The sequence below is a fragment of the Saccopteryx bilineata genome, chromosome 6 (genome assembly GCF_036850765.1).
Source record: "Saccopteryx bilineata isolate mSacBil1 chromosome 6, mSacBil1_pri_phased_curated, whole genome shotgun sequence".
Classification (NCBI taxonomy): domain Eukaryota; kingdom Metazoa; phylum Chordata; class Mammalia; order Chiroptera; family Emballonuridae; genus Saccopteryx; species Saccopteryx bilineata.
The window spans coordinates 149787023-149851513 of record NC_089495.1 but is presented as its reverse complement, the minus strand read 5'-3'; the positions used below and the strand labels follow the sequence as shown (position 1 = coordinate 149851513).

General features: G+C 48.0%; 1 long non-coding RNA gene and 1 other non-coding gene across 2 annotated transcripts; both read left to right on the top strand.

The window, feature by feature from the left end:
• The first annotated feature begins 4515 nt into the window (after nucleotides 1-4515).
• Nucleotides 4516-30732, top strand: LOC136309561 (uncharacterized). Its single transcript, XR_010726303.1, has 3 exons — nucleotides 4516-4637; nucleotides 18485-18568; nucleotides 30642-30732. It is a non-coding gene; the product is annotated as an uncharacterized lncRNA (long non-coding RNA).
• LOC136309848 (small nucleolar RNA SNORA48) lies at nucleotides 21825-21968 on the top strand. Its single transcript, XR_010726479.1, has one exon. It is a non-coding gene; the product is annotated as a small nucleolar RNA SNORA48 (small nucleolar RNA).
• Nucleotides 30733-64491: the final 33759 nt, after the last annotated feature.

The window sequence follows — 64491 nt, the reverse complement described above, 5'->3', positions numbered from 1 at the left end:
TTCTGCCCTGGCCGGTTGGCTCAGTGGTAGAGCGTCGGCCTGGCGTGCAGGAGTTCCAGGTTCGATTCCCGGCCAGGGCACACAGGAGAAGTGCCCATCTGCTTCTCCACCCCCCCCCCTTCCTCTCTGTCTCTCTCTTCCCCTCCTGCAGCCAAGGTTCCATTGGAGCAAAATTGGCCTGGGCGTTGAGGATGGCTCTATGGCCTCTGCCTCAGGAGCTAGAATGGCGCTGGTTGCAACAGAGCAACGCCTCAGATGAGCAGAGCATCGCCCCCTGGTGGGCATGCCGGGTGGATCCTGGTCGGGCACATGCGGGAGTCTGTCTGACTGCCTCCCTGTTTCCAACTTCAGAAAAATACAAAAAAAAAAAAAAAAAAGAAAGAAAAAAAAATAAAATAAAAAGTTAAAAATGTATTAAAAAAATAAAGAAAAAAAAAGAAACAATTTCTATCCTTTATAGAGTTACTTATTGCCGATTCAGGGAAAAGGTTGCAAATCAGACACATTTTTCTTCAGGTTGCTGAGAATTTTCCTAGAAAGCATCAGGAATCTTCTAGCCAAAGTCTAAACCTTTGATAATGTCAATATAGCTTCAGGTCAATTTCAAAATTAGCCGGGGAGTTGTAGTTAATGTAAAATTTTACTAGAAGCAACCAGAACTTACACATGAAAATAGGCAAGTTTAGCAAAGCCTAGGAGGGCTTAAGGAGTCAGAACAATATTTGTATTCTGAGATATTTGTATGTCAATCTGCAGAGAAATCCTATTAAACAGAATTTAAGATTTCAAAAGGGTTGCAGATATGACCTCATCATTATAATCAAGGCTGTTTTTCCTGGGAATCAAGATCAATATGTAGCAGTAGACGTGTACATGTTGTTCAAAAGCCACAAAGTTGTTAGTTGGGGCAAGAGTATATAAAATAATGATGTCCTGCTGGTGAAAATATCAATAGTAGCTGATAGCAGTTAGGTACTTAACAGTGTGCCAGTCACTATGCTAAGCCTTTAACTTTCTTTTAAAAACTGTTTCTTGCCTGACCAGGCAGTGATGCAGTGGACCCACGTTCGAAACCCCGAGGTCGCCAGCTTGAGTGCGGGTTCATCGGTTTGAGCAAAGCTCACCAGCTTGGACCCCAGTCGCTGGTTTGAGCAAGGGGTTACTTGGTCTGCTGTAGTCCCTTGGTCAAGGCGCAACAAAGAATTGATGCTTCTCATCTCTCTCCCTTCCAGTCTGTCTGTTTCTCTCTCTGTCTCTGTCATAAACAAACAAACAAACAAAAAACCTGTTTCTTATATTCTGTACTACAATTGATGAATCCTAAGTCTGATAAGACCCATCGGCTAGATGGGAGATATGGCTAGCTCATTCTGGGCACATATCTCAAAACCAAAATGGAAGTTGGATATTGTGCTGTGCTTTGCACTAGCTAAACGTATGTCACGTGCCTTGCACTAGTAAGCTCTGGGTATCTGCAGCTGATGGTTATACCACTTACACCACTGAAGTCTGACCTAAAGGAGACTGGAAGGTAAGATTAGAATGAAAGAGAGAAGCCTAATTGTATTAGTTATCTATGGTTGCATAACAAATTTTCCCCAAGTATAGCAGCTTGAACAACATTAATTATCTCACCCAGTGTCTGAGGGTCAGTACATCTGGGTGGTTCTCATGAGGTTGCAGTCAGATATCCACTGGGGCTGCAGGCATTTCACAGTTCCAATGGGGATAGAGGATTTGCTTCTAAGCCCACTCACATGGCTGTTAGCCGGGAGCCTCAGCTCCTTGCCATATAGGTCTCTTTACAGGGCTGCCCAGAGCATGACAGCTGATTTCTTCTGGAACAACAAATGACGAGAGAGGGAGAGGGAGAAGAAGATAGAGAGAGGAAGAGAGAAAGAGAGAGCTAGAGGAGAGAGAGAGCAAGACAAGAGCTGCAATGTTTTTTATAACTTAATCTCAGATGAACAACATAGACCAACAGAGGTTTAATGTGACAAAGGACACAAGATTGCAAACACCAGGAAGTGAGATCATTGGAAGCCATCTTGGAGGCCTACTGCCACAACAACCATATCGGGTTGATTCTATGATTTCCAGAGAGGGGAAGTTGTACTCACTGGATGTCAGGGATTCAGACTTTTGAAGGTCCCAACCAAACCAGGTATGTGACATGAGACTCCAAAAGGGAAGATGGCTCAAGAAATCCCCTTGATAGAACTCTTCAGTGTAATTGCCAGTGCTCTTGAAGAAAACTAGCAGGGTGGGGATGATGTTGATGAAGGTTGGGGTGGAACTATTTGGAAAGTTTGCTCGTGGATGCAAGAGGAGAGAAGGGGTGTAAATGGAGTAGGGTCACACAAACTTCATTTGATGATGTGGTCTAATTAATTAAGGCAGCAAAATTTTAAGTATAATCAAAAATGTCTTTCTTACTTGACATGAGCAGAAAATCAAGAAAGGTCCTGATCAGTGATTGTGGTGAGTTGTTGAATACTAAGGATTTCTGTGGAGCAAACTCTTACTGAGTGCCACTGGGTACCAGGCAAAATGCCAGGTGCTGAGGATACAAAGATAATTAAGAAAAGGTCTCTGCCCTCCAGGATCAAGTCTAATGGGAAGACACACATATAAACAAACTCTGTACAGCACAATCGATACTGTAATAAGATTCAGCACAGGTAGGACAGAGACATTAGGAAAGGAACTGTCAGGGCTACTTGGGGGCTGATGGGTCAAAGAAGGCCATAAAGAAGAGATTACATCCGAGTCCAGAGGATGAGCAGGAATTCACCAAATGAACAACAGAAATAAGAATCGCTAAGCGCAGAGGTGTGTGAGCAGGGCAGGCTGGGGAAGCTGCTACTGCTTCATGTGATCAGAGCAGGGTGGAGATTGCAGACAGGGCTAGAGAGGAAAAGAGGAGGCCCTTTCACAAAAGACCTGGGAGGCTCTACACTGGGATTGCTTACTATAGTATTGCTCCAAGTGGGGTCCTACATCTGGATCACGTGGGAAGGTTATGAAAACGCAGATTCCTAAACCTAACCCCCTTTCTTCACATCCACAAAATTTTCATCATAACCTTTTCCTCTTCTTCCTGGGCTAGACTACATTTCCCAGCCTCCTTTGCAGTTAAACCATATTTCCCAGCTTTCTTTGCAAATAGACTACTATTTTCCAGTCTCTTTTACAAGGAGCTGCACTGGTGTCAATGGAATACGAATGGAAGTGATGTGTGCCATTTCCTGACCTGACCCCTTAAAGTCTGCCCTGTATGTTCTCCATGCTCTTTTCTGTTCTCCATGCTGATGCAGGCAAACACAGGAGTCTTGGAAACTGCATGTTAAAGATGGCTGAGTGACATAATTGAGGAAGTCTTGGGTCCCTGAATTATTGTTTGGAGAGAACCAACCACTGATCTGGAACACCCATCTTTGGACTTCTAGAGAATGAGTAATTAAATTCTATTGTGTTTGAGCTTTTGTACACTTTTGGGTTTGTATGTCTTCACAGCTAGTGTTACCCTATAATACAGCAATTGACATGGCCTTTGAGAGGGGAATTCTCTGGAGAATTTGTGTTTTTAACAAGAATGCCTGAGGAGTTTCAGAATCACTGCTGGAGGAGAGGGGGAACCAGCCACTCAAGGGTTAGAGCAGACCCAGTTACATGGTGCTATTTGCATTTTAGAATGGCAGTGAGAAAGAATTTTACAGCCTTCTTTGTGGAGGAGAACAATCTACTGACTAAAAAGAAAAAGAAACTGTGGCAAAAGAAAATTGAAGTTCAAGATGAGGAAAGAGATTATAACAAGCACCAACCTGCTGTAAATGAGCTCAAGTCTTTTGGCCAGGACAAATGATACTCTAGGGAGCACAGGGAACTCACCACCGAAGCTGTAAGCTTCTGCTGAGAGTCTGTTAAGGAACATAAAAACTGGAAATGAAAATGGAATACTAGAGATGGGAAAATATTGCTTTTATTAATAAAGAAAGGAAAAGATTCTGCAAACTGCAAACGTAGGGATATCCTATCACCTTCATTAAGTTTTGACAAAAGCTGGCTGCAGCCAAACCACTGCCAAAAAAACAGGAATCCTCAGTCTGGTTGTGGTAAAAGGAGAAATTTTATCCAAGTTGAACGATTACAAACTGGAGAGACGCAGCATCAGGGAGCAAACCAATAGTCGTCTCCTGAGACAAAAAGAGAGCAGGTGTTAATAGAGAAAGTTCCTGCCATGGTCCCTGATTGGGCCATTTCTAAGCAAATACAAAATCTTAATTTGCATGGTATGATTGTTTCAAATAACACTGTCCTGATAGGTTGGAATCTCACATCCTGATTGGTCATTGTGGAGCCACTCTGATTGGTCAGTAGAGACACAAACGAGCTGTGTAACTCAGATTGGACAGGCAGGTCTCAGCCCATTGGTTGAAAGACGTTTCCAGAAACTCCCTTGAAAGGTCAGCTTAGCTGGCAGCAGTACTGTGCTGGAAACTGGCAGTTCAATCTGCTGCTTTTTTTTCTAGTATGCAGGGTGTGTGTGAGAGAGAGACTTCTGTCAACAACGGTGGCTGCTAGGCTCTGATTATGATTTTGAGCCCAATTAACCACAAGGAGCCCTTCTTTGTCAGGTATGTTCCTTCTCCAGGGTCAACGGTTGATTATTTAAGGCTGACTTGTGAGCACATGATAAATAGAGACTTCTCTAGAAGCCTTTGTGACTTCTTTAGGAGCAAGCCACAGTAAGATAACCACATTCCCAGTTTTGTGGTAGACTTGCTAGATTATGATGTCAGGGACTTGTGTTAGCTATGGTTGAAGCAGACAGAGCATTTCTCAGCTCAGTATTTATCAAGGAAGCTCATGGTAAATTTGTGCACAGGATAAAATAATTGCAACTGCAGACTAGTATACATAGTAGGTGATTTTGGAATTGTTTTACGGCCAATACCGAGAGATGCCGATCAGTATCAGTGCGGAAATAAAATTCTGCGGAAAGGCCACGTTTGTGATCCCATCCGATATTTTTGTTAGTGTTGCAGATGTAGAAGACTTAGTCAGTGCTTAAATTTTGAGATGACTTGTAGAGAATACATGGTTAACATATTGAGGCTCAAAGAATAGGCTCCGGTACTGAGCTAACAGTAAGGATTTGTGATGAAACAGACAGAAGATAACATTGAGCACTTGGGTCCAATCAGTCCCCCGAAGGAGTCCAGGACTGAGAGGCAGTAGCTTCAGTGTGAGAGGAAAATGCAGGAGTGTGGCACTGGTCAGCAGTGTTATCCAGTCGCCCAAAGTCCAGTACAGACTCAGAGATCAGCTAAGACCTGTGTGTAGTTATCTGAAGAGGCGTGAGGAGCAGAGGGGCCCAGGCTACTTTTAAAGGACCTGATGGGCAGATTTCAGGTCCACGTGAAAATGAACTTTCTACCACCACCTCACAGTTGTTCAAAATGGATGGGCTATGAGTAAAATAGAAGTACCTGTCATTGGACATGACCAAGTGGAGAGAGCAGGAGCCACTATGACTGGCTACCATTTTGTGAGAATTTCAGCTGTGTCTGGTCCAGTGCTCAAGTGGGCTCAGAAGCTCTGTATTAATTTCCTTTTGCTGCTGTAACAAATTACTGCAAAATTAGTGGCTTAAAACAATACAGATTTATTACTTAAAAGTTCTGGAAGTGGCAGTCCAAAACTCATGGTGTCTGCAGGGCCATGTTCCTTTTGGAGGCTCTTTCCCTTGGCTTTTCCAGCTTCAGGAGGCTGCCTGCATCCCTTGGCTTTTCGCCCCTTCCTCCATCAGCTGTTCAGTATCTTAAAATACCTGTTTGTGTGTTCTTCAGTCTTCCTATCTATCTTCCTCTCTGCTTCTGTTATCATATCTCCTCTGACCCTGGTCCTCTCATCTCTTGCTCAGAAGGACCCTTGTGATCATATTGGATTCCTCTCATCTCAAGGTCCTGAGCTTAGTCACATCTGTAAGGTTCTTTTCACCATGTGAGGTACCAAATGTATAGATTTCGGGGAACAGGACGATGACATCCTTGGGGGTGTTGTTATTCTATCTACCCCAAGCCCTTTATGTATTGTCTCATTTAATTTACTATCTTGAAGAGTTGGGAGTTATTTCCATGTCACAAATGGAGAATCAGAGCCACAGAATGGTTAAGGAACATACTGCACCACCATGAGACCGTGGGACAGGGACTCGAACCGGGTTCTGATTCTAAAAGCTGGGACTTCAACCCCTCCGACTCTGCCGCACATGTTGCTATTATTCTTAGAGCCCATTATTCTAAGCACTAACAATTATTTTTCTTTAATAGTGCTAACTTAGTGGTAACATTATGGCAGCTTGTTTTCTTTCTTTCTTTTTTTTTTTTGTATTTTTTCTGAAGCTGGAAACGGGGAGGCGGACAGACTCCCGCATGCACCCGACCGGGATCCACCCGGCATGCCCACCAGGGGGTGATGCTCTGCCCATCTGGGGCGTCGCTCTGCTGCAATCAGAGCCATTCTAGCGCCTGAGGCATAGGCCACAGAGCCATCCTCAGTGCCTGGGCCAACTTTGCTCCAATGGAGCCTTGGCTGTGGGAGGGGAAGAGAGAGACAGAGAGGAAGGAGAGGGTGAGGGGTGGAGAAGCAGATGGGGGCTTCTCCTGTGTGCCCTGGCCGGGAATTGAACCCGGGACTCCTGCATGCCAGGCCAACACTCTACCACTGAGCTAACGGGCCAGGACCTGCAGCTTGTTTTTCTAAAATATCACAGGGGTCAGACACTTCCGGCTACTCTGAAATGGAACCGGCCTCCTCTACTATCTCCTCAGCGTCTCAGCTCATAGCTTTCCCCCTCCTGGATTTTGTCACCTTGGGCTTTCTCAGCTACAGGAGTTTGAAAGTGTTATTTTCTGAATTCAGATCTGAAAATCTTTGTAGAGTAAAGGTTACACAGCTGCAAAAGTTTGTTTTTAACCCAAAGTAACAGAGTTGTCAGGGAGAGTGTAAAAAGAATTCCAGAAATGCAGGTTGAAGACGTGGTTCAGTAAGGCTGTGGAGTCATGATGTGGCCTTCAGGCCTCAGGCAGACTTCGCAGTGGCAGTGTCTGGTTGAAGCCAGTTCCCATAAAGTGCAGAGCCTGCTGGGGTGGGCGGTGGAGAGGTCTCCTGCTCCGGCCGGCCGTGCTGGAACATTTCTGCTAGCAACTGAACATCCACAGCCTTGTCTGTCCCACTGCAAAGCTGAGAGAGAGATGAACCAGTGCTCCATTTTGCAGATGGAGACCCTGAGGCTCAGAGCTGTGCTCAAGGCCACACGACCGACTTGTGGTAGAGACTAGGACTGAAGTGGAGGCAACGGCACTGGGTTCTAGTCATGGGTCCATCACTAACTGCTGCTCTCTGAGACAATGAGTGTGACAATTAGTGTGTTATATCTTTTCTCTAATTATCCTACTGGTGAACTCTGCCTTGACTCTGGGAACCACAGTGTGTCATCATTGTCCATCCTCCACCTGCAATCTGCTTCTGTGACTGTGCTCAGCTGGGCTGGGCTGGGTCCTGGGTCCGAGCTGAGCTGCATGTGGGCTGACCACAGCCTGTCTGGACAGGGGCCTTGGGGACATGTGGAAGGGAGTCTCTGATGGCACCAAGAAGTATTTGCCAGCGAGAGGGAGCTCAGGGAACAGGAAGGGCTTGGCTGCAGATAGAGGCTGTGCACTGACTGCTGAGCAGTGGCTGGGTAGCCAGAGAGGAGGCAGGGGAGGGCCTCGAGCCCACTGGGACCCAGATGACTCTCCTGGTGGTGGTTTCAGATGGTTTGCACAGCTGTACCATGGCAACTTTCATCCTGTGTTGTAACTGTAGTGTGGATTGAGCGCCTGAGGAGTCGATAAGGGAAGGAAATGAACATTTTGAACACCTTGTTTATGCCAGGTTCTGGGCTAGAGAGGACAGAAACTGCCCTTAGCATGGATTTTGTGCCAAGCACCACCCAAAGGTTTTCGCTGACCCTGAGTACAAGGAGGAATACAACACAGTTCCTGCCTTCGGAGAGGTCTGTGGATACTAACCTTTACTAGTCAACATAAGGACTAAACAAGGTGGTAATTAATGAAGATAAAAAAGAAGTAGCAAGAATAGCAAGTGAGGAACTGCTGAGTTTGGAAATAAGCAGGGTCTGGTTTTCTGCCAGAACTCTGGTGTTAGGGCATGAGAGATGCTGCTTTTAGAAATTTTCCACTATGGAGCTTTATTTCTTAAAAAATACATTCTTCTGCTGATGTGTTCATTGTTCAGCTTGTGGTCCACTAGGACTCTTGGATCTTCTTTTCCTGTGTTTGCATCTAGCTGTTGTGTAGTTGCCATCTTTTCCTGGAATGCTCCCTTCTCAGTACTCAGCATTCCCGTGACAAGATTGGGGGTGGGAGGGAGAAAATAATTTTTAAAATATTCAGTTGTTTTTTCCCTTCTTTTCAATACAACATCATTGATTTATACTTTATAGACCATAAAATTTATCCATTTTAAGTGTGCAACTCAATCAATTTAAGTAATTTTACAGAGATGTGCAACCATCGCCACAACCAATTTTAGAACATTTCCATCACCAGAGGGAATAATTTAAGGGCACAATGCAAGGAATATGGGTTTAGTCAACCTACTTGAACATGCATTTCTGAAATTATTCTGCTTAAAATCTGTCAGCAAATTTCGAGTTGCTTCACGGTATACTTTTGCAAAAAAAGCAAAATGAAGTGGAAGGAAGAGCCATGTGCCCGAAATCTTAAGAAACCATCATCTATTTTGCAGATCACTTCATTAATAAAAAGATTATTACAAAAGTAATTATTTTAGAGATGGCAAGTGCCATTAGCTAATAACTATATTGTTATCAACTCAGACTTATAAAAAATATTTTAAATTTGCTTTTCAAGAATCACTTACACCCACAAAACCACTTTAGTCAACAGAATAAATCTAGGTATGAGCAAACCTTAGTTACCATGGCAAGAGCAGCTTTACCTCTTTGCCTTTTTAATTTTTCAGTCAGATTTCTGTTCCTCTCCAGAACTCATTGTTATGTGAAAGGACTTGTCTGGTGAGTCCCTGCTTTTTGCAAAAGTGTCTACCCTTCTGGCATGAAATGCACCGTTCAGTCATCCAACCCTTTAAGAGCGAACAGTACACTGAAGAATGAATGGATACTTGTGTGGTTTCCATTGTAAATACCCCTTCGGAAACCCCAGTAGTCAGTTCAGATTCTGTTTGTGGCTCCTATGGTAGTAGGTATGCCGCTGTTTGCATGGGCTGTTCCCTCTGATAGGACCTATTGAATAGGGTCAGATTCCTTTCCTTCTGACTGCCCATTCTTTCCTCCTTCTGCTGTAGACCTACCAGATACAGAGAACTGTTTATTCCTAAGCAGAAGGAGAATCATCCTTCTAATAAAGGTGTAGGAAAAGCATGATCCTGGGTTGGTAGCTCTTAAGATGCACTGATGTTCTATTTGTAAGAGTATAAAGGTTTTAAATCTTGTTCTGTTGACTACTATTCAGGAGAAAGAGACAGATGCTCTGAAACAAACTTGCACCAGAGACTTATTTAGCATTTATTTGGAAGTTAAAAAAATAAATTATCATAATTCAGAGACATGCCAGAGCTCAAGGATACAATACATCTTGGTAAATGTTTCCATAGCGAACATACTCTGATCAAGGTGGAGAACATTACCCCCATTCCCAAGGCCTCCCGAATGGGCCTCCCAGTCATTACCTCCACAAAGTAATCAGCATCTGTCTTCTATCAAAGTAGATTAGTGATGTCATGAAAATGGAATCACACAGTATGTATTTTGTTGTACCTGACTTTTTTCACTCAGCATTAGTGTGTGTGACATTCATCCATGTTGTTGCTATAGCCATAATTGAGTGTTTACATTGTTGACTATAGTATTCCATTGTATGACTGTACCATGATATTGTTTGCCTTTCTACTATTGAGGGATATTTGAGTAGCTTCCATGTTTGTCTATTAGGAATAGTGTCCCCATGAACATTCCTTATACATCTTTCTGTACAGCTTGATAGGCATTTCTATTGGAGTAGAATTACTGGATCATCGGAATGCAATGTTCAGCTTTAGTAGGTAGGATAATTTAGTCTTCTAATTCTTTTTGTGTCAGTATTTCCAGGTTGTGATTTTTTAAAAAAGAATTTGTCCATTTCATCTTAAATTGTCAGATTTATTGGCGCAAAGTTATTCATTACATCTTTTCATGTCTCCTTTGATGTTTGTATGAATTTCTAGCGATGGCACTTCTTTATTACTGATTCTAGTAATTTGTTCTTTCTTTTTTCTTGATCAGTTTTTCTAGGGATTTGTAAATTTTATTAGTCTTTCTGAAGAACCAATTTTATGGCTTAGTTGATGCTTTTTATTCTATATTTTTTTCTATTTCATTTTTCTTGCTTACATCTTTATTATTTCCTTTTAACTTATTTGCCTTAAATTTGATGTTCTTTTCTAACTCCTTGAGATAGCACTTGATAGCACTTAAACCACAGACTTTCTGCCTTTTTTTTTTTTACTAAAATGTACATTTACAGGTATAAGCTTTTCCTTAATTCTGTGTTAAGCTTCATGCTATAAGGTTTGTTTGTTTGTTTGTTTTTATTAAGTGAGAGGTGGGGAGGCAGAAAGATTCTCGCATGCACCTTGACAGGAATCCACCCAGCAAGCCCCCTATGGGGCAATGCTCTGCCCATCTGGGATTGTTGCTCTGTTGCTTGGCAACCAAGCTATTTTAGCACCTGAGGTGAGGCCATGGTGACATCCTCAGTGCCTGAGGCCAAGTTGCTTGCATGAGCCATGGTTGTGGGTGTGGGGGGAGAGGAAGAGAAAGAAGGGGGACGGGGAGGGGTGGAGAAGCAGATGGGCTCTTCTCCTGTGTGCCCTGGCCGGAAAAAGAACCTGGTACTTATACACACTGGGCTGATGCTCAACTGCTGAGTCAACCAGCAGGGCCACAGTTTTTTAACATGTTGGCTCTTCATTATTTTCAGTTCAGAATAGTTTCTAATTTCCATGGAAATTTCTAGTTTCTGATTTGTGTTTTGAATCATGGGTTATTTAGAAATGTGTTTAGTGATTTCCGGATATTTCAAGACTTGAAATATGTTTCATATTGGTTTCTAGGATTTTTTCATTTTAGTAAGAGGGCATACTCTTTCATTTCAACTCTTTACAATTTATTGAAATATGCCTTATGACTCAGAATACAGTTTATATTGCTTAATGTCTTGTGCACACTTGCAAAGCATGTAGTCCTGCTGTTCATTGTGTTCAGTGTTTCTTATATGCCAACAAGGTCAAGTTTTGTAATCATGTTATTCTAGTCTTTTTTATCTTTACTGATTTATTTTCCGATTATTCTATCTGTGGCAGAAAGATGTATTTAAAATCTTCTACTAAGATAAATCCATTGTTTTTTCTTTAGTTTTTGCTTTGCACATTTTAGGTTTTATTTAAGGTGCATAGAAACTTTAGATTATTTTATTTAATTTATTGAATTTATTGGTGTGACATTGCTTAATAAGATTATATAGGTGTCAGGTGTACAATTCTATAATATATCATCTGCATATTGTATTGTGTGTTCACCACCCCAAGTCAAGTCGCCTTCTGTCACCATTTATCCCCCACCACTTTACTCTCGTCTACCTCCTCTCACCCCCGTTTCCTTCTGGTGATCACCATGATGTTGTCTGTGTTTATGAGTTTTTCTTTTTCTTAATACCTTCATCTTTTCCACCCTGCCCCTTAACGCCCCTTACCTCTGACAGCTGTCAGTCTGTTCTCTGTATCTGAATCTGTTTCTATTTTGTTAGTTTCTTTTGTTCATTAGATTCCACATATAACTGAAACTTCAGATTATTAAATCTTCCTGTTGAATTGACTTTTTACTGTTATGAAATAGTCCTCTTTATCTCTGGAAATATTTCTTGCCTTAAAGTCTTGTTTTGTCTGATGTCAGTATTCTTTGGTTGAGCCAGCTTTCTTTTGGTTAGTGTTTTCCTGACATACTGTCTTATACTCTATTACTTTCAACCTTGATGTGTCTGCCTGTTGTAAGTAACATGTATTGGGTCTGGTTGTTTTGTTTTTCCAGTCGACAATCTTTTAATTTTAATTGGATTATTGATTCCAGTTACATTTAACAAATTCCTGATTTTCTTCTTTTCCAAGTGAGAGGAGGGGAGATAGATTGATTCCAGTTACATTTAACAAATTCCTGATTTTCTTCTTCTGCTTTTCATTTTTTTCTTCTTTTCCAAGTGAGAGGAGGGGAGATAGAGAGACAGACTCCTGCCTGCAACCTGACTGAGATCTACCCAGCAAGCCCTGTCTGGGCTGATGCTCTGCCCATCTGGAGCCGTGCTCTTTTTTAGCAACTGAGGCATCCTCAGTGCCCAGAACTTATGTGCTTGAACCAGTTGAGCCATGGCTGAGGGAGGGGGAGAGAGAGAGAGAGAGAAGGGGGAAGGAAGGGTGAAGAAGCAGATAGTCACCTCTGTGTGCTCTGACAGGGAATCAAACCTGGAACATCCACACACTGGGCAAGTAGATGCTCTATCATTGAGCTAATTGGCCAGGGCCGAATTCCTGATCCTTTTTGGTGTTAATTCTATATTACTATTATTATTATTATCATTTGTGTGTGTGTGTGTGTGTGTGTGTGTGTGTCTGTGTGTGACAGAGACAGAGAGTCAAAGAGGGGGACAGATAGGGACAGACAGACAGGAAGGGAGAGAGATTAGAAGCATCAATTCTTTGTTGTGGCTCCTTAGTTGTTCATTGATTGGTTTCTCATAAATGTCTTGATGGGGAGAGGGGGCTATAGTACAGTGAGTTACCCCTTGCTCAAGCCAGCGACCTTTGAGCTCAAGCCAGCGATCAGGGGGTCATGTCTATGATCCCATGCTCAAGCCAGCAACCCTGTGCTCAAGCTGGTGAGCTTGCGCTCAAGATGGATGAGCCCATGCTCAAGCCAGGTGACCTTGGGATTTTGAACCTGGGTCTTCTGCCTCCCAGTCTGATGCTCTATCTATTGTACCATGGCCTAGTTGTACAATATTGCTTTATTTGGTTTTTGTTCTTTTATTTTCTTCTGCTGCCTTGTTTAATAAAGTGCTTTTTGTTATTCTAATTCCTCCATGTATTAGCATGTTAGTTATAAATTATTTTATTCTTTGTTTATTGTTATTGCATACTTTTTCTGTGAAGGGACAGGTAGTAAATATTTTAGGTGTTGAAGGCCATATAGTCTCTGATTTCCTCCTTCTTTCTCTTCAGCTGTCCTTTAAAAGTTCAAAACCATTGTTAGCTTCCAAGCTGTACAAAATAGGCTGTGAGCTGTATTTGGGCATAGGTGATAGTTGGCCAAACTCTGCTAGAGATTTACTGTATGCGTTAACAAAACCTACTCTGAATTAGTCATTTTACTACTTCCTGGACAATACAGGGACCTTACAGCATTTTATTTTTATTTACCCAAATCTTTTCTTCCTTTTAAGTTATTTTGGTTATATATTTTACATCTCTATGTATTCAAAATCACACATTAGTATTTTTATTGTTTTAATAGTTAATACTTATTTTGATTTAGTCTTAACATTTACCATTTCTGGTGCTCCTGGTTGCTCTTTGCATTACTATTTTTCCAACTTGAGTCATTTTTGTCTGAATAAGTTTCTTTAACATTTCTTTTAATGTGTATTTGTTGACAATACATTTTCTTAATATATATTTGCTTGAAATTTTTGTTTGTCTTTATTTTTAAGGGTGTTTCCTCCACTGGACGAGGGTTATTATACCATCTGCCTCCCTCCCCATTTTAGCTTTATCATTCTGTTTTCTGACTTCCATTGTTTGTGTTGAATAGGTTTTATTATTGCTTCTAATGTATATTTTTGCCTCATCTGGCCATTTTAAGATATTTATTTTTGCCTTTTTTCCCTCTTTTGAAGCTTTAATATGATATTTTTGTGTAGGTTCATTTTATTTTATTTATTTATTTTTTATGTGTTTGAATTTTGTTAGGGCTTCTTGAATCTGTACCTTAATGCCACTCTTGGTCTTTGTCTCTTTAAATACTGATTCTGCCCTATTTTCTTTCTTTTCTTCTGGGATTCAGATTCCACATATGTTGGTTCTTTTTATTGTCTCTTGTATTTATCTCGTTATACCTCTCTCCCTTCCCTCTCTATCTATGTGTTTAATCTTTTTTCATCTGCTTCAATTTGGTTTTCTACTGATCCATTTTCCAATGTACAAAACCTCTCTTTTGCTATATCTAATCTGTTGTTAAACTTATCTATAACCTATCTATTGAATCTTTAATTTTAGTTCTTGTATTTTTTAGTTCTAGAATTTTTATTTGTTTTTTAAAAATTAGATTCTAGATTTCTATCTTTTCACCTATTTTTTTTTGTATTTTTTCCGAAGTTAGAAGCCGGGAGGCAGTCAGACAGACTCCTACATGTGCCTGACTGGGATCCACCCAGCATACCCACCAGGTCCTGAGGTGGATGGAGGCCGTGGAGATGTCCTCAGTGCCTGGGCCAACTTTGTTCCAATGGAGCCTTGGCTGCAGGGAGGGGAAGAGAGAGACAGAAAGAAAGGAGAGGGGGAAGGGTGGAGAAGCAGATGGGTGCTTCACCTGTGTGCCCTGACTGGGAAACAAACCTGGGACTTCCACACGCCGGGCTGACACTCCACCACTGAGCCAACTGGCCAGGGCTCATCTATTTTTTAAATGTAATATTCCTCAGCTTATAAAGTCTTTGTTTGACAACCAAAGTCACCAAGTCATCTATATGTCTTTTCCTCAAGTATCTGTTTTTTAAACTTGGTTTTATTTTATGTCCCTTGGCATGTGGAACAGTTTTTGATTAAATATTAGATATTGCTAATGAAAAGTTATGGACCATCTGGGTAGTGTTGCCTTGTTTTAGAGCAGGGGTCGGGAACCCTTTTGACTGAGAGAGTCATGAACGCCACATATTTTAAAATGTAATTCCATGAGAGTCATACAATATGTTTCACACTAAATATAAGTAAATGTGTGCATTTCATGTAAGACCAACACTTTTAAAGTACAATAAGTCTCTGAATTCTTTTTTATTTATTTATTTATTTATTTATTATTTTTTTTTTCATTTTTTCTGAAGCTGGAAACAGGGAGAGACAGTCAGACAGACTCCCGCATGCGCCCGACCGGGATTCACCCGGCACGCCCACCAGGGGCGACGCTCTGCCCACCAGGGGGCAATGCTCTGCCCATCCTGGGCATCGCATGTTGCGACCAGAGCCACTCTAGCGCCTGAGGCAGAGGCCACAGAGCCATCCCCAGCGCCCGGGCCATCTTTGCTCCAGTGGAGCCTTGGCTGTGGGAGGGGAAGAGAGAGACAGAGAGGAAAGCGCGGCGGAGGGGTGGAGAAGCAAATGGGCGCTTCTCCTGTGTGCCCTGGCCGGGAATCGAACCCGGGTCCTCTGCACGCTAGGCCGACGCTCTACCGCTGAGCCAACCGGCCAGGGCCTCTGAATTCTTTTTAATAACACTGTTATGCTATTGGTAACCAATGATGAATAAAGTACTTCTTACCATTAATGTGACTTCTGGTGCTGCATAGTTTTGCTGATGGCTTTGTAGTCTGGTTAATACGTGGTGAGGTTAAGCTTCATGCAGGCGTTGAGACTTCTATCCGTTAAACGTGATCATTGGTTGATCTTAACGTACTTTAGATGTGAGAAAGACTGCTCACATGCATACGTAGAGCCAAACATTATCAGTACAGCAATACTCACACGCTACAGTGTATGATATGTGACAGGAAGCATGTTCCAAGTTTTGACAATCAGCTGGTCCGTGTGTTGAAGAGTTTTCATTTCTCCCCACTTGTGTTTGCTCACCAACTCTGCTTACTGTCGTGCAAGTCTTTCCAAATCTTCATTCAGTGACTTGAACTTATTCACCCACATGTCTGAGGCCTTCAGGTCAGCAGCTTGTAGCTCAAAATCTCTGATGGAGACACTGGGGATGTAACTCAGGTCAGTGCTCTCCACTGCACACTCATGTGGATGGGTGATGAACTTAAAAAGATGAGTGCACTCACGAAATTCTCCAAAGTGTGCTTTGAATGACTGCAGGAGATTAGATGTGAAGCCTGCTAGCTGCTGGAGATCAAGATGTTGAGCAGGGTCACTTGCTGTGCATGCATCTTTAAACTCTCCCAGTTTTTCAAAGTGTAGTAAATGACCTGTTTCAATGTCGGCGATGAAGAGTTCCAGCTTGTTTTCAAATGCAAACACTGCTTGTCGAAGGGATAAGACTGTATTTCTAACGCCTTGCATTTTCACATTGAGCTGGTTCAGATGTTCAGTCTTGTCCACGAGATAGAACTTCAGAAGCCATTCAGTGTTAGCTAATTCAGGATGCTTGACATTTTTCATTTCAAGAAAAGTCCGGATTTCACTCAGACAAGCTGCAAAACGGCTGAGCACCTTGAGCACCTCTTGACAACCAACGCACATTGCTGTGCAGAAGCAGACCAGGATAATTATTCCCAACTTCACCCAGCAGTGTTTTAAACTGGCGATCATTTAAAGCTCGAGCAACAATAAAGTTGACCACTCAAATGACCAGTGACATCACCTCATCAAGCTGCTCGCCACACATCTGAGCACAAAGTGCCTCCTGATGTAGGATGCAGTGAAAACTTAGGATGGGTCTCTTTTCATGTTCACGAAGAAGCACTACGAATCCTCTGGTTTTCCCCACCATGCATGGAGCACCATCAGTACACACCAAAACAAGTTTTTTCATTGGTAGATTGTTTTCTTTAGCAAACTCAGTGAAAGACTTGAATAAATCCTCCCCTCTTGTCTCTTTCATAGGCAAAACAGCAAGACTTTCCTCACAGAGTGTATCATCGACAGTATACTTGCAATCACACTGAACTGGGATAAATGGCTTACGTCTGTTGACTCATCCAAAGTGAGAGAAAAGAATGGTGCTGCATTTACGTCCTTATGTTGCCTCAGTTTGATTTGCCATCATGATGGTACGATCATGAACAGTTCTTGCCAACAGAGGCATGTCTTTTATTCATTTGGTTATCTTGTCTTTATCCGAAAAGTCCTCAAAAAGTTCATTGGCAACATCAAGCATGAATGTTTTGGCATATTCCCCATCTGTGAAGGGCTTTTCGTTTCTCACAATTGCTAAAGCACCAGCAAAGCTAGCCGAATTCCAGTCATCTTGTTGAGTCCAACACGGAGTTGCTGCTGACTAGCTTGCACTCTGCACAGTAACTCTTGACATGCTTTCTTCCTGCTGTCCCCAGATGGATATTTCGATGCAAATGTAGTATGATGTGTGTCGAAGTGCCGCTTTATATTTGACTGTTTCATCGTTGCAATTTTATCATTGCATATTAGACAAACTGCAGAACTTGCTCTCTCCACAAAGGTGAATTCCTCTGTCCATTCCTGCTGAAAAGTACGATACTCATCTTTTTTTCTTTTAGCCATCTTTTTCGTCAAAAGGGTTTCTGCAATTAGCTAGCTGACTACTTGATTAAAAGGAATGAAGTTTACTTCCTGACCTCACAATGACCCATGTACATTATGCATTATCCAATAAAAATTTGGTGTTGTCCCGGAGGACAGCTGTGATTGGCTCTCACCTGCAACCGTGAACATGAGTGGTAGGAAATGAATGGATTGTAATACATGAGAATGTTTTATATTTTTAATGTTTTTTTTTTTTTATTAAAGATTTGTCTGCAAGCCAGATGCAGCCATCAAAAGAGCCACATCTGGCTCGCGAGCCATAGGTTCCTGATCCCTGCTTTAGAGACTGGGCAGTTCACTTTAATCCAGTCAGGAGTTGGGATATTGTTGCCTGGGTTTTAGGGTTTGTGAGGGCTGGTCTCTGGCTGGCTTGTCTTTTTAATGTGTGCAATCTTTTAGCTATCTCAGTGAAGATCTAGGTTATTTACCAAAACCTTTTTTTCCTGGGAGAGCCCCGAAATTCAATAATTTTTCTGCACAGCACTTTGGGATTCCTCAATCTCTGCTCGGATTTCTAGCATTTTAGAAGTTGTTTACTGTTTAGCTCTTTTGCCTGCTCCTCATCACAGGGAAAGCTAGGGAATGAGAAAATGCCTTGAGGGGAAATGGTATGCAGCACGGTTGGCTTATTTCTCTATGGGCCTCTCTCCAGAATAAGGGTTCCCTATGTTCTGGCTACAATGGTTGCTTTGAACTCCGGTTTTTGCTTCCTTGGACATGCAAGGCAACTGCAGTTCTAGACCAGTGTTTCTTCTCTGTCTTAGTAACCCTCACTGATGAACGCCCTGAAGGGAAAGTGTGAGGAAAATTTAGGCTGTACTCACTGCGTTTCCCTTTTCTCCAGAATTTTGGTCCCTATCGCCCTGGTTGCCTTTGTTACTCCATATCTCCGCATCAGTCAGACCCAAACTTCCGGTGCTTCCCAGAGGTAAGAGGGAGAAGTGTGTGTGTGTGTGTGTGTGTGTGTGTGTGTGTGTGTAAATCTGCATGTGCCACAATAGCTTCAAGTTGAGGCAGGACATTTCAAATCATTAGAGATTCAAAGTTCAGCTATTCTGAGTATGATTTTAGCATTAATTGTGTTATAACTGTTTGGAAATTTGGATTCCACGTAAGTTAGAGGTACACGTGTTGACTGTGGGTGGAGTTCAGAGGGCCTTGATGTGTCGTTCGCTCTTTGTTCTTGTTCTCCAGCTGCATGTGGTGAGTCTCACGCGTAGTCCTGCAGCTCTGCACCCGTTTCCCTGCAGCCCTCCTGCTGCATGTGGCGAGTCTCACGCGTGGTCCTGCAGCTCTGCACCCGTTTCCCTGCAGCCCTCCTGCTGCATGTGGCGAGTCTCACGCGTGGTCCTGCAGCTCTGCACCCGTTTCCCTGCAGCCCTCCTGCTGCAGGTGGCGAGTCTCACGCGTGGTCCTGCAGCTCTGCACCCGTTTCCCTGCAGCCCTCCTGCTGCATGTGGCGAGTCTCACGCGTGGTCCTGCAGCTCTGCACCCGTTTCCCTGCAGCCCTCCTGCTGCATGTGGCGAGTCTCACGCGTGGTCCTGCAGCTCTGCACCCGTTTCCCTGCAGCCCTCCTGCTGCAGGTGGCGAGTCTCACGCGTGGTCCTGCAGCTCTGCACCCGTTTCCCTGCAGCCCTCCTGCTGCATGTGGCGAGTCTCACGCGTGGTCCTGCAGCTCTGCACCCGTTTCCCTGCAGCCCTCCTGCTGCATGTGGCGAGTCTCACGCGTGGTCCTGCAGCTCTGCACCCGTTTCCCTGCAGCCCTCTTGCTGCAGGTGGCGAGTCTCACGCGTGGTCCTGCAGCTCTGCACCCGTTTCCCTGCAGCCCTCTTGCTGCAGGTGGCGAGTCTCACGCGTGGTCCTGCAGCTCTGCACCCGTTTCCCTGCAGCCCTCCTGCTGCAGGTGGCGAGTCTCACGCGTGGTCCTGCAGCTCTGCACCCGTTTCCCGGCAGCCCTCCTGCTGCAGGTGGCGAGTCTCACGCGTGGTCCTGCAGCTCTGCACCCGTTTCCCGGCAGCCCTCCTGCTGCAGGTGGCGAGTCTCACGCGTAGTCCTGCTACTCTGTACCCGTTTCCCTGCAGCCCTCCTGCTGCAGGTGGCGAGTCTCACGCGTAGTCCTGCTACTCTGCACCCGTTTCCCGGCAGCCCTCCTGCTGCAGGTGGCGAGTCTCACGCGTAGTCCTGCTACTCTGTACCCGTTTCCCTGCAGCCCTCCTGCTGCATGTGGCGAGTCTCACGCGTGGTCCTGCAGCTCTGCACCCGTTTCCCGGCAGCCCTCCTGCTGCAGGTGGCGAGTCTCACGCGTAGTCCTGCTACTCTGTACCCGTTTCCCTGCAGCCCCCTGGGCTTGACCCCACTCTGGGGCGTCCTGGTGGCTCTGCCAGCTCTTTAGATTCAGGTTTAAATGAATCATTTACTTACATTTTCCTGACAATTTTTCATCATTCTACAAACAATATTCTAATAGCATTAAATAATTGTGAAATCTAATAAAAAACAGTCTTAACCTTGTTGGAACCTCATTAAATATAGTGCTGCTTTTCTTTTCCTTCCTTTCTTTTTTTTTTTTTTTCTAAATTATTGAAGATTATTTTGTCTGATTTTTTTTTGTTTGCACTGCCCAAGAGAAATCTTGGGGTGGTAGGTAGAATCATTGAATATGGATTCACACATTCAAAATCATTTTTCTCCACCTTCCTGAATTTACCATATGAAGAAACTGAATTCCAAAGAAAAGCAGGGACTTCTCCAAAGTCACACATGTAACTTGTGTCCTTTGAGAACCAAAACTCAGGTGTCCTGCCCCTGAGTCTAGCATCTCCCCTACATGATCGGGGCTGTTGGGCTCAGGCCTTGGTTTATGGATGAGACCAGCATATCTTCCACTGAGCATTCGCTAGATCCGCCGAGCACTCCCACTCCCATGTTTGGAGCCTCTGGATGGGCACCGGCAGGTTTGAGAGGCCCGGGAGAAACAGGTGCCGCCCCCTGGAAAACTGACAAGCCAGCACGGATGAAGTTTAGACAAACGATGAGCTGTGGTCTTTTTTGGTGCTTGTTTGTGGTCCTGTGGCTCATGCAGTCCTTTCCACATCAGCACGGTGGCACCTCTTCCAGTTCTGCTCAGTTCCACAGGCAGGTGTTGACAAAGGCCTCCTGTGGCCCTGGCACAGAGACGGGCGTGAACTGCTCACCGCTATAGTGAACATCTCCATCACAAGGACTCATTTGGAAGGACTGAGAAGTTCACAGGCCAAAGAGAGCAGGGAGAGAAGGCAGCTCAGGCAGGAAGCCTTTTTATGATTTGTTAATGCACAAATGCTGGTAGCTCTCTCTTGAAAAGAGAAAGAAAGCCACCACTAATATTGGTAATTGTGCCAGCTTTTGTGTAGCACTTTGCAGTTTACGACGTGCTTTTGAATGAATCCATTATCTCATCTTGGCGTGTCTGTGGGAGCTTAGGGAAGTGGGGGAACACTGAGGGCCGGTGTCTCTGGGGAGTTAGCAGCCTTTGTTTCCCTGGGAGTCCAGCCTGGTAAGGTGGGTGGGCACTCTCGCAGTGGGTGGTTGGATGCTGAAGTTATTCTTGCTGTGAATGCCCAGACTAGGACACCCTCACGCCCCCAACTGAGTTACTGTTTTGTCATGGAAGCCTGAGCAGGTCTTTCCAGACCGTAAGCTGGTTGTCTGTCCTAGCTTCCTGCCTGGAGTCTCATTTCTCCATGAGCCGAATGCCTGGCTTGTCCAAATGCCCGGCTTGTGCTGGGCATCCTTGCGGGTTCTTGCAGGCTACTGTGGGAGGCTGGGCCCTGTCCTTATGCCCATGGCCAGTGGTAGAATGAGACAAAGTTGGTGCACTGACTGGACTTTGCCAATGGGCACAGTCCTGAGATTCCTGCAGATGTGCATACCCATTCATAACAGGCCGTTTTGACATTGTAGCTGTTGGAGGGGCTGAAATGCAGCTGGCAAATGCATATTAGTATATGCAGAAAGTATAGCTTCAAAATTTCTTCATTACTACCCTCATTTTGCCTTCTTGCTGATGGCTGGAGGCAATGATAACAAAAACACGAAGACCACTACCACCAACAACAGTCTTTAACTTTGACAGTTGAAGGTGCCATTATTTCTTCTACTTTAAATAGTGTCCCAGTAAGTGAATCAGTTAAAGTGCATTACCAGCCCCTGGCAATGGGCAAGGAGGCACCTGATTGGTGGTGCTGTTCTTATATCAGTCAGGGGCAAAGCAGGTGTTCAGCCCTAGTTCATCCTAGCTTGATGCCTGTATTGGTGGCCAGAGCTGTTTCATGCCCAGGGCACATAAAAAAAAAGTGCATTACCTTCTTTCAGGTGTGTGATCCCCTTCTAGCAGGGTCTTGTTCCCTTCCTCTGCCTGCCTGCTTTCCTGGGAGGATGCCTGTGCTCAGGACACAGATGTGCATGCCCACCTGTCCCGAGCGGCCTCTGGCCTCACTCGCTCCACTGCAGAAGTGCAGTGTGTGTTTGCTTGGCATAAGGCAGAGCATGGTGCTTGACTCAGGGCGTTTGGTGGGAGGGCGCCTTTTTTTTTTGAGTCAAAGCAAATATTTATTGAACATCTATATACCTGGCTCTGTACAAGGTGATATGATTCCTGACCTCAGTGAGTCATAACCACTAAATAGTGTATAATGAATAGCTAAATAATTTAGTCACAACAGTAAGTGGTATATGGACACGAGAAAGGGAGAAATCAAGTGAGGAATGTCTTCGTGGATGAAGTAGAATGGAATTACCCTAAGTATTTAAACAATGGGTAGAATTTTACTGGCAGAAAGGTGGAGGAGGGTAATTGCAGGTTAAAGGCGAGTGACGGTGTGGAAAAGGATAGCATGAGCTAAACCAAAGTGGAGGGGCTTTTCTGTCCCTTCTCCGAACCTCCAACCGTCCAGGGCAGGCAGGAGGTGAGGGAGAGCCACCTCGGGCCCCCCACTCAGCTGCCTACGCCAGCTCTAATCTACTGCCCTGTGCCGAGGTGGGCCCATGCCTGAGAGACAGTTTCTGAGGACAGTGTTTTTCCTGAGGTATGCCCTGGGAAGTCAGGAGTAAGCAGCCTTGTGTGGGAATGACCCTCTGCACCTGGCTGGCTGGCCCCACCCTGGGGTTTCCACCAGCAGAGAGAGCCAGAAACTCACACGGGCGTCTTCATCTCATTTTCCCTCTCGTCCTCCTCCCGCAATGGGATTGCGTTCTGCTTCATTGTGCAGTATCTACGAGCATATTTATGTCCCACCCTGTTGCCCCACCTTCACCAGGCAACAAGCTTTATCATCTACCCATTGTTTAAATACTTAGGGCAATTCCATTCTACTTTGTCCACGAAGACATTCCTCACTTGACTTCTCCCTTTCTTGTGTCCATATACCACTTACTGTTGTGACTATAATAAAGCTTACTGGGGAGAAGGGATGCAGAGGAAAGAAAAATGACCTGGATTCCTGAAATTACGTGGGAGTCATCTCCAAAATCATGGCATTTTCTGATAGTCGTGTCAACCTGCCCTGACCAGGCCCTTGGACGTAGTAATTCGCCTTCTGTGGGGCAGGTTCCTACAGCCCATCTCTGTTCCACTCGGCCTTCTCTCACCATTGCCGGCAGCACGCCCTGCCGCCTCGCCAGGTGAGTGACCTGCAGGCTTGGGACACTTGCCCAGCCTTAGCTTTCCTTATGCTAAGCTTTAAACTTTTCTTCTTCTTCTTCTTTTTTTTTTTTTTACTTTAAGCCCACTTAAAAAGTATTTGCCAAAAAATGGGATGGTGTGTTCTTTGAACAGAGTTTTGGCAAATGGATAAGCTTTCATACTCACTGTCTTAACTTTTGAACCTTTCGTTTAAAGCACTCAGACCAGGGCTCTGGGAACCTGTGTGTCAGTTACATGTTTGGTTTTTTAAACACATTTTTGCTAATGTGGGGGCCAACCTTTCACTGAACAGGTAGAGCCTGAGGCTGTCTGCACCCTGCAGCTTGTGCACTGTTACTATCATTTAAAATGAAGATTGAGTGGTGTGCTGTCAATGCCACGGCTCAGTAAGAACCAGGTATCTTGGGCAATTGCAGTGGGCAGAGGGGGGCTTGTGCTTATTTCGGGATAGAACTGTATAACTTGCTAACCTGATCTTTCTCTTCCCCCAAATATCTAATGGTTGAAAGGTTGGCCAGAGAGGGCAAGGTACGAGTTCTAATGAATTGCATTAGTTTTAAGCCAGCTTGTCCATGAGTTTTCAGATTACGTGTGGAGTCAGGACAGAGTTCACTGAGGCTTCTTTGGGGGCTCCTGGTGGCGTCACAGGTGAACGGATGTACAGATACCGCTCCAGGTCCGATTAGAGCCTGCCTGACCGGGCCTCCACTCTCCTTGTGCATCTGTCTTATCTGTAAGCAGTCTCCTGCTGACCCCCAACACACCCTCACTTTCCAGCTCTGGAGGTTTGCTTGGGCCCTTTCACGCTGGTGGTGTACCCTCTGTCCTCTCTCGGAAGCCTCCAGGGTCCTCCCCGCTCAAGGTCATCTTCTTTTGTGGCTTGCCCTCATCGCCCCTGAACAGGCTGTCGCCCTACGAGCTCCTGCAATGTTGAATTCTGAATTATGTGGCCTTTCGCGCACACAGGCTGATTTTGCTGCTAACTGTGCATATGCGCTCATCTTTGCCTACTTTGCCCTTTGGTTCCCTGAGACTGGGACTGGGTATTCCTGGGTTCTTGCACTGTCCACTTTGGGTCTTGGTCCATCAGCACAATTACTAACTGATGACTACATGACTGATTCTTTTCCTCCATAAGCCAAACCCAGCTGACACTAGCGTGTTTATATCTGAGTCACCCTCATCATTCAGCAATGATTGGGCAAAAACCACATGTGAACAAAACCTTGTTCTAATTCTTCCTTCCTTGGCTTGGCCCCTGTCCGCTGCCCACACGCCCCCTGAAGGCAGTGACCTTGTTGTGGTTGAGAAAGGAGGCTGTCACCCCATGCATTCATAAGCAGGGAAAGTTGCAGTTGCCTTTGCCTCTCAGATACAATTCTTGAAAAGTCTTTATTTTCGCCCAGGTTTTCTGGTAAAGTCATGAAAATAATGTGATTGTGTCAGAAGTACAGAAATGCATTATCTTTCCTCAATGGACTCACAGATTTTTTTTTTTAGTGGGAATTGTTCTATAGCTTTTTATTGGGCAAAGAAGTCTCTTTTAGGGTGAGGACGATGACGCGTGTGGGTGGATATATGGGTAGTCAGACTGGCTGAGTTTCCTCCTCTCTGTCTGTAACTGAGTGGGGACACACAGCATGCCAATCTCTTGTTTTCTTAAAGTTCTGAGAGTGTCATCCCAGGCTGTGTCTGGTCGGTCTGGTTGGTTGTAACAACATTTCTGCTGCAGTGAGGGGGTCTCTACTGACACTCAGCCTAACTGTTGAAAGGATCATGGGTCTCCATGTTAGGACTAGCCCATTTGTGCCCCATTCACCTTTGCTCTTATCTGGTCAGGGGAACACGAGTGGTTTGTGTATCTGTAAGTACACACGTGGAAACAAGGCCATGATTGACTGGAGGAAGAGTTGCCCAATCGGACTGTTTTATTTACACAGCACCAATGGCCAGATTCATCTGTGAATCGCCCCTCCCCCCATAACAGAATTGGCCTTTGTTTGGCACCCAGGAGGCACAGGTATAGAGAAATCCTCCGAAAGCTCCAGAGCTCTCCCTGGGCGACCTCATCCATACCCCTACCTTTAAAGGCCACTTCTATCCCGACAGTTCCTGATTTGCAGCCCCAGGAAGGCTCATCTCCCACACTCAATCACCTGCTTGGCATCTCCAGGTGCGTGTGTGGGTGTTACACATGCAACTTAAACCAGCTGGGTCTCTAGTGGAGTTCTTGACCTCTCCCCAAACCCATTCCTTCTTCACTCTCCTTCACCGCAGCGGGTGACACTCTCATGTACTGAGTTCCAAACACCAAAATCTAGGGGCCCCGCGTGATTCTTCTCTACTTGATGCCTTTCTCCTGCCCCAGAGCCAGTTCATCAGCGAGCCCACTTGATCCGGCTTCTGGGGTAAACGTCGCATCTCCTCCCTTCTCTCTGGTGTGATGCCGTTGCCTCGCCCCCATCTGCACCTGCTCCTGGACCCGCAGAGCGTCCCGCAGGCTCCCGGCTCCTGCTCTCTGGTTCTTTCTCCGCATAGCAGTCTTTTTAAAACTTAAACTAGATCCCGTTGCTCTTCCTTTGCAAAGCTTTTCACTGAGTCCTGTTGCCCTGAGAATAAAACCCGAGCCCCTTCTCTTGGTTTGCAAGGCCCTTCCTGATCTGCCTCTTGTGGTCTCTGCCACCCGGTCTGGAATGTCTTCCCTGAGCCGTGTCTAGCTGCAGCGGCGCCCTGTTCCCGGACCGCGCCAGGCTCTTTCCCACCCCGCACCGCTTGCTCGCCCGTGCCAGTCCCTCTGCACTGACTGCTGTCCTCCCTCTGACCACCTGGCTGGCTCCATCTTAGTGTCACAGCTGGAAAGCCCGCATTCTAGGTGAGCGCAGTCTGTGTCCACTCTGATACATCACAGCTCTCTCGCTTTCGTTCCCAGCTCCTCACATTTTGGAATTAGTGGCCCATTTGTTTCCTGTCACTTGTGCCATATCCATTTCATTCACTTCATATCCTGGGCCTACTATAGTGCTGGACCCATAGTATTCAACCTGCAGCACAAACACTCTTTGAATAAACACCAAAGCCCCACAATGGGGCTGACATATCTGCTTACCTTCTTTACCCAGCTGGGTTACAAGAGGTCGTAGATAAGAAAGTGCTGTATAAACCAGAGAAGAATATCAGCGATGTCAGTGGTTAACTGTACAGGGGGAGAAACAAGTTTAGCAACAAAAAGCCTCCATGATTGATTGACAACCCAAGCAACTCTGCTCTCCTGGCTGTGGGAATAGAGGGAATGAAGAACCTGGAGCAGAGATAACAGTGGGCAACTTTGTACATTTCCTGTTTCCTCTTTTTGCCTTGGCTCCTAGGAAGCTGAAAGCTAAACTTGGGACTCAATCATCATGCAAAAATTTGCTCAAACTTTTCTGTTTAAAACAGGTGATGTTTTTGTGAAAGTACCTAGCACTCTGCCCGATACACAGAGGAAGCTCAAAAGTAAACAGTAGTGTCCGTGTGCATAGTCTTAGATTTTATTATATCTTTGACGTTTTTATGGTAAATTATCTCATTCTTTTGGAAGCTAAGAAAGCATCAGTTTTTTATTACTATAAAGAGAAAATTATTTGTAATAGCCAAAAGTAGAAACAAATCAAACATCTATCAACTGATACTAGATAAATAAAATGTATATATTTATATAATAGGATATTAAGCATAAAAAGAAATGAAGTATTCATATATGCTACAACATAGGTGAATTTTGAAAACAGAATTGAAAGAAGCCAGTCACTAAAGACCATGTATCACATGATTCCATTTATCTGAAATGTCCACAATGGGCAAATCCGTGGAGACAGAAGGAAGATTTGTGGTTGCCTAGGGCTGGTGTTTGGGGATAATGGGGTGTGATTGCTAATGGGTGTGGACTTTCTATCTGGGATAATGAAAATGTTCTAAAACTGATGGTGCTGATGGATGTGTAACTGTTTGAATACAGTAAAAAGCATTGAATTTTACTTTAAGTGGGTGAGTTGTATGGTATGTGAATTATATCTCTATAAAGCTGCTGAAACTGATTAATTAAATTAGAGTAAGGGTACCCCTGGCTCTCTGATGATAGCATGACTGAGCAGGCTGGTCAGAGTGGGCTTGTATCAAATGCCACCTTTGATTGGACCTGGACAATAGATCCGCTCTCTCTCCCTCCCTCTATCCCTCATCCCTCCCTCCTTTGCTTAATTTTTTTTCCAGTATTCTTCCGGAGACCTGGCCCAGAGGGGAGTTGGCCACGGCCTTTATCTTCAAGGAGCTGGGTTTCACAGGGGTGGAGCAGGGTAGAAAGAGATGTGGGAGGATGAGCACAGGACATCCTGCCAGGACAGTGCACTGGGCACAGGGAGGGTACTGAAGGGATTCTGCAAAGGAGAGGGACCCAGAGAGGCTGGAGGAGTTGCTCGAGGAACCTGCGATGCTTCCTGAGCGGTTTGTGCGGGAAAGATGAGGCTGCTCAGCTTGGCGAAGCGGCCAGAGGCCGGGGTTCCACAGAGAGCGCTGTTTCAGGCAGGCCGCGGGGCTCTCCTGATCTGCTACTGGTCAAACAAGGCCAAAAAAGGCCAAACAAGGCAGAGGGCAGTGCGGTGGCCCTGGGGCCGGGCGACCCTGCTGTGAATGAGCAGGGAGTGGCTTTGAGGCTGGAAGGGCTTCCTCCCTGTGGCAGGGTCTTTTCTCTGGAACGGGTGAGATGCCCCTGCTCCCCAAAGCTGAGCATGTCACCCCTTCCACTCTGGAGAGCAGGGCCAGCCGCCTGGTGCTGGGGGAGTCTGCACTGCGGGCAGGAGGCCTGCGGGGCGACGCTGGACTTTGTGCGGCATGTCTGCCACTAGAGGGCGTGCCACGTCGTTCTCCATCCCCAGCGCTGGGCTCCCGGGGGCTGCAAGCTGGGTGGGCGGCAGCCAGGGCTTGGGAGTTCCCAGGAAACTCACGCCTTTGCTCTTTGCCATTGAAGGCTTTCTCAGAAGCAGCTGTACTCCAGAACCCTACGCACTGTTTGTCAGGTACTTGCAGAGCCCTTGGACTCAGGATAGTCTCAGGCCTGCTGCAAACCCTCAGGAGGCCAAGGCAGGGATTCTGGTAGCCCAGAGACTCTGTCCTTCCTTCTGCCACTTGAGGACCCGAGTAAAGCAGCAGTCCTCAGTTTTGTTCCCTTGTGGGGAGTGTGGTCTGATGCTCAGAGCTGCAGAGGGCAGAACCCTCGGTGCTAGAGAAGTAGTTTAGTGCTCACCGGGGCTGTGGGGGTGTTGAGGAGGGGGCGATGTGGAGCAGGACTCAGGAATGGGGTGAGGCCAGGTTGGCAGGGCCTGTGGATGGTGTCGGGGACCTGGGGACAGGGAGAGCTGGCTCCCTGATACTCAAACACTGGGCCAGTGCAGCTTCTGGGCACCGGGCTGGGTCAGGGAGGAAACGCTAACACGGCAAACTTGGCTCTGCTGTGGCTGTCTTGGCACGACCCTTAGGCAAAGGTCGGGGGGAGATTACTGTGCTGCCCCTAATTGCTGGCCTGAGAGGCTCCCACAGCACACGTTGGGCTGATCTGCTGTGGTGACTGACCAAGGGCTGACTCCTTCACAGGCAGGGCCAGGATTGCACAGGGCACCCAGAGAGGAAGCCTGGGTGCAGGGTCTCCACTGACATGGCCCCTAACAACTTGGGCCACATCGTGGATCCCTTCCGACGCAGGCCTTGCGGAGGGTGCGGGAGGCTGGAGCCCATCCTCTCCCTCCGGCACGGACTCCTGCGTTGGTAGATAGATGATCCTTTGCAGCCCCTGGGCACAGGCATCAGGCTGCAGGGGTGGAGACTGGGGGCCTGTATGCTGCAGGAAGCCCGCGCACCGTCTGCAGCTGGAGCAGGTCAGAGTCGGCCTGCTGAGACTCCTGTCACTGCCGTGGTTAATGTTGGTGATTGCCATGGTTACCCGGGGCTGGAAGCACTGACAGTCAGAGGCAGAGCAGAGGGATGTCCTCTGCCTGCTCGGAGCCATATGACTGTCTCTGCCTCCCTGGGCAGGTTTCTTCAGAGAAATGCAAGAGCCTGGACCAGAGCCAGTAATCTGCCTGGTTCAGTTGATCCACACATCATCAATAGCCAGTGCCCCGGGGCCTCTCCTGAGCACATTCGGTGGAAGGAGGCAGAGGGGGCACGTGGGCTCTGCCCTGAGTTTGCACAGCTTGGGAGGACATAGGATGAGTAGACACTGGACAGGTCCTTAGTGAGCTCAGAGTGAGAGGGAGGAAGCAGTTCTTGGAGAATTCAGCACAGACCCTTGAGGATCAGGGGTGACTTTCTGGGCCTGTGATTCCACTGTGGCTCGGGGCTGTGATTGTACCTTTCCAAAGAGGGCCCTGGCTGGGAAGTCAGGACACCTGCTTTTACAGTGGTTTAGAGCTCCAGCCCCCTCTGGGTCCTGGTTTCCCCATCTGCAAAATGGGGTTAATGATTACTAATCCCCCACCTACTTCAAGTCTGTGGAGGGGATTTTGTAAATGAATGATTTTGTGCATTGAAATGAGCCAGCAAGTTTCAAGTCTTTGGAGAAAAAGCCTTATTTATTATTATCAACTCATTGAGCAGAAATTCCATTTATCTCCTTTGCCGCCTCTCCAGTGCTGCATGAATTGAGAACCACGTTACCTCGGAGAGAGAGGGGACTCCGCACAGCCACCCAGATCCGAGCTCTGGGGACGCCGGGGGGCGGGCAGCTCGGAGGGCATACCAGCCCCAAAGCAGAGCGAGAACTGCAGGTCCAAACGCTCCAGCTAAAGGTTCTCAAACAAGGTGTCCAGCCTGGGTGTGAGTGCTAGGGAGAGGGCAGCAGAGCAGGTGGTGGAGGAGGCCTGCTTTGGGGCTGTCAGTTTCTCTGGCTCATTATCATTATATGTTCACTTAAAAATGAGGAAATACAGACATTCAAAAAGAGAGAGAATGAAGAAAGGAAATTAAAACGCTTATATATTAAATTAATTAAATTTTGATACTTGGTTCTGATCAAGTATCTGACATAGAACTTCCCCATAAGTGTCTAAGGGAATGAATTAATTTAGAAGACTGTGAATTGTCTGATAAAGAGCTCCCAGACATTTTTTTAAAGTAAAGATTTTATTTTTTGACCCTGGCTGGTTGGCTCAGTGGTAAAGCGTCGGCCTGGCGTGTGGTTGTTGCAGGTTCAGTTCCTGGTCAGGGCACACAGGAGGAGCACCCATCTGCTTCTCCCCTCTCCCCTCTCCCCTTCTCACTTCTCTCTCTCTCTCTCCTGTCCTGCAGTCATCACTCTATTGGAGAGAGTTGGACCTGGGTGCTGAGGATGGTTCCATGGCCTTTCGCCTCAGGTGCTGAGAAGAGCTCAGGTGCTGAGCAATGGAGCAATGCCCCAGATAGGCACAGCATTGCCCCCTAGTGGGCTTGCTGGGTGGATCCTGGTTGGGGTGCATGTGGGAGTCTGTCTCTGCCTCCCCTCCTCTCACTAATAAAAAATAAATAAAAAATATGTTTTATTTTTTTAGAGAAGTTTTAGGTTCACAGCAAAATTGAGAGGAAGGTACAAAGATTTTTTCCATATACCCCCTGCTCCCCGACATGCACAGCCTCCGCCCCATTGTCACCACTCCCACCAGAGTGGTACCTTTGTTACAACTGATGATCCTATGTTAACACATCATTATCACCCAGAGTCTGTGGTTTACATTACAGTTTGCTCTTGCTGTTGTGCATTCTATGGGTTTGGTCAGACATGTAATGGCATACACCCTCCCTTTCACTGCCCTAATAATCCTCTTTGCTATTTAGGAACCTGAACGGTTTGTTCTTGCAAATCGTTGTTCCTCAAGGCTCTGCTTTTAAAATCCTTTTGTCAGATTTTTGTACTTTTCCCACCTCAGGTGATGTGCCTGAGGGCTCTGCTGGTCACTCCATTTAGTCACATGTCCCTCTGGCCTGGGCACAGCCGTGGTGCAGATGCTGCCCCCAGGTTGGTGGTAGGAGCTGGGAGAGGAAGCTGCTTATCGTCTGACAAGCTGGAGCAAGGGGCCTACATGAATGAAGGGGAGCTTGGGATCAACACTAGGTTCTCCAGCTGGGCCTTCTTTCTACAAAGGACTGCAAGGATACAAGCACACGGAATGACGGAGACACTGCTTAAGCTACAGGTGACGTCATGGCATTTCCCGGCTTCCTGTGCGCTCAGAATACATGCTCCTTCCACGGCTAGCCCCTCTGTCTCCTGCTCACGCCCCTTCCCCGCCCCCATGCCCCTGCCACCAGCCGGCCTTCCGCTGCCTCCGCCTGAGGCCCTTCCAGCCATGCCGTCTCCCACCCAGCCAGCGTCCCGCTGCTCCTGCCCACAGGGCTCCCGGCCTCCACCGCTTCGGAGAGGCCTCCCGTGGCCACCTTATGGGAAGTGCTTTCTCCTTTTCTTCATGGAGACGCTCATCACTCTCTTGCATCTGTTGAGAAATCAAGGTTTAGTTAACATTTGTGAACCCTGACAAGAAATGTCCCCACCAAGAAGGTCTCCTTGTGGTCAGTTGGGCCAGAATCGTAAGGGGAGTGTGGTAGCCAGTGCTTACAGAGGCCTCTTAGGCACATTGCATTTCAGGGAAGAGCAGGGGTGCTGACTCAGCCTCCGCAGCCTTCCTGTTGTCTGAGCTGTTCCTCAGAAGGGAGCTCCTGGACCTTCTCTCCTCAGTGAGCTCAGGCCCGCCCTGTCCACCTGCAGCTGCATAGCGGAGCCTCGTTTGCATCCATACTGACCAGTCAGAGGATGTGAAGTCAATCGGTAATGTTATTTGATCCAATCAAACTGGGTAAATTTGGGTTTCTCAATGACATAAAGATGGACCAGTCGGAACCAGGGCAGGATCTTGCTCCATAAATGGTGGGCTCCCCTTTGTTGCTGTGGCTCGCACACCACGTTTCTCTGGTCAGCACACTGTTCACCTGAACAGTTTCCCTTCACCGCACCCAGAATGGGACTCCTGATGGCAGTGCAGTGGTGGTGGCGAGCTCCCGTTGACACAGTGCTTTTTTCTTTTCCCTCCAGACTGTGTTCCATGACCCCTTCCTGGAGTTTGTAAGTCCTCCATTGACAAGACAGTTAACCACATTTATAAAATCCCATCGCGTCCTGGACAGGCCACTTGTACGGGCTCTCAGCCTGGCCTGTCCCTGACAAGGCTGTTCCTGTGTGTGTGTGTGTGTGTGTGTGGGGGGGTCCTCAGTTCTACAGCGAGGGCTGTGAAGGTGGACACAGAGAGAGGGAGGCGCCTCCGGAGCAGCGGTGGCAGGAGGTGAAGGCGCAGCCCGCGGGCGCTCCAGGAAGCATGGGGACCAAAGGGAAGCCTCTGAATGCTCCTGTGCCCGAGGGAGGCCGCAGACCCAAGGCAGATGGCCTCTGTGATGTCAGGTGAGCACCTTTTTAAGCACCCCTGCCTTGACTTACTGAGCACAGATATGCTGAAAAGTGGCTTTTAAAATGCCTCTGACTTATCTCTCATATACCACCCTCTGAAATGAAATCTCAAACACTTTAGTGGAGTTTGATACAGAAGTCAGTAAGGAAATGGAGGTTTGGGCAGAAACAGAGCAGAAGGAGTCCAAAGCCCTGGAGAAAAGCATGAATGGGCTTAGAGAGGACAAATAAAATAGTGCAGACATTTATATGGGTCTCCCCTACCTCTCAGAACAAAACAATTATGAGTTAAAAGAGGCATGGATGGGAGGAAATTCTTTCATTTTTCACATAGCAAACTAGAGAGATCCAGTAGCCTGTTTATGAAGAACGATAAATAAGGTACATGAACTCAGTAAAGAGGTTGTTATAAATATGTCGGGTGGTTTTGAAAGGCTAGGGTTTTCTCCCCTTATTTGGATAAAGTTGTTTGCTAAGTATTAAAAGATTTTTTTTTTTGCTTTTGCTTGCCTTTTAATTTTTTTTTCTTGTAAAAAGCAGTAACTGGTACCAGCAGTTTGTTACAATTGGCAGACAGAGTTATCATTTTTATTTAGGACTTGGAAATGCAATCAAAGAGGGGCAGATTGGAGCTTGAATTAAATGAAGCTTAAACAAGCAAAAAGAAAAATCTCTGCTGGTCTTTTAAACAAACGAACGAACACAACAACTAGAGCTCCTTGTTGTTAATTTGACACTCATACTTGATAAAATGATGCCAAGCAGAATGGTTGCTACTTTTTTGTGTTAAGTACTGAATGTTCTGATCATTTTTAAAAGTAAAACACTAGAAACTTTTAGGTGGGATTTAGGTAGCTTATTGCATGGAAGTCACGGTGAAGACTGGCTCTGTTGCTTTGTAGGAAATTTTTTCTCCTGGGATAATTTACATAGATGAAATTAAAAAAAAAAACCAACCCCTGGGAGAATCAGTTCTGTTTAGCTACCTATTTTAACATTTGTTGTGTTTTGTAATTCCTGTATACTGTAATCAGTTGCCCCCCTGGAAGTTGTGAGAACATCTGTACCCCAAGTTGCCATCACATTATTCTTTCAATTTTGTTTGATTCATCTGGATACAGGAAGTCTTCATATTATTTGGTAACTTCCCTTATCTAGATCACAGGTCTAATATCAGAACAGAAGCAAAAAGTTCCCTGGAGAAGATAAAAGAGATGTCACGGAGTGTTTGTTCTACATCTCAGGCATTTCATCTATACATCTATGGACTCATTCAAGATTCTTAAATTCCAACAAGTGTTAAAAAATCCAGAGTGAATTAGAAAGGAAGAGAGGTCCTTGTATTGGCAGGAGCAGGGATCACCAGAAATGACAGCAGGTGGTCCAGTAGTAAGAGACAGAAAAATTATAGAAAAGACACAAACCCGGAGGACTCAGCAGTTTGGCTTGGTTTAGTTGAGCAAATACTTTCCCAATTGTAATGGTTAATTTTATGTCACTTTGATGGGCCACAGGATGCCCAGATACTTGGTGAGATATTATTCTGGGTGTGTTTTGGGTGTGTGAGATTAACATTTGAACTGATAGACAGAATCTAATCAGTTGAATGAAGGCCTGAATAGAACAAAAAGGCTGACCCTCCAATGAACAATTAGGAACTCTTCTTTTTTACTGTTTTCGTACTGGGACAATGGCCTTCTTCTACCTTTGGACTTAGACTCAGATGGAAACTTACACCATTACCTCTTCTGAGTCTCAGGCCTTTGGACTTGGAGTGTAACTATAGCACCAGCTCTTCTGGGTCTCCAGTGTGTCAACCTGCAGATCTTGGGACGTCTTGGCCTCTGTAATTTCAATAACCAATTCCTTATAATATCTATTTATCTATCTGTCACCTCTCTACCTATAATCATTCTATTGGTTCTCTTTCTCTGGAAAAATCAGACTAATACACGAAGCCTTAATTTTGTCTTGGGGCTCCATGTGATTGAATTGACAAGGCTCACCCGTGTCATGAAGGGAATGCATAGGGCTTCTTCTCCTTGTCACTCAGGTTCTCGGATCAGCTGACCCATAACCTGGACTCCGCCTGGCACCAGGCCCGGTGTCTGTCTGCCTGCTCAAGGCTGTGCCTAAGGAGCTGTTGCAGATTTTGAGCATCACTTCAGCCTGTAGAATATAAGCTCTGAGGAACCTTGAGTGACTTTGCTGTCTGCCTTTGCCCACACGCAGGGAGTTATCGCCGGTAAACACTTGTTGAGTGAATAAATGTTCTCTCTAACCTTTCACAATGGTATTGAATAGAAATAGTTGGAGTTATTTTAATAGCTAAAATTTTCTAAAACATGTTAATGTTAGAGAAAAAAACTGATGCTTTGTAAACACCCTTATCTTATCCCTCAGCACCCCCTTCTTCACCCCTCACTGGTATACACGGGCACATTCTCTTATAGCAAAAGATGTGGCACAGGGAAACAATGCTAATTCAATCTCATTCTCTCGATGAAACAATGTTACAATAAGAGGTATATTCCTTATTCATAACTTTTTATAGAAACGTGACATTTATATCTTGAATTCTTGAATTGAATTTAATTGTTGGCTTATAATCAGAAATGCAGTTGACACCTGCTTCTTCCAGCTAATAGCTTTATAACCTTGGGTGAGTTCCTGAACCTTTGTAGGTCTCAGTTTTCTCATTTACTCAACAGGGAAGACTAGCCACCCCACAGGGCAGTTGTGAGGAGTTAGCTCAATAACATATGTAAAGTACCTTGTGCATTACCTGGCACACAATAAGTACTCAATAAATTTTAATTCTCTTTCTCCCGTCTCCTTTATCCAGTTCAATCAAGTATTCTGATGGATGTGTTTCCAATGCAGTGTAAAACTTTTTAAAGTGCATATAAATCAATTAAGTAGGGCAATGCAGTAATTGATCACCTAACATTTATTTAAGAGATCCTGGGAAGAGGGGAGAAAGATTAGGGGCTTCTGGAAACCGCTGGACAGATCCCAGGAGGGGCTGTTCAGATGGGGAGTCCTGTGACATGGCATGTGCACTCCCTGCTATAAATTCTGTGAGGAAGGACAGGGTGGGGTGCTGGGCTGTGGCTAAGGATTGGGAATTTCTGAGTCGGAAGAGTGACCCTGTGTGATCCTGGTGCTGCTTTCTTATAAGAAAAGGCAGTATGAATGGAGGAGTCACTGACATGGTCATCTGACCTGTCTTCTAAGTGTAAGGCTTGTGAATTAGTAATCTTCTTAGTGAGCACTGAAGATAAGCCAGATGCCCTGAATCTTAATTTCTCACCACTTGCCTGCCATGAAGAGGTACCGCTCTCCTGGCTGCTTCAGGGCATGAACCTGGAAGGCAGCATGCTAGAGACCATACGTGGATACCCTTGGGGAATGCCATTGCTAGGGGTGGGGTGGGGTGTGCCACAGAGTGCAGAGACTGGGGTCTGTAAGGAGTGCTCATTCTGTGGCCAGATAATGGCCCCAAATTCTAGGCAGTCCTACAAAAACCCTCTTTTCCCTGGGGGAAAGTGGGGGGATCTGGTTGCTCAGGCACGATTCCTCACTGCTCTGTGCCCTGGTTGACCCAGGTTTGAGAGTGGAGTTTAAAGGAAGCATTCCTCAGAATGAGCCGCACCACAGTGTGAGGCTGTCCCTGCTATCCCTCAAGATCAGTCTCAAGGACTTTCCCTTTAGGAAGCTTCTGTGCCTGCTCCGTCCTGTGCTCTCCGTAGGGACAAGGCAGGAGGAAGGTGGGACTCTTGTTTAGTCTGTGAGTATTGAGAGATGATTCTCCATGGGTCTCTTGCATTTTTGCTCATCTGGTGAGCAGAGGCTCTGACGGCCTTTGTCTCAGACTCTGTCTTCTGGGTATTTGTTTGGCAAACAGCCTTGGAAGTTGCAGCGTCTCCCTCTGGGGTAAAAAGCAGATAGCAGGTGTTTGTGCTGTGCAGTGTAGTAAGGATAACGTCTCCCGGCAGGAGAAAAGCCAGGCAGCTCAAGTCTGTTTTCAAAGGTTGGGTGTCCTACGCTTGGAGTCTCTCGCTGTGAAGCAAGCCCACTGTGTGTGCAGCACTCTCCTGGCCTCTCCAGTTGCCCCCATGGGACTTGGGTGGGCAAGCAAACAAGGCAAAGGCTGTGCTCATGCTGCTTGCTGGACTGTGAAAAACAAGAGCTTTGTTTCTGACCCAGGGGTCCTGTATCTTCTACCTGCATCTGTAAAATGGCGAGCTTATAAGTGGGATATAGGCCGGTTGGCTCAATGGTAGAGCGTCAGCCTGGCGTGTGGGAGTCCCGGGTTCGATTCCCAGCCAGGGCACACAGGAGAAGCGCCCATCTACTTCTCCACCCCTCTCCCTCTCCTTCCTCTCTGTCTCTCTCTTCCCCTCCCACAGCCGAGGCTCCATTGGAGCAAAGTTTGCCCTGGCGCTGAGGATGGCTCTGTGGCCTCTGCCTCAGGCGCTAGAATGGTTCTGATTGCGGCAGAGCGTCACCCCAGATGGGCAGAGCATCGCCCCCTGGTGGGTGTGCCGGGTGGATCCCGGTCGGTTGCATGCGGGAGTCTGTCTGACTGCCTCCCGTTTCCAAATTCAGAAAAAAAATAAAATAAAAAATAAAAATAAGTGGGATACATCTGGGACCCTCCAGAGCTTGATAGTGAACTCTTCACAAATGAAGACTCGTGACTGTCCAGGGCTGGGGCAAGGCTGTGTCCACTAGGAGGCCAGTGTCATGCCCAATGACAACCTGGGCAGCAACCTTCAGTGAGTGGTGTCTGCCTCTTGTCTCTCTGTCTCTGTCTTGCTAGCTCCCTTCTTCCTCTAGCCTTCTCTAGGCCTCCTGTTAGGACTTTCTGGGCCTTAGGCGATTTCTAGGGCTCCTGTCTCTACCCTTCTTCCCCTGGAATGGATCTGTGGGCTCCAACAAGCTCTGACGTCCCCTGCTCTGTGAGTTGTAGTTGGTGTCAGGGTGTCTGGGCCTAACTCCTCCCCTCCCACTCTGTCGCTTTCCTCTCCTTTCCCCTGCAGGCATGGCCTGGTGTCTTTTCTCTTCCTTCTCATCCTATTTTGTATGGTCCACTTGCCCATACACCTGGCTACGAGTCCATTTGGTAATTTTCCTATCCTCAGGGAGAGAAGAATGCTGAGGGGATGTCAGCGCGGAGGGCAGGCTCACTGGAGAACGTCATCAAGGGTGAGGCATGCGCACAACCCTCCCTGGCTCTTCCTGGCCAGCCTCCGGTCGCAGTAATAAGTGCCTGGCTTTAGCATCCAGCAGACCGGGGTGCTTGGCCAGACGGGGCCTGGGCCTGCTTCTTTTGTGTACCCCCTACTTGGCCCTCCCCTTCCACCACTTCCTACCTGGGTGCCTGTGCCCAGTGGGGATGCTGAGTGGCTCAGCTGACAAAAGGAAAGGGGACCAGACCCAAAGCCGTGCTTGTAGGAGGCGGCTGGCACTGTTCCTCACTGATACCGTCTCGGAGAGTCGAGGTCGGCAGGCGGGACAATCAGGAGAGGCTTCCTGGGAGAGGAAGGCCCATGAGTCCTCAGTGTTTGTCAGGAGCAGACCAGAAATCCTGAAATTTCATTCGATACGTGCTTCTTTGGGATGGCAAGCCCCCAGGTGGCCTCGCATGGATCCGCTGGCACCCCTCTCAGTGTCTGAAAGGCATTTTGGGGTTGACTCCTGCCCCAGGCCCTGCCTCAGTCAACTCAAAGGGCAATTGTATTTGCTGTTTTCTCCTACAAAGAGGCTTGCAGTTCACCTGTTTTAGGTGATAAAAGGTTTTTCCTCTTTAATAGATGGGTGGAATGGATGAAAAATTTGAAGAATTCTGGAAGCTTTTAGCTAGGCTATTCTTGAGCCCCTCTTACTATTCATTCATCTATCCATTCATTCATTTTCCATTCATTCACTTATTTGACTCGGTGAGTATCACTTAATGAATCCTCCTCTGTCTGGACTCTGTGGCAGGCCTTGTTGGGTGCTGGTAAACAGTGGCGAACAGATCAGGCCTGTCCCCGCTCTTGGGGAGCTTGAAAGCTAATGAGGGAGATAAATGAGCAATAAATGCAAACTGTTACTATCCTCTGCAGGGAAGATGCAGGGTGCTCTGAAAGTGAATAATACAAGGGCCTGTCCTAAGCTGGGGGGGCCAGAGACAGCCCAGCTGTGGAAGGGACATTCTGGAAGGGACATTCCTGCAGGGCTGTAAGGAGCGAGCTGAACAAGATGGGTGATGAGAGGGGACAAAGGGCCCAGGCTGGGGAGGGTGTGCTGGGCACTCCGGTGCATGGTGCAGCCGTGCAGGCCAGGGAGCATGGCGAGTGGAGGAGAGTGCAAAACAAAAACAAAACCACCTGAATCTTAGGAAGACCCAAGGGGTGGGCTGGTCTGGGTTTCCAAGTGTGACACTCACTGAGGGTCTTGCCTCCTCACTGGCCCCATGAGGTGAGGTAAGAGTGGGGGCACCGTGGCTGCGGGGTGGACAGTGGGGAATCACAGGGATTTCCCAGGCCCCCAGTGACTATGGAGTTCACATACTGTCACCTCTTACTCTGTAAGACATGTCTTTGCAAATGCTTTGCCAAGCTGGACTCACTGAACTGAGCTGCTCCCGGCTGAGTCTTCTACTAAGAAGGCAGCTGCCGCGAGTTCCGAGGCCAGGACTCCTGTGATGGAGGTCAGAGGGCATGGGCACCTGTCACAGAAGCTGAGGCCGTGGCACACGGTGTGTAGTGGCTTTTCACGCCATGGATGGGAGAAGCTCATTAATGTTTTCCCAGTGGAATGAGTGGTGTGTGGGGCCATGAGGACATCCATCCGTCAGTTTGAGAGGACAACAGTGTACATTATTTGTGCTAAAAATAGTCTGCATGAAAGGCAGGGCTCCAATGGTGGCTCCAGTGCAGTCTTGAGTTCCTGCCAGGCCCCCTTCCCTCGGAGGCGATTGACAAAGTAATTTTCTGTTGTGCTTTACTAACCCAGACCACCAGCACCTTTGCAGCCTACTGACATCACTCAGGCCCCTCTCAAGGCCTCCTCCCTGGCCGGGTGGTCTGCTGACATCTCCTGTCACACTGGGCTATTTTTAGGATGGCAGAGTCCAGAAACAGGTGGCTCTTGGTTCAGCACAGAACATGGGGAGTCAATGGTCTCCAGGTCCAGCTTGACTAGAACCATCTGCTGTGCCTGGAGAGGGTAGGAGCAGAGAGGACACAGATGGGGGAAACTGGGCACCTGAGTCCTCCTACGCCCTCCATCAGCAACGAGGCCATGATGGCTGCCGTTTACTGAGGACCTACTATGTGACAGCCCTGCACTGAGTACTTTAAATGAGTGAGTTCCTGTGGTTTTCACACCAGTCCTACACAGTGAGTACTGCTAACATCAGAGGAAACAGGCTTATCGGGGACTCGGTGAAATGAGTCGCCCTTGCGTGAATGGCAGGTAGGGAGCAGAGCGGTCTGATTCTGTGTGCTGTGAGCTGGATGCTAACTTCTTCATGGTCTCAAGTTGGGAGCAGAGGAGGTGTAAGGATGGTTTCAGGGGAGAGAGGTGCATGGAAAACTTCCAAGTGGTTCTTGCACAGTTTCTGAAAGGCTGATGAAGGCACTTGCTATTTTTTTTTAATTTATTAGGTGACACTAGTTAACAATTTTATAGGTTTCCAGTGCCCAATTCTATAGCACATCTCTACATGCCTTATTGTGTGTTCAGCCCCAAGTCAGGTCTCTGTCCATCACTGTTTACCCCCCAGACCCTCCTCTGCCTTCCCAGGAATCACCACACTGTTGTCCGTGCCTGATTCTTTTTTGTCTTTTTTTTTTTTTTTAAGTGAGAGGAGGAGATATAGAAAGATAGACTCCCATATGTGCCCCAACTGGGATCCACCTGGCAACGCCTGTCTAGGGCCAATGTTTGAATTAACCAAGCTATTTTTAACGTTTGAGGCTGACATTGCTTGGACCAACAAAGCTATCTTCAGTGCCTGGGGCTGATGCTTGAACCAATTGAACCACTGTCTGCCTGAGGGGAAGAGAGAGAAGTAGGAGGGAGGAGAAGCAAATGGTCACTTCTCTTGTGTGCCCTGATCAAGAATCAAACCCAGGACGTCCATACGCTGGGCCGATTTTCTATCCATTGAGCCAACTGGCCAGGGCCTTTTTGTTTGTTTGTTTGTTTTTTGCTTCATTTTTCCACCTTCTTCGTCCAACAACCCCTCCCGCAGCTCTCAGTCTGCTCTCTATGTATTAGTCTGCCTCTGTATTGCTTATTAGTTCATTTTGTTCATTAGATTCCACATGTGAGTGAAATCATATGGTACCTGTCTTTTTTTGACTGATTTTTTTACTTAGTATAATGATCTCCAGGTCCATCCATGCTATCACAAAAGATAAGATTTCCTTCTTTTTTATTAAGGCATAGGATTTCATTGTGCTAATGTACCACAGCTTTTTCATCCACTCATCTGGGCTGTTTCTAGATCTTGGCCATTGTAAATAATGCTGCAATGAACATTGAGGTGTGCATATTCTTTTGAATTAGTGTTTCTGGTTTCTTAGGATATATTCCTAGAAATGGGAATGCTGAAGGCACTTGCTTTTAAATTTAGCCACATCATCCCCAAATCCTGCCATGTGTTTTGGATGGAAAAAGTAGGAAGGAGGAGCTTTGGTTTCCATTAAGGTGAGAGAAGACCAGCTCAGGCGAGCTGCCTGTAGAATGCAGAGCAGCACACAGTAGGTGCTTAGTTCTTTGTGGACGGCCCCATGCGTATGTTCCTGAGGGCGGCAGCACGACTCTGATGGTCTCAGTCATGGGGTGGCAGTCACACCATCTCACAATATCCTTTTAAATGGGAGTTTGTGATCTGGGGTCAGCAGGGGTGGGAGAGTGGATTCTGTCTTCAGAATGGACCGGTGTGACTCACTCAGGGACTGTGACCACAGGTCTGGGGGCCTGTGGCACTACGACAGGCCAGGAGTTTGAGGCTGGGCTTCATGGGCTGAAGATTTGCTGGTATTTTGAGCATCTGCAGCCCTGGGTCTCCAGGGAGACAGACCTGCAGTATCTTCTTAACAGTGTTTTTGAGCAAAAAAAAAAAAAAAAAAAAAAAAAAACCCACGAAAGAGGAGCTTCTTTGCTGGCCGTGAAAAAACCCGGTCTTCCTTTCCCCCTTCTCAAGGAGTGAGCTTGTCTGGAAGCGAGGAGGGCCAGGCTGGCTTCCTTCAGAGGCGAGATCTGCCTTTGCCTGTGTCTGCTGTCCAACCACTCGCGCGGCCTGATTGGAACTGACTTTCCCCCAGGCGCTCAGTGCTGGCCTATTAGGTTGACAGTCTGTAATGTGCTGGGAGAGGCCCCGGGGTAGCACCGCTCCCAGGCAGGCCTTTCTCAGCCCTCGTGGGCCACACCACAGATGCTCCCTGCCAACGGCGTGTGCTGGGGCCTAAGCTGGGCTAAGTGGGCGCTGCTGGAGGTCAGGACCAAGGCAGAAGACTTCCCTGGATCACCTCAGAACCCAAGGAGGAAGCCTGCCTGGCCATAGCTGACTCACCCCAAGCGGGAGGCTCCCAGGTGGGAGTCTTCCTGCTGTATCACGGGGCAGCTGAGCTCCTCAGCTCCGGCCCTGCCTGCCCCAGGCTGGGCTGGACAGTGTGTGACTTTGGGCATCAGACCAGGGGTTCTCGGATTCCTTAGGCTTACCCGGCTCAAGCTGTCGGTGGACTTTGTTAATCACCACTGTGTGTGTTCTCAGCAGACCCCAAGACAAGGTGGAGGCGGGCAGGGGGCCAGAAGACACACAAGTTTCTTGTCCTGCTGGCAACCAGCTGTTGGGTCTTGAACATTCGTTCTTAGGCTTCGCTATCCCCATCTGTAAAATGAGAGGATTGGTATATGATTTCTAAGAGTTCTTCTCTCTGACATTCTAGTTCCTTCTCATCTCTCGGTCCCTCTCCTACCTCTGCTCCCAGAACCAAGCATGGGATTGATTACACAGTTGGTGCTTAATAAATGCTCATTGCCAGCATTACACATCACAGCCCAGATCTCTGAGCACAGTCCCTTCCGCCTCCCGGGCTTCCAGGACCATCTGGATGACACCCCTCCTACCTGCTAGAGAACCAGGCACTGGCCTATGGGCCCTCGATCACTCACTCTCTTAAAGGTTGCCTGCTGTGCACACGGCACTCGGCTGGTTGGGGTGTGGATGCAGAGATGAAAGAGGCACCTCCCCCCACCCTCCTGGACTTGCCGTCCCTGGCCAGCCTGGGAGAAAGGCCCAGCCCTCGGTTATGTGGGCACTCTTGTCATAGAGACTTCGGTAATGTCGCACACAGCTCAGGGCAAGTTTATATTCTGAGACTCCCGGGTGTCCATGCTTCATCTGGAAGAGCTTCCATTTAAGGTCTTTTCTAGGCTTTGGCCAGGAACAGATAATTGTATAGACTCTTGTTGCTTCAAGCGGCACCGGCATTACCTGACGCTGTTGGAGATGCAGACACGCTGCGGCCGGTCCAGGCCCACGGAATCAGAACTTGCACTTTAACAAGACCCCAGGTGGTTTGGCTTCGCGGGAAAGTTTGGCAACACGCCCTGGCGCGACCATCCTCCGCAGGCACGAGGCTCCGGGCTCACAGCCCATAGCCATTATTAGCCTTTTAGGTGGGGCACTTGCCCTTGCTGAAGCCTGCGGGTGGGGGACTCCGGACTCCAGGTCGTCTGAGAGTCTGAGCGTGCCAGGCCTGCGTGTTGACTCCCCCGGTGCCCGTCTTTGCCGAGAACACCTCACGTGGAACCACCCCCCTCTTTGAACCCTCACACTCACTTATTTACAGAAAGGCTTTCAAGATTTCAAGTTGAGCAAATTAAAAAATCCCTTAGACTATGTCTAAAGAAACGCAGCTCAAGGTTTCTCTTGTAAATACACACTCATACGGGGGTGGGGGAGGGGGGAGAGAGAGCGAGAGCGAGAGCAAGCGCCTTTACAAAAGAGATTGCCTGTATCATGAATTCTTAACCAAGGCCTGTGGTTGGGGCTTTCTGGGGAGTCTATGAACCCCTGCATTAACATATGAAACATATGTTTATGTGCATTTTCCTTGTGAGAGTGAAGGTCCATGCTTTTGCAGATTCTTGAAGGTATCTATGACCTAAAAACATCAAAGCACTGTCCCTGGTCTCAGCCCCTGTGGAGTACAGGAGCCCCTGCAGGAGAGAGGCTCGGAGGTCCCCCTGGCCATTGCACTAAACCGAGGGACTCTCTATGGAAACATCTCTGTGGAGCCATGTCGGCATGGCTTTTCTTTCCCTCTCGCTCCTCCGAACCTCCCTTTGTTCTTGCTCTTATCTCTATGGGGCTGTTTCCAGGCTGATGGCAGGGGCGCGGGTCTGGCCGCACAGCAGCAGGAGTGCCCGATTGCGGGAAAAGCCTGGCTCTGGTGGAGAGCAGAGGCAATTAGGCCTCAGAATTGGCCCATATGCCTCCTTTCCTTCTTTTTAACAAGGGAACCGGTGGAGCCATTTCTAGAAAATGGCAAAGAGCAAATTCAGGCCTGCGATTTCCTCGTCTCTGCCAGATGGATGTTCCGGGACGGGCGCCATGTCCCCGTGCTCCGGGTTGGACCGGGCGTTCTGGTCCCGAGTGTGATTCTCGAGTCCTCCTCCAAGGGCTTCGATGTGCCGTGGGTGGGAGGGCACTTCTGGTGTGTCTGAGCCCACACTCTCAACACTGTTTGCCTCTCACCCCCTGTGCCTTTAACCTGAGTGGTTGCAGGAGGGACACTCGTGACACTGATGCTGCAGCCAGAGACACTTCCAAGAACCCGCAGTCTGGCTCTTGTTCCTCAATTTCCAACCTCTTGTTTTTGGATGCAGGTGGCCAACTCCTTGCTCTTGAAGACAGAAATGGAGTTTTCTGTGTTGGGATCATGACCCTCCCTAGAACATGTCACTCATTCCCCCGCTGCTCCCCCTTACAGGTCTTCCTGTCCACTTCTAATTGGCCCTTGTAACCCAGCCCGGAACTCTGCGAGGCCTTGCTCATTGCAAGGATTGATCTGGCCAACACGAAGTCTTTGCTTCAGTCCATCAGCTTCACTTACTACCCTGGACACACCTGTCATCCCTACCTCTGCATCTCGGCCAACACACTTGCCACCTTTTTGACCTTTCTACGTAATTGAATTCTAGCCCTTCCAAATCTACTTCCGCAATATTTCAAGTTGAGCAATATTTCCACATGGAGATGTGTGTGTCCAGCTTCATGTCAGGCCTGGATTCCCCTTCGAATGCCGAGGAGCCTCTGAACCTCGCTCTGGGCAGGGGGCTCGTGTGCTCACCACGGCCTCCTCCGTCGCTGGGAACTGGGCTGTCAGCAGTGTGTTCTGTATGTCGAGCTGAGACCTGTCCCCAGGTCTTCTCTCCCTGGCACATGTCCTCTGGGGTTGCCTGGTGGGTAGAGCACAGGCCTTGGAATCAATAGCATGTAGTTTAAATTTCAGCTGTCTCATTTACTGGCTGTGTGACCTCAGGAAAATCACAACCTCTCTAAGCATAAGTTTTCTCACTGTGAAAGAGGGCTAATAATACCTATTTCAGTAGGTTGTTGTGAAGATTAAAGATCTTTGATGAGGCAGAGTGGGCGTGTGTTCTGGGAATAGTAGCTCTTGTTATATTTTACTTTCTGCCTCCCTTAAATGTCTCATTTGGTCTTAAATTGCTCTTGTTTTGTCTCATTTTTCAGATGTGTGTGTGTTCCACTCAACTAGACTGAGCTCTTATGGAGTAGGGTGATGACCTCACCTCTGTCTCCACCCTCCCGTTCTTAGGAGGGATGGTGCACTTCTCACCCATGCATACTTGTCAATGGGTGGTTGATTGATTCAAACCAATAAGGAAAAACGCTTACTCCATGCAGATTTGAAGTAAAGAAAACTTGCAGATAGTTTAGATTCAAGGTTAATTAACCAATCCTGGTGGGTTTGTACCGAATGAGACAGTGACTGTTCCCCAAACTACCTCTTTCTTTCCTGTCCTTGAAAGGCACAAAGGTAGGGCTCAATTTGCCGAAGGGGACAGGGACACCCCAGTGGTCTGAAAACTGTGGCATCCTCCCTGCAGCCAGTGTGGCTGTGGTGATGGCCCAGCCAGTGTGAAAGCCGGGGACTTTGGGGTGCAGCCAGCCCCCTCTAGAGGGAAGACGAGAGGTCTGGGAGATAGCGGGAGGTGACGCTGGGGCGGGGGTGGCATGGAGCATCGCTCACATCAGCGTCACCAGGCCACATGACTCTTGTCAGAGCACGTGCAGGGAGCACTGCCCCCTCACCATGGCCTGATCCATTCTGGTGGTTAGAGGATGCCTGCTTCTGGGTCCATGCTCAGTGTGGGGCGTCTAGCAGGTGCTTTCCTGAGTTGCCAAGAGAGACACACAGAAACCCCAACTCCAGAGGGAGGCTGCCTGGACTCCGCTCCTTGTCCCCTCAGCTTCCTCCAGGCCCCGGCGGCTCTGACGTGTGTGACACCTGTGTGATCCTCCGCCACTGAGGTTTATTAGTATCTAAACCTCCGGGAATGAGCTCCTGAGGGAGAGGGCTGTGGTTTCACTGCCCTGAGATCAAGGCCGACGGTAGGGGAGAAGAAAGGGTGGAGATTAAGGACTGAGAGCTTTAACAAAGGAACTGGGCCTTTCCTAGTTTCTCTGCCACCTAGGCCTCTTGCAGAGAGTGGGTTTGTATTTCCGAAAACACTTTATCTTATTTATTTATTTATTTATTTATTGCAAAGGAAGTTGGATCAGGGGAACATTAAAGGTGGGGGAGTGAGACGCGGAGAGCGGGACTCACATCTGCTTTGAGCAGCCACTGCTCACAAGCCGAGGAGAAAAGCAACTCATCAGAATGTGGCTCTCCCTGTGTTCCCGGATGTAAAATCTAGCTCTTCTCAGACGGCTGCCTGCAGGGCAAAGGGAAACAGACCGTGTTCATCAGCCTCACCTGGGACTCACCTGCCCGGGAAGGGGTTGCTCACCTGGGCAGTGACACTTCAGCCAGGCCTTGGTGGCTGCGAGGCCCTTCTGCCCACCAAGTCCAGGGCGGTGGCCAGGAACCCCAGCCAAAGAGGCAGCCTGACCCCAGCCAGTTTCTCTCCTCGCAGTCTGGGGTAACGTTTCCGTCCCAGTAGCTCGCCCTGTGCCCAGGGAAGCTTACTAAGATGGAGAGTGTGGAGAAGCCATCCTCAGAATGCGCTGGAAGCAATGGGAGGGCATTCTGAAGGATTCCAGGGAGACTAGACGGTGCAGGGGCTCACGTGACACACAGCAGGTGCGGAAGAGTGGGAAGGACGGGTCCCTGGAGTCAGGATGAGGAACTTCTCACCGGAGGAGCGGGCGGCGGTGATGGCGAGGTGTGGAGGGGCCGTCAGCTCTCCTTCCTCGTCCGCAGCTGAGTGCAGACCACTTGAAGCAGCTTGCAGGAGGTGGGAGGGGCTGCCGGAGGCAGGGCCCTGTGGCTCTGAGCTGCTACCCTCGGAGAGCACTGGGCTGTGCATGCGGATCAGGGAGACAGGAGTGTTCACTACGGGGCTAAGCCATGGGGATCTGGGGCTGCTTGTTGCACCAGTTAGTGTATCCTGCCTGATACGATGCTTAACTCTGCTTCTAATTTCGAGGGTTAGTCCAGACTTTGGACGTGATTTATTTATTCGGTAAACACATTTCGAGCTCCAGTTGTGTGCTGAGCAGACAGTGGGCGTGGCCGTAAGCCGTAAGCAGATGGACAGAAGAACTTAAAGGTAAAATACAAAGGTCACAAGGACAGGAAGGAAGTTCTACCAGGTTGGGCAAGCATGCACTGGACCCAGGTTCCAGGGAGAATACACTGACCTTGCTTTATCCCACAAGTCTGTACCTGTCAGCTCTGGATGGTGAGGGGTGGGCAATGTGATTAGTTTGGCCATCAGACATCACCAGTCTTTATATGATATCCTTGGAAGATGTCACATCTCATGTCCAGCAGGTCACCCTGGCACCTGGGCCCCCAATCACCCTGAGAGTCTACTTAGGAGAAGTAAGTACATCTTTTCCCATCTTTTGAATGATAAATGTACTCTTTCACCTCCTGGCTTTTACATTGGCAAAGAGAAATGTGCATTAAGTAATGAAATGACATTATCCCCTCAGTGTGCTTGGTGGGAAGCGGTGAGGACAGGCAAGAAGAGAGCTTACAGCAGTCGACCAGATGCCCCGCTCAGAGGTGGCGCTCAGAGGTGGCGCTGGCAGGGGGCCCGGGAGGCGTCTGTGCCTCTCCGGGGGCCAGTCCTGGCTTCTCCCGGGGGGCCCTGGAGGTCGCAGCGATGCATCTTTAATTTTTTCAATTAACAACAGTATAGAACAAATGGAGTGGACTTTAAATCATAATTCATTTAGGAATAAAATCTTTGTAAACTAAAGGAAGAGAAGGACTATATTACCTGTCCTCAAAAAGAAAAGGAGAGCAGTGAAGAGGGAGAGGAAACCTACCTCCCGTGGTGATTTCTGAAAGCTTTACCTCTGGCTCTGTAGTTAGAGATGGCAGAGATAAGTGGAACAGAAGCATGCCCTCCATTCGGGGGCCAGAAGGCTGCCTCTTACCCCATCCTGGCCTGCTCACTGGTGCGTTGTGTGACCTATAGGCTGTGTCCACATGACCTGTCCCTGCTAACAGGCCAGAACTGATCCGGGCCTCTGGTGTAGCATCATGTGGGACCCACACACACAGTATTGACACCGCACCTTCAGCGGGTGCCAAAGGGACACCGACAGGACCCTGGCTCACCCAGAAGTTGTAGGAAGGCCACCCAATAAACTGGTCCCTGGTACATGCATACACATCTGTGTGCGCCCACACATTCCCGCACAGAGCGGTCATGGAACCCTAGGTTGAATGGGGAAGCTAGTGCATCTTTGGGGCGTAAACTTTAGAGTCTCAGGTGTGGTTTCAGAGGAGGGTAACCAGAACAGGAGTCAGAAAAGGCTGCACCTGACGTCACCTTGAGAGATAGGGCTGAGATAAAGGCCAGAAAGGAGAGAGGACCTGCCAGGAGAGGGGCGTGCAGAGCAAGAGCGCAGAGGCAGGTAGGAACGAGGCTGGTCCCGAGGGTGGGCCGCTGGTCCACACCAGGGGGTGTGGCTCTGCGGTGGGACCTGCCAGGAGAGGGGCGTGCAGAGCAAGAGCGCAGAGGCAGCTAGGAACGAGGCTGGTCCTGAGGGTGGGCCGCTGGTCCATACCAGGGGGTGTGGCTCTGCGGTGGGACCTGCCAGGAGAGGGGCGTGCAGAGCAAGAGCGCAGAGGCAGCTAGGAACGAGGCTGGTCCCGAGGGTGGGCCGCTGGTCCATACCAGGGGGTGTGGCTCTGCGGTGGGACCTGCCAGGAGAGGGGCGTGCAGAGCAAGAGCGCAGAGGCAGCTAGGAACGAGGCTGGTCTCGAGGGTGGGCCGCTGGTCCACACCAGGGGGTGTGGCTCTGCGGTGGGACCTGGCTTCCCATTTCTCCCTCAGCTTTCCTGCCACTGCTCTGGTCAGATCGGCACCGTCTCTTGCCTGGCCTCCCTGCATCTCTTCGATGCATCTATTCTGAGGGAATATTCACCGAATGTTTTAATATCCCATATTCTCCAGAGTCGGGGACAAGTGTGTGCGCAGGGCAGACCAGGTCTTTTGTACAGCTGTGCCCCTTCCACTTCCCGCCTGTCATGGCTGTGGCTGCCGACCAGACTGGTTTCTCCAGGTACAACCCTCCTCTTCCTGTGCCAGTGCTCGGGCTGTTTCCTCACAGGGGAGAGCCCTCTTCCTTGTCTCTGTCTTCAGACGATCTCATCCATTCTTGAAGGCTCACCTCAAATGCCCTTTGCAAGGACTTTCTTTTTCCTTCCTCCCTACTCTTAAAGTCCTGAATGAGCCTGACCTATGATGGCGCAGTGGATAAAGCGTCAACCTGAAAATGCTGAGGTTGCCGGTTCAAAACCCTGGGCTTGCCTGGTCAAGGCACATATGGGAGTTGATGCTTCCTGCTCCTCCCCCTTCTCTCTCTCTTCTCTCTCTCTCTCTCCTTTCTAAAATGAATAAATAAATAAAAAAAAAAGTCCTGGATGAATTTGATGCTTGTAAATGCTTGCTCAGTTGCGCTACTCTGAGATTGGTTTATGCGGTGTGAAGAGTGTAGGTAGGGGTAGCATGAAATAAGATTGGATTAGGAAGGTGGGACAATTTATCAGGATTCTTGGTTGTATGTGACAGAACCCCAGATCAATTGTTTAGTAAAAGAGGAGATATAATGAATGAAATCAGAGTGGGTAGGGGTTGATCCAGCCTTAGAACTCCCTGCCTTTCACCCCCCACCTCTCCCTACTCTGCTTCTCTGTGTGAGAGCTTCATTTGCTCAAGATAGCTGTTCCCATGAGGTGGAACCAAGGATATGGGTAGCTCCAGGCTTAGTCCCTCGTGACCACAGAGAAAAGAGGAATTTTCTCCACCAGCTCCACTGAGAGAAACCTCTCAGGGCAGGCCTCTGACTGGTCCAGCTTGGGGCACGTGTCTGTGCTCGAATCCGTTATGTGGCTGGGAGATGGGAGGCTGTTGCTGCCCAGCTTGGGGCACGTGTCTGTGCTCGAATCCGTTATGTGGCTGGGAGATGGGAGGCTGTTGCTGCCCAGCTTGGGGCATCTGCTCATGCCTGTGATGAGAGGGAGGAGGTAGTTTTCCCAGGAGAGTTCCTCATCACCCAGACAGACAGACACAGTCAGAAACATGTGGCATGAAGACGGAGACAGAATCCCAAGTTCATGATTGCAGAGAGAGCCTGGAACCAACATCAGGCAGCAGGCATGACGACAAGCAGTGGTCCAGGCTGAAGGACAAACACAGTCACCCGGAGCTGGATGGGGAGTGGGGTTTTCTAGTTGCCCCTGAATTGTCAGCTTACTCCAAATCTGGGAATGGAGGCCGAGTACCCCACATTCTAAAGATGACAATTTTTAACAATGGGGACCAGATGTCTTTCCAAACCCTAAGCTCAGCAGTCCGCATGCTTACCTGACCCTCTGTTTCCAGTTTCTGTTTTTATAAAAGAAGAGAGTGACATAGGCTCCCCTGTTCCAGTTGACAGCATTACAAGGTGTGTGGCAGAAAGGCTTTCCTCGTGCATTCCCAAAACCAAGAGAGAAAGGCTTCTTCTATAGGCTGGCTTGTCCCCAGTGATTGGAATTGCAGAGGGACTGAGAGGTCTTGGGAGAACTTGACTCATGACCCTTGGAATTTCAGAGTCTACCTGACCATAGGGGCTGGTGATCCCTTGCTTGTCCCCTGGAGATTTCTGAGTCGGGGTTTAAGGAAGGGACCTGGGGGAATACCTTGAAGAGAGGATGAGGACAGGGGGCTGTTGTCATTTTAGAGTAGGGGAGGAGGACTCGGTGGCTCCTATGGCTCCCGGGGAAGGAGCGTGGGGAGCAGGGCACAGAAGCCCGGGGCTGCTGCTGTGGCTCAGTGATGCCCTTGGAGGGGGACTGGGCTGTGGACTGGTAGGGGCCACTGGGAGCTGTCCTCAAGATGGAGTGAGCTGTGGGGACACAGGATGCAGGCACCATCTACCAGACCGATCTCATCAATCAATGGCTAATGAATCAGATGCAGCCAGGGCAAACTCGGGGACATCTCCCCACTGCCACAGGTGACCAGTCGTGAGGTCACCAGACATCTCTCTCATCTCCCTTCTTGGCCTCTGTTTCTAGCAGAGAGACGAGAGGAGGTACAAAGGGGAGGCTGGTGCTCCATCTCCGCTCATCGGCCCTGGGTTTACATTGGATCTACCCAGTGGGCTGGACCAGACTTCCCATAAAGGAAAGTGACTGGAGACAGTAGGATCTGTTTGAGATGGGACAGGGAAGGGGTTAGGCAGTGTGTTTGACGGCAGTGATGGAAAAAATAAAGCACTTCTGTGACCATGCAACACCGAACTGAGACTGCTCAACAAACAGTGTACAGACAGCCGGGATGCCTCCGTGTGGCCATGCCACTTGTTCATGGTGGACGTCTGTTCTGATTGGTTGGCATTGAACCAGTGGTTAAATGTTCTGAATGTCACCCCCTACTCAGGGATGATCCCTATGGCAGGAAACATTCACCAAGGCAGTTACAGTCACAAGTGACCACAGGAATCATTAAACAGTCATAAGTCCAGGAACAGGCAATGCTTATGTACAGACATAGCTCTGGACTGGGGAATCACAGGAAGGCTCACAGGCGTGGTCAGTGCCAGTGCAGAAGCACCGGCTTGGACCCAGAGAAGCAAAGCAGAGAGGCGTAGACAGGGCACACAGACAGGTCCCCTGCACAGTCATGCAGAACAACACAAAGCCTCAAATGGGGACACAGGCAGGCACAGAGAGAGTCAGAGTCAGAAACCAAACTGCCCCCGACCTTCTCTGCCTGATGCTCTCGGACCTTTCAGAGGGATGGGACTTTTAATACTCTGGGGAATAACGAAGGAAAAAGTGACTTAAGAACTACTGCTTGCTCCTGGCTCCCTGGTCTCACCTGTTCCCTGGGAGGCCATCATGTTGACTCCAACAGGTGTGGAATGGAGATTTCCGAGACCATGGCCATGGGTGGGAGGCGCTCTGGGCTGGGGCAGGAGCCCAAGAGGAGGCGGCAGGACTTGCGGGGGCTGCTGTCACTGCTGCCGGCGCGCAGGCTGTGTGACAGGCTCTGGTGAGTGGGTGGCCAAGAGCTCCCAGGCAGAAAGCCACCGTGCTCGAGTGGCTTTCTCTAAGGAGGCCCGTCCCTGGCTTTGCCTGATTTGGGAACAGTGTCCCGAGGTGATGTCAGGGCTCACCCAGGCCACGCGTTTGTCAACAGCAGTGTGTGCAGGAGTACCCTCAGTGAAGATGTTAGCAGAGATTAGTTGAGGAGAGTATAGTGAGAAAAATCTAGAAATAGTTACCAGACAGGGAATATAAGCATGTTTAATACAACAAATGGTAACATATTGGGTTCTGTTACTGATTTCTAATTCCTCTTAATCTCTGCTCTGGTCCAGTTCAGATGCTTCATTTCTCCTAGGTGTCTTGTGCTGTTCTCATCTGGTCAGCTCTGAGTCTGAAAGTTTTGACCTGGAGAAAATGTTTAGTTCCTGCTTCTGCACTTGCTCAGAGGCGCTTTGTGGACCTAATACTTGTCGTTCTATTGCTGAGGAGCAGTGCATCCTCGCGTCCCCTCCGCACATGGCCGCAGTCACTGCCTCTGTCCTGGACAGTGCTCTTTCTGCCTGCTGGCTCGGTACCGCAACACTCTGCACCCAAAGGCTCAGTGTTTCCTGAGTGAATAGCTCTGCTTGAGTGAGCTATTGTTTGAAGTCCAAGTTTACAATATACTCCTCTGTTGGCAGACATGGCTACTGTAGTAATTCTTGAGTATACCACTAAATATCTTCATTAGCATGAAATGCTCAAACATTTCCAGTTCAACCATTCGACTTCCAATATCACCTGGACCGCACAGCCACTGGGATTGCCTGTGGATCTGGGGCCCCAGCTCCATTGTGTCCCTTAGATCATGGCCATGACTTGTAGTGAAATCCTGGGAGAAATGTGGAGACTTCTGATTTTATAGGACATTGGTCTGCTCCTTGATGTGCCACGGATTTCCAGAGGACAGTTTTCTACCTCCGGACTGGTTCTGTAAATCCCAGTTATGCCCTTTGAGCCCGGAGTTATTCTAGGGAACCAGAGAAGCTCTTACGCAGGCCAGATATATATTTCTGCGTGGTTCTGGATGTCAGTGAGCCGGTGAACGTACCCAGGCTTGCGGCCAAAGCTGAAGGCGTGCCGGGGCTCTACGAGGCTAGCTCGGGCCCTGAGAGCTCTGCGGAGAGAGAAGGAAGCCTTCGTTCACAGCTGGGCTTGCCAAAGCCTTGCCACTGTTCTCTGTGACCGGGCCTGTGTGCTGGTGGCATGACTGGGAGGGACACCTGGGAGCACAAAAGCCTGGAACTACACAGCCTGGAGCATCAGCTTTGTTTTTGGCACCCTGTCCTCCCGTGTCTGGTACAGAGCAAAAAGCAACGTAGGTTAGGTTGCAAGTAGCCATGCTCCGAGGTCTTGCTTTCTCTCTGACTTTCCTGTTATGGTCTCAATTCCTTTCTCCTTTTGGTTTCCAAGATGCCCCCTTGAGAGGCGCTGCAGATGATGCAACATTGTTTATTATATTGATCACCCACAACATCCCCCAAAGGCTCCATGCAGAGGGAAGCGACTGGTCCTAATGGCCCAATTAGGTTTATTATCTTCTGGCTCCCTACGCTCTGTTTCTGCTGCAGACTGCAGCAAAGGGGCCCGGTGTGGGGAAGGAGCCAGGACGAGAATCTGGGGACCAGAGTTGTGACTCTAGCTCTGCCACCAGCTCACCATGTGACCTTGGGAGAGATGTTCCTTCATTATGGTCTTGGTCTCCTCATTCTACTAACAATAAATGACATTTATTGAATCATGGGGCAGTGGGATAGTTTAGTTATGTGAACTACCTCATTGAAATTTCTCCAAGAAACCTATGAAGGAGGTACTGATCTTACCCTACAGTGAGGAAACTGAGGCTCAGAGAGCTTAGGTGACTTAGCTTGGCCCTTATTGCTGGGAAAGCATAGGCTGGTTTGAACTTAAGATGGGTGAGTTCAGAGCCAGCTCTCTGAAGGCCTCCACTTTCCCGACTCTGCAGCCACTCAGGGGAGCCTGGCTCACCTGGAGGAGGGACAGTGCTTGCTGCCAATCTCGATGCTGTCCCAGGAGCTCTTGCTCTCTGCATCTGGTCCTCGGATATTTCAAAGGTCCAACCCATTCCACCTGTAATCAGAAGACTCTAACTAGTCCTTACAGTGTGCTTCTGGGACTCAGAATCTATTTACATTTATATTATGTTTCTACTTATAGGCTCTTAAAACAATCATATTTATATGTATAAACAAAGTTTTATTACTGGGTAAGACTGGTCCACCCTCGTCATGCCCCTTGCCTTCCTCCCTTCTGTGTTCCAGCCTGCCCAGGGAGGGGTGCCCCTTGGAGCAGCTCCCCGAGACCTTGCAGGAGCTGAGCACTGATCCTGCCGGCAGGGGTGGCCACTGGACATGGAGATGGCTGTGTCTGGGAGGTCCCCCTGGAGGCAGCTGGGAAGATGGCGGAAGATGTAGCTGAGATTCATTTTGGAGGCGGGACCTCGCAGACTTTAGCCAGAGACTGACTGCCAGTCCTGTGGTCAGCTCCTTGGCGCCCCTGCTCGTTGAGGATTTCGCTTCACTTTGGATTTACCATTTTCCATCCTGCCCTTCTCCCTCCCTCTCTCCCACCCCATTGGTTGGCTCAAACACTGGAAGTCCAGCCAGGTGCACGAGGTCTGGGGCCGTGGTTGTGTTAAGATGTTTGGCAAGCTCTTCGCCTTTCGCTTTAACCCCTGTAGTATCAGCGTCTCTTGAATCCAGGCTGCACATTTATCTAAGAAGGTGGCTTCTCAAACTGAAAGAAAATCCACTGAGCCCGTGGAGACTGGTGACCATTGTGACAACCCAAGGCTCTTCTGGGAGAGGACGGCCACTTTGTCCGGTGTCCCCAGATCCTGGGGGCAGGACCGAGGCTGCCAGGTGCTCACTAATGATTGTTTTCGCTGAAGAATTTTGGATTCCGCGCTCTACAATTTTCATCCTTTTTGCAAAAGGGATGATAATTTGGGTCTGTCTTGACTGCTGGTTTTGCATTGCTAATATTGGTGGGAGGAGGATTTTGCCCAAGTTCTCTTAAAATATGAGAGTTTCGGTCCAAAATATGTGAATTTTTAATTGCAATCCTGGCAGCGCTGGGTGGTTTTGTGTGTAGCATCTTTTTCTTCCTCCACGCTCCTTCTGCAGTCTCTGCCTAGTGCCCCTTTCCTTTCCAGCCTGTGCTGGACTGGGCCAGGACTGCCCTTCCCTTGTCCTGCCTGGAGAAGCGGAGTTTTCCCCGCAGCCTCCTTGCCCCACCTCCTGCCCTGGGGGCCAGCACGGCAGCCCTGCATTACCACCGTTTCCAGTTAAAATTCTATTTTCTTGGGGCTCTTAACCAAGTTACACACTTTTGTTTGGACTTGGAACCTGGCATACCGGGCTAGGTCTTGGCCCTCGCGCAGCCATGTGGTTCCACATGAAATTTCACTACTGCCAGTTTGAGCCGTCTCCTGGTTAAGGCACCAAGCGGTTGACCCATGCGGATGCTGTTTACTCACCGTGTTTGTACGGTAGGGCAGCACTGTTAAGGAAACCCTGTTCTCCTCTGACCTGCCCACCTCCACGGGGCCCAGACCCGAAGTGTGCCGGCGGTGTCAGGAAGCCTGAAAAAATACCAGTTTCCCGAGCCCCTGAGCTTTACACAGCAACGTGGCCTGACATTTAAAATTAATCTACGCGGTGAAGTTATTAACGTTTGACTGTTAGTGCTGGAGTATCCACAGTGGCCTCTCCCCCCGCGCTTGTGTTTGTTGATAAGGATTCCTAGGCGGTGTCAGAGCCGAGGGCAACACAGTCATCCTTGCATTTTATTAATTCTGATACTGGGCCTCGCCTTGGAAGATCTCCAAGCACCCTATGGGAGCGCTGACTTCTCTAGGCGATAGTGGAGGAGCCAGGAGCCAGCCGTCAAAAACATCAAAATGGGCTCTTTTTACCCAGAGAGACAATGAAGACCCAGAGAGAAACCAACAGGATTGTCACTAGCCGCTGGGGGGTCACTGTCTGGGGCTGTAGGGCACACACAGATTCTCATGGTCGTGGGCGTGAGTTCCTGCGCCTACATCTCCGTGTGTCCAGGTGGGTGTGCTGGTGCCCGTCATTGCTGTTGACCATCAGGTGGCCAGTGTCTGTCCACGGAGATCAGAGGAAAGACTGGGCCATCTGGTGATGCCTGCCCACCGCACGGTTTGGGGTGCACGCATGGTGGCTTCTGGATGACATAGTTGATGGAGTCAGGAAGCATGATCACCAGCCTGTAGCGGACGAGACGGGCAAGGCAGCAGAGACATCCTCGAAGGTGGCGCAGCATGAATAAAAGAATGGCGAAATGGGAGTAGGGGAATGGTGGTTTAACCAGAGCAGGGAATCTCTGTGGGAGCAATTATGGGATGAGAGTGGAGAGTTTTGCAAGAACCAGTCCATGGAGAACCTTAGTGCCTGTTTAAGGTGGTGCAGAGTCTTTCGAGGCATTCTGAGTAAGCAGATGTCATGGTCAGAACCGCACTTTCTGAAGATGGATGTGGCGTAAATTAGAGGACGGGTTGAGGGGTGACCCGGGAACTGGCTGTGTTCAGGTGAAAGTCGGGCCTTGAGCTCACTCCTTCCTGAGCCTCCGAGCTCCCCCATACCGGCGTGGCCACCCCATCTAAGTTAGTGTTCTCCAGGCTTTCGTCCTCTGGCTGATACTGTTCCTGCTGTGGACACCCTTCCTGGGACCCGCACCCACGCTCACAGCCGCCCCTGCCGTCTGTGTGCTGTGGACATGCAGCGCCCCGTCTTCCGCCTGGCCCTGGCTCTGAACCCTGGCTCTCGGCGGCCAGCTGAGCACCTACCCAGCCTGCTCCCTTGTGCATCCTTGCTGACAGGGCGGGCGCAGTCTCCGCCACAACTCCAGGGGAAATGCCTGACCCGGAGGGGTCAGTGCTTAATTTTATGACAAACTTACTCTGGTTTTAGAAGATAGCTCATCTTTGCTCGGCTCAGGTTCTATCCAGCACGCTCGAAGTTCCCCTTTTTGGGAATCCTGAATCTTGTTAACATCTCTTGCACTTCTGCCACCATCCCTCTGATCACGCTCTTCCTCTCTCCCTCACACGCTGCCCTTCCCTTTCATCTCTGCCTGTAGAAATCCTTCCTGGGCCTAAACAGGTCCCACTGTCAGCTCCTCCAAGAAGCTGCTCCTTCCTGTGATCTCCACAGCTGCTCGCTGCTTTGTTTCAGTTGGGGGTACGTGCTTGGAAATGAATCTGCCTCCCTGATTGTTTCCTTTCTCCGGAGTGGCGGTTGGTTAAGGCTTTAGGACAGTGTGGCCTTTCAGGGGACGAGGCCACACTCTGGATCTAAGGGATGGGCTTCATTCTAAGTAGAGGTCAATCTTCTTGCCCAACACTGCTCTATGAGGCAAGATCCTGAAAATGAGCGGGACCCCCAGGTGGTCACAGAGGGATGGTTGCAGTAGCCTTGGGGTTGAAAGGCTCCAGAAGGCTAAAAGGGCAAGAAGCAAGATGGTCCTTGCCAGGGGAGGCAAGGTAGGAGGTGGGTAGTGAGGAACCAAGGCAGGGCCTGTGCATTTGGGTGTGTCGGCCTGAGCTTAGGGAGCTGCGGGGGCTCAGAGTTTCTGTGCCCTGGGAGGGAGGGGTCCAGGGTGGGTCCAGTTCCTGGACCGTGTCAACTTCAGGGTCTTAGACTTCCATTCTGTCCCTTAGTATGTACCCCTTTGTCCTGTCAACATAGATCAGAGACTGAACTCACTCTGTGCCAGCAGGCTTACAGAAGCCAAAGGGAATATTCGCTGCTCTGGTGACAGCAGGGGTTTCCGGGGGTGGGGTGGTTTGTAGCTGGAGTGAGGGGTCCCAGAGGAAGGCCGAGTTGGAGGGGGCCCAGGCCTCTTACACCAGCCACTTTCCAAGTTCATTTCCTGGAGCAGAACTTGCAAAGTGCTAGGTGTTGTTTTAGGAGGAAGGCAGTTTGCTCCTAGCAGAAGTCACATGGGCTTCTTGATCAGGAGCTGTAACTTTGCTGTCTTCTCTGAGCCGGGAAACCGAGCATGGGCTGCTCCCAGCGCAGCTGCAAAACATCCCTTTTATTTTCTTCCCAACTTTCCGCCCTCCCCTCCTCCCATCTACACAGACACACATTTATTGTAGAATGAATATAACTTATTGTTTGAAAATGAGGGTTTGGGGAAGAAAGGAAGTCTCTGCAACTTTGCAGTGTGACTGTGAGCATGTATGTGTATTGGTACATGTGTGTGTTGGTGTGTACATGCATGTGTGTATGTGTGGTGTAAAAAGGAGGAAGAGTAAAGAGGCGCCTTGGGGGGTGGGGAGGTGCCAAGCCCGCTCTGGGCAGCAGCAGTGACCACCCTGCCATGCTTCTGTCCTTTGGATGCGGTCCGGCCCCGGCCAGGTCCGCCACTCTGGCCCCCGGTCGTCGCACAGCTTTGGGCGGCAGCGATGGAGAAGGCTGGCTTGGGAGGGAGCAGGTGCTTCCTCTCCCCCTTTCTGCCAAGCTTTTCTTCATTTACAAACACGTTTTGCTTCTGTTCAGTGACAGGCTTTAGGCAGGCGACCGTTTCAGGCCCTGCCCTCTGCTTTGTGTCCTTTGTAAGGACACCTTGCGTGACCTCACGTGTTTCCTGGCAAGGATCAGTCGCATTTCTGGGCTAGGAGAAGTGGTGCCCGTGACCCCCCTCCCTCCCTCAGTATTGAGCTGTGTCTGTGGCAAAGCCCCCTTTAAAAACATTCTAAGAGGAGGAAACATTTCTATCCATGTTCATGCTGCTCTGAAAACGTTCAATAAAAATAGCTTTAAGGGTTCTCTCATATAGCTGTGACTGAAGAGGAAAAATCGCATTATGCATGATGATAAAATTATTCAAGTTATTATATCAAATGTATAACATACAAGATATATATTTTTTATGTACCTATACAGAAACTCACAAAAAGGCAGTGAGTTCCAGAATCTACATTTCCTCAGCCAGTGGGGGCTCGACTGGGTCCTGAGGACCGTGACCAGCTTTGCATTTCGTCCCTGACACCACTCCAGTGACCGGTGAAATGCTGAAGTTTTCTTCCAATATGTGAGCTAGTTTTGTACAGTGTTTATTTATTTATTTATTTGGTTATGGAGCCCCGGAGAATAAGGGGCTCCTGATGTGGAGATGTGTTAATTAGTTATTTAATATGGCTACAGTTATTTCCCAAGGAAAAAAATCTGCAGATATGACAAGTAATTGCTATTAATCTCAATTATTGTAATAACCTTCCTATAAACAATAACTGTCTGGCTACCCTGTCACGTGTTTATTTCATTACTGACAAGAGAGATCTTTAAAAAAATCTCATGATAAATTAATGCTTTTATCATTAGCTTCAGCGTGTTGGCCATGGGGAAGAAAAAATGATTGCTCAGTTTTATAAAACCGTTGGACAAACTCTCTCACTCTACTTCTAATATTCTAGATTTCTCATCCTAATACCACTCTTAATTTTTTATTTCTTCCCCCGAAAACCTCTTCCCAATTTTGGTTCTTTCTCTGTTTAAATGGCTTTTGTTTCCTAATTACCCAGAGTCAATGTATGCATCTGTTTTGTAATGATGTTTACGAGAATCCTCAGAGGATTTAGTCATTGGTCTCAATGATACAAATGCCTGTATTGCTGAAGGGTTATTATCATTATTATTTTTTTCCCCAGGCCGCAGTAGATCATTTTCTCCTGTCTGAAGTAACCCAGGGAATGTGCTTATCTAGTGTCTTCAGGTTGATTGTGAGCAAACGGAGAGGTCAGGACATCTGCCCTGAGACACCCAGTGAGTTAGTTACAGAAACAGGGCCAGAATGTACATATGTATGGGTGGCCAAATGCTGTATCACAAACATATCACCACAACAACCTGTAGCTAAGCAAAGCTGGGTTTGTTGCTTGCTGTGATGAAAGTACCAGCTGGACAGAGTCTAGCTGCATCTCACCAGGAGAAGAGCGAAGTTGGATTATTTACTGTGTCTTTCAAGTCTGTTTTAAGATAAATCTTCAATGAAGAAGCTTGGTAGGAATCACAACTTAATAGTTTAGGATTGGTAAACACCCCAAGGCCAGGAGTTTGAGGAGAAGAGATAAAGGGTCTTGGGTTATAAACTCATATGATACTTTCTATTGAAGAGTTGATGTGTCTTTTAGAAAGTTCCTAGTTTGAGCAGATTTTACCTTCCTGAGCAAGAGTCTCCTGGGCAAGTCAAGTCATGTTGACGTGGACAGTGTATTGAGTGGTTTGATTCTTAATATGTATGTATTTAGTTCTGTATGCATTTGGTTATTTGTATTCATATTTAGGTATTTGTTGATTTTATACTTGCATCACCATAGGCTATTTATGGTCTGTTTTATTAGCCGTAAGCATAGCAGTGAATTTACTCTCTCCCACCCCATAAACACCAAACACACTGAAACAGAAACAGAAGTTTCAGCCCCTCTTGACCTTGAGCCATAAAGTCAAACTTGACCTCCATAGACATGCTTCCATGTACAATTGAAAGCTCGAGTTACCTGAACTAAAACCCATGGGGACACTATTTCCCCGAATGTGGATAAACTCATGTGGGATGCTTGGGCTGAAGAAGGTATTTTGTGCTTAGCTATTTCCAACCTTTGAATGAATGGTTCTCAACCAGTGTGCCCTGGTATACTAGAGGAGAAATTGAGAGCACTTACAGGTGAGCAGCCAGAATATTGAGCAATGTGTAAAATGAACTTTTATTACAACCCACTCTGGTGGGGTCAGGAATGGAAAACTGAACTGAATGGGTCATGTGACAGTGTTGGATATGTTGCAAGAATGATAGCATCATGACCTATCTGTGCCATAGGGTGATTGATCACGTATTCACTGTAAAACGCGAACACTTGCCTCTTTTATACATAAAAGAGCAAGTAAATTGGTCCTCTGAGGCCCTAACGTGTTGAAGTGACATGTATGATCGTTTGCACAGAATGTGGTCCCTTCAGGTGCACTGGCAGAGTTCTAACATTGGAAAGATTTCCTCTACTTTCTTTGGGTAAATTAGTACCCTTTGCACCACTCAAACTCCATTCTAGTTTCTTAAGGTGTCGGTTTATCTTTGCAGAGCTTAAGTTTTCTCATATAATTGTATTATTGAACCAACATTCACCAATCAAGTCTCTTCCTATGACTGAGAGTAAAAACTCTTTTATTTTTTTTATAATATAATCAATGGTTAATAGCGTACATCTTTGCTTTCCCAAGTGAGTGCATTGTTTCTGCCTACACAGAGCATTCTGAAGAGGAACTGGAGCTGTTTGGTGAACTTGAGTCTTTCTGGTAAAGGGTATGTAAGAGGGTGTCTAGACAATAAGCACGTCAAAAGATTCTCTATGCCACTAATCATTGGGGAAATGCAAATCAAAACCACAGTGAGGTAACGTGTTCAACGCAATAATATGGCTATTACAAAATAAATTTAAATAACAAATATTGGTGAGGATGTGGAAAAATTGAATCCTAGTGCACTGCCGGTGGGAATGTAAGATGGTAAGGCCCCTATGGAAAGTAATATGCATGTTCCTCAAGAAATTAAACATATAATCTAGGAGTTCTACTTCTGGGTATATACTCAAAAAAGTTGAAAGCAGCTGACCTGTGGTGGCGCAGTGGATAAAGCGTCAGTCTGGAACACTGAGGTCGCCAGTTTGAAACCCTGGACTTGCTTGGTCAAAGCACATATGGGAGTTGATGCTCCCTGCTCCTCCCCTCTCCTTCTCTCTTGCTCTCTCTCTCCTCACTAAAATGAAAAAAAAAAAATTGAAAGCAGGAACTTGAACACTCATGTTCATAGTAATATTATTCATAATAGCTAAAGATGGAAACAACCCAAGGGCCTATTGAAGATAAATGGACAAACAAAATGTGGTACATACACACAATAGAACAGGTCGGGAACCTATGGCTCACGAGCCAGATGTGGCTCTTTTGATGGCTGCATCTGGCTCGCAGACAAATCTTTAATAAAAAAAGTAACAATGTTAAAAATATAAAACATTCTCATATATTACAATCCATTCATTTCCTACCGCTCATGTTCATGGTTGCGGGTGGCTGGAGCCAATCACAGCTGTCTTCCGGGACAACACCAAATTTTTATTGGATAATGTGTATGTAACGTACACAGGTCGTTGTATGGCTCTCACGGAATTACATTTTAAAATATGTGGTGTTCATGGCTCTCTCAGCCAAAAAGGTTCCTGACCCCTGCAATAGAACATTATTCAGCCTTTAGAAAGAAGGCTTCTATGACATATGGTACAACATGGATGAACCTTGAAGACATTAGGCTATTATGCTTAGTGAAATAAGCCAGTCACAAAAGGAAAATTACTATATGACTCTACTGACATGAGGAACCTAGAGCAATCAGATTCATAGGACAGAAAGTGGAATGGTGGTTGTCGGGTGCTGGGGGGAGGGGAGTGGAAACCGAGTTTAATTGGGACAGAGTTTTTGTCTGGCAAGATGAAACATATTCTAGAGATGGATGGTGATGATAATTTCACAACAGTGTGAATATACTGAATACCATTGAACTATATACTGAAAATGGTTGAAATAGTAAATTTTATGTCTGTGTATTTTACTAAGTAGAATTACTATTATATTTTACCATCTGAATAGCTGCAGAGCCAGAGAGAGGTGGGTTCTGGGCTGGGCTGACCCTGTGGAAGATATGGTGTCCCAGCAGTCCCGTTTGGGTGGTACCCTCCTATCAAGCTACCTATCTGTAAATAGAGCTCAGTGTTTTTTGCTTCTCTCAGCAGGTCGTGAGGAACCCATCCTGGAGCCATAGATATCAAATGAAAGAAAGGTACCAGTGCAATAGCAGTGGAAGACAGGACTGGAGCTTCCTGGTGCTCTATGGCTGTTTGTGCCCTGTCCTACGTGTCCCACTTTGATCTTACTAGGGACTGCTCCTAGATCTGACTTGGGCCCACCCAACCTTATGACTTGGTGGGTGTGACAGAACCCTGTTACAGTGGATGGCTCTGCCCACATGGTCTTTGGATGTCTCAGGAGCAGATTCCTGTTTCTGCCAGGGCCAGTATCAGGCCAGGAACTAATTTTTGAGTAGTATATAGTCCTCTGCTGTAGATGACATGGCCTTGCTCCAGAACTTCAGGGACTGTGCTAGGGTTCTTTTTTTTTTTTGGTATTTTTCTGAAGCCGGAAACGGGGAGAGACAGTCAGACAGACTCTCGCATGCGCCCGACCGGGATCCACCCGGCACGCGCACCAGGGGCGACGCTCTGCCCACCAGGGGGCGATGCTCTGCCCCTCAGGGGGTCTGTTGCGACCAGAGCCACTCTAGCGTCTGGGGCAGAGGCCAAGGAGCCATCCCTAACGCCTGGGCCATCTTTGCTCCAATGGAGCCTCCGCTGCGGGAGGGGAAGAGAGAGACAGAGAGGAAGGAAAGGGGGAGGGGTGGAGAAGCAGATGGGCACTTCTCCTGTGTGCCCTGGCTGGGAATCAAACCTGGGACTTCTGCACGCCAGGCCGACGCTCTACCGCTGAGCCAACCGGCCAGGGCCTAGGGTTCTTTTACTAGAGCTTGTTGTAAACATCATATGCATCATGTGGTGTCTTTTCCTTTCACTCTAGTAGAGTGGTAGGTAAATCAGGATATGTGAAGATGCCCTGGCCGGTGGTGCAGTGGATGGAGTGTCATCCCAAAATGCTGAGGTCACTGGTTTGATACCAGGGTTGCTGGCTTTATCCTGAGGTGACCGGCTTGACCCATGAGGTCATGGGTTTGAGCCCTGGTCAGGGCACATATGAGAAGCAATCAATGGTTGCACAACTAAGTGGAAAGACAAGTTGATGCTTCTCTCTCTCTCCCTTCT